Source organism: Peromyscus californicus, unplaced genomic scaffold (genome assembly GCF_007827085.1).
Source record: "Peromyscus californicus insignis strain IS unplaced genomic scaffold, ASM782708v3 Scaffold_23__1_contigs__length_62951481, whole genome shotgun sequence".
NCBI classification, from domain to species: Eukaryota; Metazoa; Chordata; class Mammalia; order Rodentia; family Cricetidae; genus Peromyscus; species Peromyscus californicus.
The window spans coordinates 14,199,589-14,271,677 of record NW_026294534.1 but is presented as its reverse complement, the minus strand read 5'-3'; the positions used below and the strand labels follow the sequence as shown (position 1 = coordinate 14,271,677).

The window sequence follows — 72,089 nt, the reverse complement described above, 5'->3', positions numbered from 1 at the left end:
CTACAGCCTAGGGAAATCCTACTCTATTTTTCCCATTATTCCCTGGATGTGGGATTTCAAATTTCTTAAAGCAAAAAGGCGGTAGAATCGATGATAAGATACATGTGTCTATAAAATCAAACCAACAAGGCTGATGTCTCCCCATGACTGGTAGGCTAGGACAATCACTGGCCTTTCCTTGGGCTGAAGTAGAAAACATGTGTTTGATTAGATTCCTCCAGATGAACATTTTCTTTTGACTCCTTCTCACTGCAGTATTTCACAGAGAAGACACCCTCCCCCAGTCAACTAAGGAGCCAAACTTATTTGTGTTTTTTTTTTTTTTTTTTTTTTTTTTTTTTTTTTTTTTTTTTGGTTTTTCGAGACAGGGTTTCTCTGTGTAGCTTTTGCGCCTTTCCTGGGACTCGCTTGGTAGCCCAGGCTGGCCTCGAACTCACAGAGATCCGCCTGGCTCTGCCTCCCGAGTGCTGGGATTAAAGGCGTGCGCCACCACCGCCTGGCCTGCCAAACTTATTTGTAGTGAACCTCACTATGCAGGACTATGAGCGTGGTCATTTAGGCTGTGACTCAGGCAGCCTCTAGCTTCAGGAGCTCCTGGCCATCTTAGGTGAGGAGATCTCAGGTAGGGGAAGGTATCTTGGAGCCTCACTGAAGGGTTTAAGATGCCACCCCAAAACTTAATGTGGCCTCTGAGTCCTCACTGCAATCCAGGGTGACTAGGGCAGAGGGGCTTTTGTGCCATGTGACTAGTGAGGAATCTGCATCCATGTCTCCAGCCTGCCTCCTGTCGCCAGAGCACTTTCCTTAGTGTGGTTTCTTAGTGTTTGTTAGTTTTCATTCTTGTTTTGCTCCCTAAAGAAAGGCTGAAAATTGGCCTGGTGTTGGTGACACATGCCTTTAATATCAGGCCAGAGGAGGCAGAGGTGCATGGGTCTCTGTGAGTTAGAGGCCATCCTGGTCTACAGAGGTAGCTCAAGGACAGCCAGATCTACTCAAAGAGAAACCCTGTCTTGAAAAACCACTACCACCTCCACCACCAATGATAATAATAATAATAATAATAATAATAATAATAATAATAATAATAATAGTAATAGTAATAATAATAATAAGGCAGAAGCAGTGTTATGGTAATAATGTAAATTTCACAAAAAGTGATTAAAATTAGAATATTTAAACAAAAAATCTAAGATGATTAGTGTTTATCAAGAAGTTTATTTAAATCCTAGGCTAGGGTTCTCGGGGATTTACTTTGTGGTGTAAACTGGCCTAAATTTCTTCAAAAACACTCCTGCCTCCCAGTCCAAAAGGATAAGATGAATGTTTCAGTAGAAAACACTAAGCAGATGCTACTTTTGTGTTTGTTTCTGAGACAAGATATTTTGTGGCTCATACTGACTGTACTGGTCAGTTTTGTGTTATCCATTTGACACAAGTTAGAGTCATCAGAGAAAAAGGAGCCTCAGCTGAGGAAATTCCTCCATGATATCCAGCTGTGAGGCATTCTCTCAATTTGTGAGCTATGGGGGAGGGTCCAGCCCATGGTGGGTGGTACCTTCCCTGGGCTGCTGGCCCTGGGTTCTATAAGAAAGGAGGCCCAGCAAGCCAAGGAAAGCAAGCCAATAAGCAGCTCTTCTCCATGGCCTCTGCATCAGCTCCTGCCTTCAGGATCCTGCCCTGTTTGAGTTCCTGTCCTGACCTCCCTCAGTGGTGAGCAGCTAAATAGAAGACCAAGCTGAATAAACCCATTCCTCCCAACCTTGCTCTTTTAGTCGTGGGGTTTCATCTCAGCAGTTGAAACCCTGACTAAGACAAGTTGGTACCAGTATAGTAGGGAATTGCTATGACAGACCTGACTACGTTTTGGGGAGGATTGTGCAAGGACTTTGGAACTTTGAGCTAGAAGAACCAGAGTGTCATGAGCTCAGTGGGGTGTTCTCTAGGAACTTGGAAGGTAAGAATGCTAAGAACAATGCAGAAGACGAAGGCTTGGCTTGTGAAGATTCAGAGGGAAGTTTAAAGACTCTGTCAGAGACTTTTGCTATTTTGAATTAAGATTTTATGGTTCTGGTTAGCTGGTGTTGGCAAATCAGCTGTGATTAACAAGATACCAGCACTACTAAGTGGAAACTTTGCTTTGCTGGCGTACTTGGTGCTGCTCAGCTGGAGCTAAGAAATCAGTGATGATTAAGAAGAGACCAGAGAAATGGCTCAGAGGTTAAGAGCACTGGCTGTTCTTCCAAAGGTCCTGAGTTCAGTTCCCGGCAACCACATGGTGGCTCACAGCCATCTATAATGAGATCTGGTGCCCTCTTCTGGTGGGCAGGGGTGCATGCAGATAAAATACTGTATACATAATAAACAAATCTTTAAAAAAAAAAAAAAAAAAGAAGAAGAGACCAGAGTCACTGAAGTGAAATGTTCTGGGAAGTGTTTCCTGAGAGCACAGAAAAGTTATGTTCCAGAGGGAACCAAGGTTATTCTCCTGCTGGCAGCTAGACTTGGTAATGGATAAGAGTCGCCCATGTGGTACTGGTTTTGAAGGCATGAAGGGGTCATGGAACGCAACTGAGGTTTGGCACTGAGAGAAGGCAAGAGAAGCCATTGGTGGAGGTGCAACCTCACTGGCAGGTGAAGGCCCAGGACTGAAGGGGTCATGCAAAGAAGTTGAGGCTGGGCACCATGAAGAGAGCCTAAGTGAGGCTGTTGGTGAAAGGGCAGCTCAGTTGCGGGAGAAGCCCCCAGCATTTTGGAGATGTCAGTGGAGCATGGGTTGACCCCCAAGAACAGCAGCAGCCATGGAATGGAGTGAGCCAGAGCCGAGAATACAAGCTTTGTTTGCTGCAGAGGACAGAGCCCGAAAGTGATCCAACTCTTTGGAGGAGTCTAGAAGATCGTGAGTAGATCCCAGCCATTGTATGACTGGAATTTATTTTGCTTTTATTTGATGGTGAATGTGCCCTGAATTTTCTCTTGAAGTAAGATAGTACTTTACTGGAGCCCAACTCAAAGGAGTTGAGAGACTTGGGATTTTAAAAGAGACTGGCTATTCTTTTTTTTTTTTGAGACAGGGTTTCTCTGTGTAGCTTTGTGCCTTTCCTGGAACTCACTCTGTAGCCCAGGCTGGCCTCGATCTCACAGATCTGCATGGCTGTGCCTCGCAAGTGCTGGGAGCTGGCTCAGGCATTAAAGGCTAGGCTCACAACCAAAATATAAGAGATTGGCTATTTTAATGAGTATGAAATTTCAATGTGTTTGGATGTAAAGACTGTGGACCGTTTAAAGTTTATCTTTTTGTGTGAGATCTGGGGTTGAGTAAGAAAGGACGGCTTAGTGTCTCAATAGTGATCTATTCGTGTGTCAAGTTGACAAGGGGTCTGTTGAACTGGCTGGTTTTGTGTGTCAACTTGACCCAAGCCTGAGGCATCAGAGAGTAAGGAGCTTCAGTTAAGGAAATGCCTCCTTGAGATCCAGCTGTCGGCATTTTTCTCAATTAGCGATCGATGTGGGAAGGTCCAGCCCATGGTGGGCTAGTGGCCCTGGGATCTATAAGAAAGCAGGCTGAGCAAGCCAGGGATGCAAGAGAGTAAGCCACAACCCACCATGGCACCTGCATCTGCTCCTACCTCCAGGATCCTGTCCTGTTTGAGTTCCTGCCCCGACTACTTCAGTGGTGAACAGCGATATGGAAGTACAAGCTGAAAAAAAAAAAACGCTTTCCTTCCCGACATGCATTTTGGCCATGACATTTCATTGCAGCAATAGAAATCCTAAGTAAGACACTGACCTTGATCTTGTTTTCTACCTGGGCTGGTGTGCTGGGCAGGATACAGTTAGTGATGGCTGCCAGGGTGCAGGGAGAGGAAATAAAAAGCGGGGGGCGGGGGGGGAGTTGCAGCATAAGGAGGGTAGAGTGGATACAGTGTGGGAGAGGGAGAGAGTGTAGGAAGGGGGAGGGGAGGAGGAACAGAATAGAAAGGAGATAGAGAGCAGAGGCAGGAGAGAGTGGAGAGAGGAATGTCTTTTTTTTTTTTTTTTTTTTTTTTTTGATTGGGGAAACTTCTATCTTTCTACCTACTCAGCTCAAGAAAAATCCGATAAGGACTCCCCTCTGAGAGCTAACTTTCTCTCCCTGGTCTACCCAGCAGATTTCCTGAACTGTGTCATTAGTCCAGGCAGGAGGCTGACCCAAACAGGACTGAGAAGCTGCTTCCCAAGCTGTTCACAAGATCCAGGCAAGGTCAGGAGATACATCATCTCATCTAATCCAGTGTGGGAGCCCGTTCTCGGGTTCCTCGTGGCTTTACCCAGCAGGTCCGCATAGAGGATGATTAGGACCATGGGCCTGAGTGCAGGTGTCTGAGATGGTCTGCACTTGGCAGTCCTGGGGGAGGAGGTCTTTTGCTCCACCCCTTGGCGTCTCTATAAAAACCCTGGGGCAGAGACCATCGGGGCCCGTTGGAATAGGGTCCAGGCCCTCTCGAGGCTATCCTTTATTTTCTGTTCATCTCCGCAAGATTCTCCACAATAAATCCTTCTATCTAATATTTCCTGCTGCTTGCACTCAAGAAAACTCTGGGGAACTGTGGGGGTGGTGGGTAAACGCCCCACAATCCAGTTAACATATTCAGAGGAAAATTGCATCTTGAGGTGTGAAATTTCCTCACATGGCAAGTGGCCTGTGAATGGCCATCACAACTGATCCCCTTTTTTGTTTCCACCTCCCAAGCATATTCAAACTGGGTCTTAGAGACTTGAAGATGGAGCATTCTGGAAATATTCCACTTTAGGAGTGATTAATGATGTCAAACTCTCTTCAGCAAAATATTTAAGTGAAATACTGTTACTATCCCATCATAATATCCCCAGGGAACCCCCAAAACACTACAAAAACACTTCTATGTTTCTATGCATTAACATCATGAACAATCTGATAGGTCTCTCACCTGAGACCTAACTGTGTCCCTCTGGTCTACCCAGCAGGTTCTGTTATCTGTGTAATCTGGACCCACACTGCAGTCAGGAGGCTGCTCCCTGGTGCTGACTCAGAGGTGACTGAAAAGGTGCTTCACAGGTAGATTACAAAGTCCATAATCTCATCTAATCCAATTAGATTGAGAAGAAACCTGATCTTTTTTTTTTTTTTTTTTTTTTTTTTTTTTTAGATAAGTACCTTTAATCCAGAATTGAGGTGAAGGACACCTCTAATGTGGGCCACAAGTCCTGGAAGACTCCATGTCTTCATTATTGGTCAAGTGAAGTGAAGCTATAGGGCCACAATGGACAGATTTTTCAATCAAAAATTCAATTACAAACCCTGCAACAATTGTATACCAGTGCTCAGACTATCTACAGGGAGGTACTTCAACATAGCGAATCTGGAAAGGATGTGAATGGCCAAACATTGTAAATGCCTTTTGGTGGCTCTGTTTTAGAGAGCCATATCTTTATACACCCCATTTTTTTTTTTGTGTGTGTGGAGAGACAGTGGAAATCTGTAGGACTGGTCCACAAACACCAAACAATCATTCTGGCTACCTTGAAGCCTAATCCTGGTTATTTAATTCAATTAGTTTTGCATATTGAGATATTCCTTAATGTCAAATGACCTTCAATCTACAGTCTGTTTCTTCAGTGTTTATCAATAGGGAGGGGAATTAGCATATTAGCATTTGACCAACTCACCCACCAAGCACATTAATGGAGGAGCTATACCCTAAAAATTCTCTAATTACTAATAGTAACATGTTTGTAGTGCCATCTGTCAGGAATACATAGAGAGAATCTATGGGGCAGGAGTATACCTGAGAGGGGAGAGTGGATTTCAAGGAGATACATTCAGAGAATGAGACAGAGAGAGAGGGGGAGAGAGAGACAGAGAGAGAAATGATAGAGAAGTGATAGAAGTGGGGGATGGAGGGAATTTCTTTTTGAAATGGTGACTGATTTGCTTTGGTAAATGTGAGAATATATCAAATTCCTATAGTTATTCAATTGCAAAATACAGAAATATTTAGGAGAAAATGTGATGTACTGAAATCATGATTTGAGAAAAGAATAAGACTTTTAGAAAATTATGAGGTCATGAATTGAACAATGTGTGATAATATCATAGGATTTGGAAGCAATGAAGGAAAGGGGAAAATTATGAAAACTAAATACCTCAGTTTAAAGCAAGAAACTGAATGATGAAGTGATTAGTGTTCATCACAAGTTGTGTATTAAATCCTAGGCCAGTGTTCCCCAGAAATCACTTTGTGGTCCAGACTGGCATGATTCCTCCGTCAATTCTCCTGCTTCCCACTCCAAAGAGATGAGATGGATGTTCAGATAGACAACACTAAGCAAATGCTACTTTTTTTTTTTTATATGTTTCTAGAGTGAATTCTCCTGTGGCCAATACTAACCTTGAGCTTGGACTCTACCTGGGCTGGTTGGAGCTGCTGAGCACAATGCCTTTGCCTCCAAGGTGCTGAAGATAATCCTCTGCACAGACAGCCTGGCCTCAACTCATGGGGTGCATAATCACATTTGGCAGATTTGTTATTTTTTTAATAATTTATTTTTCAGTTATTTTACATACAGACCAGTTTCCTTTCCCTCCTCTCATCTTATTTCCCCCCCCCCCCCCACCTCCCATCTATCCCCCTTATCCACTCCTACCCCATTCAGAAAGTGGCAGGCCTCCAATGGGAGTCAAAAAAGCATGTCCTATTACGTTGATCAGAACCAAACTCAAGCTCCTCCCCCTGCACCAAGTCTGGGCAAGGAATCCATGCATGGGGAATAGGTTCCTAAAAGCCAGCTAATGATCAAGAGACAGGTCCTGATCCCACTGTTAGGGGCCCCACAAACAGACCAAGCTACATGATGGTCACTCACATGTACAAGGCTTTGGTCAGTCCCATGCTGGCTCCCTAGCTGCTGTTCCAGAGTCGATGAGCTCCCGTTAGCTCAGGTCAGCTGCCTCTGTAGGTTTCCCTGTCATGATCTTGACTCCCTTGCTCAATCAACCCCCTTCACCTCTATGCAACTGGACTTCTGGAGCTCTGCCCAGTGCTTGGCTGTGGATCTCTGCATCTGCTTCATCAGTTACTGGATGAAGGCTCTCTGTTGACAATTAAGGAAGTCACCAATCTGATTACAGGAGAAGACTAGTTCAGGTATCCTTTCCACTATTGCTAGGAGTCTTAGCTGGGGTCATCTTTATGGATTCATGATCGATTCTTTGGCACCAGGTTTCTCCCTATCCCCAAATTGGTCCCGTCTATCAAGATAACCTCTTTCATTACTCTCCCTCCATTCTGTCCCAATGCATCCTCTGATCCCTCCCTTTTGCCTCCCCCGTTCCTCTCCTACTCCTAGTTTACCCAGGAGATCTCATCTATTTTCACTTTCCAGGGAAATCCATGTGTCCCTCTTAGGGCCCTCAATGTTACCTCACGTCTCTGGGGCTGTGGATTGAAGCCAGGTTATCCTTTGCTTTACTTTTAATATCCACTTATGAGTGAGTACATACCATGTTTGTCTCTCTAGGTCTGGGTTACCTCAACCAGGATGATATTTTCTAGTTCTATCCATTTTTTTTCTGAAAATTTCATGATGTCATTGTTCTTTTACTCCTGAGTAATTCTCTATTGTGTAAATGTACCACATCATCCATTCTTCAACTGAGGGTCATCTAGGTTGTTTCCAGAGCTATTATGAATAATTCTGCTATGAACATAGTTGAACAAGTGGCCTTGAGGTATGACTGAGCATCCCTTGGGTATATGCTGAAGAATGGTATCACTGGGTCTTGAGGTAGATTTACCTGATTTTCTGAGAAACTACCATATTGATTTCCAAAGTGGCTGAACCTGTTTGTACCCCCACCAGCAGTGGAGAAGTGTTTCCCTTACTCCACATTCTCTCCAACATGGGATGTCCTTATCATTTTAAGTCTTGGCCATTCTGACAGGAGTAAGATGCTATCTCAGAATCATTTTGATTTGTATTTCCCTGATGGCTAAGGACATTGAACAGTTCTCTGCCATTTGAGATTCTTCTGTTGAGAATTCTGTTTAAATCTGTACCCCATTTTAAAATTGGATTATTTGGTATTTTGAGGTCTAGTTTCTTGTGTTCTTAATATATTTTGGAGATGAGTGGTCTGTCAGATGTGGGGTTGGTGAATATCTTTTCCCTATCTGTAGCCTGCCATTTTGTATTCTTGCAGTGTCCTTTGTCTTACAGAAGCTTTTCAGTTTCAGTAGGTCCCATTTATTGTGATCCTAGTGTCTATGGTACTGGTGTTATATTTAGGAAGTGATCTCCTGGGCCCTTGCTCTCAAGGCAACTTCCCACTTTCCCTTCTATCAGGTTCAGTGTAACTGGATTTATGTTGAGGTCTTTGATCCACTTGAATTTTGTGCAGGGAGATATGGTTCTATTTGCGTTCTTCTATGTGCAGACATCCAATTATGCCAGCACCATTTGTTGAAATGCTTTCTTTTTTCCATTGTATAAGTTTGGCTTCTTTGTCAAAAGTCAGGTGTTCATAGATGTGTGGATTTAACAACAGGCACACAGGCCCCTATATGTGGCTCAAGGAAACTAAAATCCTAACAAGGTCAGAAGAGGATCCTTATACTGGCAAGTGAAGAGAGGTACTGGACAAGTTAAAAACAGATGATCTATAGGAAATGAACTCAAGTGAGAGCCCATAAGGGCTACAGATGCTGTGTATCAGCCAAGGGGGAACTGAGGATATGATACCAGAGAGGAAGGCTCCCAGGGAATGCACCAACAGAGTTACCTGACCTGCTCTTGGTTGGGGCAAAAAGCTACAGAATGATAGCCCTCACCCAGCCAAGAAGCTAAGACAGGACAATCACTGAAGCTTGCTAACCATCCAGGAGATCCAAGCTGTTGAGCTGTCAGCTAGTGTGAGACGGTGTCTCAAGCACAAGTTATAAAAAACACAGGCACTACAATGGGTGTTGCTATGAACCAGTCTAAAGCATTAGGGAGGGTGAGAAATTTTGTAATGTCCTAGGCTCAAAGATGAATACCTAGGTAAAATAGAGGTGTAGAGGCAGGGTATTGTCTCATTTTGGAGGCCAGCTTCCACCTTTTCAAGGGCTCTTAGGAGGAGAGAGGGAAAAGAAAACATTAGAGAGACAGCGAAGAGGAGAAAGAAACACGTGATAGCTACAGGAGGACCTGGGTCAATACCCAACAGCCCTTTCTGTTTATTCAAAAGGGCTTTTTTATAACAATGCCAACAGGTGGGGCAAAAAACCTCCCCCTTACTAGATCAAAGCACACCACACAGCCAAAGCGTAGACCTTTCCAAATGCCTGCTAACCACCCTGGGGGGTAAATCATCCTCTTGTACAGTCCTGCTGGGTAAAGCAAGCTCAGATTCTTGGACACTGAGTTCTCACTAGGAAACCTCTGTAGGTCTCCACAGTCTCACATTGGAGGAAAGCTTGTCTAGGAGCCTAGTAGTATGTAGCCAATGAAGCTCTGAAATTGAAGGAAACCTCTGGCCTTTGTCTATCAGGAGGCTAATATGACACAAGGGGCCACAACACCTGCTGTTACTGTTGTACATCCTCTTGTTTCCATGAAAGAAGGGCAAATTTAGGGTAACTCTCACTGAAGTACCCTCAGGATATTCTGAGCTTGAGTCCCCAGAATTTCATACCTTGTGGTAGGTATCCCTAGATTTCTGGATGTCAATCTGGCTAAAACCTTGAGTAACAGCACAGTAATTTGGAAGGGGAGTCCTACAGATTTTCCCCTATTTATGGTTAAGAACAGAAGATGGGTCTGCAAGCCCATGGTACATATATATGGGATACCTGATGCAGTAGGGTGAATGCCACGTGGGCTGATGAATTTTTATTGGACAATAGGAAAGATGAAAAATCCTGTGTCCACAGCCCAAGAACATCCATGCATAGACATAATTTCTAGGACAATTTTATTGCTGAAATTTGAAAACCTCAACAATTTTATTGCTGAAATTTGAAAACCTCATGTATAATATGACAAGTAGAGTTATGAACATTGAGGTTAAAGGATCTACTAGAGGTCACTGATAATGACGGAAGAGGACAGGTGTTGTTTCTTCTGAGTGCTTCTCAGTGACATTCTTCAGAGTCCAGAGTCCACACTGAGGGGAGGCTACTTGCATGGAGATGTAAGTCCAGTCATGAGAGGAGTGTTTGGTGTTGCCGCCATTTGTAAGTGAAACTGACAGGTTACAGTCATCTCCCTAGTTCATTCTAGAGAGAAACATACTGGTCTACTGGGGTTCTTTTCACTCCCGAAGATTCCATCATATGGTAATCAGGAAGCACCTGGGTAGTCTGAGAATGGAGGTGGCATCTCCTTACTAGGTGGTGACTCACAACCCATTACTGTCCTTTGAGGACCTCCAGGTCTCCTTATCTTCATAGAGGACATTTTATGGGACCTCAGAGCCTGCACCCCCTTCTCCAGTCAGGGGACTCAGAAGTATGTGTTTGCTTCTCAGTGGAAAGTCCTGGGGGCACTGTCAGGAACCTGTATCTCCAGCAATCACAAGCATGTCTAGTAAAGATCATCCTCAGGGTTTGGCCTGCGATATGGGCAGGCAATGGCATGGGTCCTGGTACTCAATACAAGGTCTAGCTGAGATCAGGACAACTCTACTTTGTAGCTGTGTTTGGTCAATTTTGCCCAACTCAGCTGCAATATTCTTGTTCCTTTCAGCTGCCTCTTTTAAACCAGTTCTGTTTGCAGTGGATTGGGACTGACTATCTGGGGGAGGAGGCCTTGGAAAGAGTATTTGCATTGCTCTCCTTACTAGTGTTCTCCTGTAAGTGACACTTCATTTCTTTTGGGGATTCAGCCTAGGCTGTGTGGGACCCTGTGATGGTTTCTTGCCTGGTGCCTAGAAATGACATTGGGGATCTGTCTGTCCTTGTGAAGGATAGGATGCTGGCTGGGTTGTGTTTTCCTACTGGGCACCTGGTCTTTTGACTCCATGTGGAGCACTTGACTAATTCCATTCCTTTTAGGGACAGCAATGGGAAATTGATGTGAGGTACCTTGTGTCTTTTGATGCATTAGGTTTTCTGATGCTTATTTCTGCCATCCTGTTTGTTACCCCAGAACGTCCTCTTCTGATGGGTGAGTTTTCTGTGCCTGGAACTTCTTGGGGTACTCTGATTCTGTGTTTGAAAACCTATGCATCCCCAAATCTTCATGTTAGAATCCTGCCTCATGTGGGATGCTTTTCGCTTTAATAATGATTAATTCTCTGAAACTTTGTTGAAGGGTTTATTTCTTCAATGAAATGAAAGAGCCTTCTGGAAAATTATTTGGCCACTATCCTGTTCATTGTTATGTTGCTATGAAGAGACTTCATGGTCATGGCATCTCCTATAAGTGAAAGCTTTTATTTGGGGCTTGCTTACAGTGTCTGAGGTTTTTTTTCTATTGTCATCATAGAGACAGTGGCAGGAAGCAGGCTTACATGATGCTGGAGAAGTAGCTGAGAGTTCTACATCTAAATGTTCAGGCAACACGATGGGAGTGACATTGGGCTTGCCTTAGCAATTGAAACCTCAAAGCTCAACCTCATTGACATACTTCCTTGAACATCTAGACCTACTTCAACAAGACTAACTCTCCTAATCCTTGTTTAGTAATGCCACTCCATTATGACTAATCATTCAACTATCTGATTCTATGGGTACCATTCTTATTCCAACCTCCACAGTGTCCAGCTGGACAATATGGGGAGCAAGATAGGAGCTGGAAGCCATGGAAAAGATGTACATGATGTAAATTTAATACTCATGTTTGAGATTATTAAGATAGCAATGTTTAATCAATAGAGAATGCTGATGTTATTAGCATTAATCTTACAGTACGGTCCTAGACTAGTCTTCCCTGAATTCCTCATTGTAGTGTAAATGGCAGTATTGCTTCAGCAATCCTCATGTTACCTTCAAGTAACACAGCAGTAATTTGGAAGGGAAGTCCTACAGATTTTCCCATTATTTATGGTCTTAAGAACCCAGGAAGGGTCTGCATGAGCATGGTGTATATATGGCACACTTGATGCAGTTATATGAATGACACTTGGGATGATGGGGTTTTATTGGACCAAAGGAAATGTGAAAAATCCTGGGTACTTGGCTGAAGAACAGCAATGCATAGGACAATATTATTGCAGAAATTTGAAAATGTCATGTATAATATAGCAACTAGTAGAGTTATGAACATTGAGGTTATTGAATGGATCTACTATAGGTCACTGATAATGACAGGGAAGAGGACAGGTGATGTTTCTTAGTGCCTCTCAGTGACAGAGTTCAGAGTTCAGAGTGAGTCCACACTGAGGTGAGGCTACTTGCATGGAGATGTAAGTCCAGCCATGAGAGAAGTGTTTGGTGTTGCCACCATTTGGAAGTGAACCTGACAGGTTACAGTCATCTCCCTAGTTTATTCTAGAGAGAAACATACTGGTCCACTGTGATTCTTTCACTTCTGAAGAGTCCATCATGTAGTAATCAGAATGTTTCTGGGCAGTCTGAGCAGGGAGGTATCATCTTCTTACCAGGTGGTGTCTCACTCCCCATCACTGTCCTCTGAAGTGGAAGAGACCTGAAGGTCCTCATAGAGGACAGTTCATGGACCCAGGGAGTATGTACCCCTTTTTCAGGCAGGCAGGAGTCTCAGGAGGAGATGTCTGCTTCTTACTGGCAAGATCCGTGTCCACTGTCATGAATCTGGAAGTCCACCAATCACTATGGAGTCTGGTGAAGACCATCCTCAGGGGTTGGCCTGCAACATGGGCAGCCAATGGCTCCTGGGACTCAGTGTAAGCTCTGGCTGAACGCAGAGCAGCTCTACTTTGAAGCGCTAGTGTTTGTTCAGTGCTTCTGGGCACCTGGGCTGCAAAGTTCTTGATCCTTTCAGATGCCTCTTTTTGACCAAGGCTTTCTGCAAATGGCCTGGGATTGACTCTCTGGGGAGGATACCTTGGAAACAGTCTTTACTTTGCACTCCTCTGGTGTTTTCCAGGAAATGGCCCTTAGTTTCTTCAGGAGATTCTGGCTCAAGTATGGTAGGCCCTGTGATGGTTTCTTGTCTCAGGCCCAGAAGCTGACATTGGGAATTGTCTGTCTGTGGAGGACAGGATGCTGGCTGGGTTGTGTTTTCCTACTGGGCACCCGGTCTGTTGACTCCATGTGGAGCACTTGACCAATTCCATTCCTTTTAGGGACAGCAATGAAAAACTGATGTGAGGTACCTTGTGTCTTTTGATGCATTAGGTTTTCTGATGCTTGTTTCTGAAATCCTACCTGTTAACTCAGGGCTCCCTGTTCTGGTAGGAGAATCTTCTGTGCTTGTGGCTTTCTTGGGGGTACTCTGAGTTCTCTGTTTGAAACCCTCTGCATCCCCAAACCTTCATATTGGAATCCTGCCTCACGTGGGACACTTTTCAATTTAATAATGATTAATTCTCTCAAACTCTGTTGAAGGTTTTATTTCTTCAGTGAAATGAAAGAGCCTTCTGGAAAATTATTTGGTCACTATCTTGTTCATTGTTACGTTGCTATGAAGAGACTTCATGGTCATGGCATCTCCTATAAGTGAAAGCTTTTATTTGAGGCTTGCTTACAGTGTCTGAGGTTTTTTTTTCTATTGTCATCATAGAGACAGTGGTATTAAGCATGCTTACATGATGCTGGAGAAGTAGCTGAGAGTTCCATATCTAAATGTTCAGGCAACACGATGGGAGTGACGTTCGGTTTAGCAATTGAAACCTCAACACCCAATCTCATTGATATACTTCCTTGAAGATGCTAATCCTACTTCAACAAGATTTACTCTCCTAATCTTTGTTTAGTAGTGCCACTCCATTATGACTAATCATTCAACTATCTGATTCTATGGGCACAATTTTATTCCAACCTCCACAGTGTCCAGTTGACCAATATGGGGAGAATGATAGGAGCTGGAAGCCATGGAAAAGTCTGTACATGATGTAAATTCAATACTCATGTTTGAGATTATTAGGATAGCAATGTTTAATCAATAGAGAATGCTGATGTTATTAGAATTAATCTTACGGTATGGTCCTAGACTAGTCTTGCCTGATATCCACATTGTAGTGTAAAATGGCAGTACTGCTTCAGCAATCCTCATGTTACCTTCAAGTAACACAGCAGTAATTTGGAAGGGGGAGTCCTACAGATTTTCCCATTATTCATGGTCTTAAGAACCCAAGATGGGTCTGCATGAGCATGGTGTATATATGGCACACTTGATGCCATTAGATGAATGACACTTGGGATGATGGGTTTTCATTGGACCAATGTAAATGTGAAAATTCCTGGGTACTTGGGCCAAGAACACCCATGCATAGGCAATCTTATTGCAGAAATTTGAAAATGTCATGTATAATATAACAACTAGTAGAGTTATGAACATTGAGGTTATTGAATGGATCTACTAGAGGACACTGATAATGACAGGGAAGAGGACAGGTGATGTTTCTTCTGAGTGCTTCTCAGTGACATACTTCAGAGTTCAGAGTGAGTCCACACTGAGGGGACTTACTTGCATGGAGATGTAAGTCCAGTCATGAGAGGAGTGTTTGGTGTTGCCACCATTTGGAAGTGAACCTGACAGGTTACAGTCATCTCCCTAGTTCATTCTGGAGAGGAAAATACTGGTCCACTGGGATTCTTTTCACTTCTGAAGAGTCCATCATGTAGCAATTCGGATGTTTCTGGGCAGTCTGAGCAGGGAGGTATCATCTTCTTACCAGGTGGTGTCTCACTCCCCATCACTGTCCTCTGAAGTGGAAGAGACCTGAAGGTCCTCATAGAGGACAGTCCTCAGGACCCAGGAGCATGTGCCCCTTCTTCCGTCAGGCAGGGAACTTAGAAGTAGGCGTTTGCTTCTCAATGAGAAGACCCAGGTCCACTGTCACGAATCTGGAAGTTCACCAATCACCATGGAGTCTGGTGAAGACCATCCTCAGGGGTTGGCCTGCAACATGGGCAGCCAATGGCTCCTGGGACTCAATGTAAGCTCTGGCTGAACTCAGAGCAGCTCTACTTTGAAGCGCCAGTGTTTGTTCAGTGCTGCTGGGCACCTGGGCTGCAAAGTTCTTGATCCTTTCAGACGCCCCTTTTTGACCAAGGCTTTCTGCAATGGCCTGGGATTGACTCTGGGGAGGATACCTTGGAAACAGTCTTTACTTTGCACTCCTCTGGTGTTTTCCAGAAAGTGGCCATTTCTTCTGGCTCAAGTATGGTAGGCCCTGTGATGGTTTCTTGTCTCAGGCCCAGAAGCTGACATTGGGAATTGTCTGTCTGTGGAGGACAGGATGCTGGCTTGGTTGTGTTTTCCTACTGGACACCTGATCTTTTGACTCCATGTGGAGCACTTGACCAATTCCATTCCTTTTAGGGACAGCAATGAGAAACTGATGTGAGGTACTTTGTGTCTTTTAATACTTTAGGTTTTCTGATGCTTATTTCTGCAATCCTACCTATTACCTCAGGGATCCTCCTTCCAGTAGGAGAATCTTCTGAGCTTGTGGCTTCTTGGGGGTACTCTGAGTTCTCTGTGTTTGAAACCGTCTACATCCCCAAATCTTCATGTTGCAATCCTGCATTATGTCGGACACTTTTCACTTAAATGATTATTTCTCTCAAACTCTGTTCAAGGGTTTATATCTTCAGTGAAAAGATAGACTTCTGGAAAATTATTTGGCCACTGTCTTGTTCATTGTTATATTGCTCTGAAGAGACTTCATGGCTATGGCAACTCCTATAAGAAAGCTTTTATTTGCAGCTTGCTCACAGGTTCTGAGGTTTTATCTATTCTCTGCATCGTGAGAACAGGAAGCAAGCATACATGATGCTGGAGAAGTAGCTGAGAGTTCCACATCTATTGTTCAGACAGCAGCATGGGAGTGATATTGGGCTTGACTTAGCAATTGAAACCTCAAAGCCCAACATCATTGACATACTTCTTTGAACATCTAGACCTACTTCAAGACTCTCCTAATCTTTGTTTAGTACTGCCACTCCATTATGACTAATCATTCAAATATCTGATTTTATGGGTACTATTGTTATTCATACCTCCAGTTTTCAACTGGACAATATGGGGTGCCAGATAGGAGCTGGAAGCCATGGAAAAGCTGTACATGATATAAATTCAATACTCATGTTAAAAGTTATTAATATAATAATGTTTAGATAAAAGAAAATCTTGTATTATCAGTGATTATCCTACAGTGGGGTCTGATATCCTAGACTAGGCTTGCCTGAAATCCAATTTCTACTGTAAAATGGCATTATTCCTTTAGCAACCCTCATGCCTCAGACTCCAAAGAGATAACATTAATATTTAAATAACATTAACATTTAGATGGACCACACCTGGCTAATACTACATTTGTGATCATTTCTGAGACAAGATATCTGGGGGCAGTTACTGACCTTGAGGGGGTTGTCTAAGTAGGGTGGGTTGAACTCCTGACCACCTGCTGGCTTTGGTTCCTGAATCAGCAGAAAACAAATAGTTTTAACCAATAAAATTGAATTGCTTGACATATGAATAATACCTGGCCTGGTAATGACCATCACACTATGATTGTTCCTGTGTTTCCCCCTCCCAACCATGTTCAAACCAGGACTTGTGACTTGATATTGCATCATTGTATGAGTGTGTCACTGAAAGAATGATTAATACTATCAATTTATGCTCAATATAATATTTTTAAATAAAATGCTATTACTATCACTACAATTTTATCAGTGATCCTCACATTCATTCTGAAATATTCCTATGCTTCTAACCACTCATCAGGAGAAAAATCTGAAGACTTTCTCCTGAGGGCTAGCTGTCTCCCCTGTGGTCTATGCATTGGTTTCTCTGAGTTGTAGAATCTGGACTCACATACGAAGCAGGAGACTGCTTCCAGGAGCCTGGCTGAATGGACACTTAAAATCCATTGCTTCACTGCTCTTTTCCAAATACCAGTCAAGGTCATGAGATCCATGATGTCATCCAATTAGTAGGCTTCTGTTTGCATTTAGATCTTCATCAATGTCAAAATCTGCAACCCACAGTCTGTTCCTTTAGTATATATCAGTAAGGGGGGGGGGTAGTTTGACCAACTGTACCAGCACATTAATGAAGGAGCTACATCCTCATAGAAATATCTAATTAGATTTAATGGCTTTTGTATAATGCCATCACTCATGCCTGAATTACTTACTGGGGTGATATTCAGCAAGCTAGCCCCACCAAGTTGACACAATCGCGCTGGATTTCATCTCCTCCTGCAGTGTTGAAGCCCGGTTCCTCCTCCTCCCTTTCTTTTTTTTTTTTTTTTTTTTTTTTTTTTTTTTGGTTTTTCGAGACAGGGTTTCTCTGTGTAGCTTTGCCCTGGGACTCACTTGGTAGCCCAGGCTGGCCTCGAACTCACAGCGATCCGCCTGCCTCTGCCTCCCGAGTGCTGGGATTAAAGGCGTGCGCCACCACCGCCCAGCCCTCCTCCCTTTCTAAGCACAGTAAAGGCCATTCACACCACAATATTGTTTCCTTCCCCCTCCTTATGTTACTCTTGCTCTTTGCTGGCTCAGTCCACTTCTTTAGCTGTTTACCCACTCTGTTCATACTGATGCTGCTTTTTGTGTGTCTGCCTATGGGCAGCTCCTTCATTTATGTTCTGGGTATAGTTGTTGATCAAGTGACACTAGGTCAGGGCATTCTGGGCAGATGTGCATCCCCAGTCCTTTCTCCCTTACAGACAGGATGTGTGCGTGGCATTCAAGGTGAACATCAGAAACCCATGGAAGTCTTCCTGTTTGTGTTGTGGAAGGCAGTACTCAACTTTTCTGAGGGCTCGATGACATCCCTGGAGTGGAGAAAACTCTGGGTCACATGAGCTTCCATAGCACACATCATGCAACCTCCAAGGTGAGAGTAGCTCAGAATGCTCTGGGGAACAGCACTTAGTTTGCAGTACATGTTGTGTGTGTGCCAGACACTGCAGGGCTGTGTTCAGGTAGCAGCTATTACCCATGTCTGGAGCCTAGCTCCCATGCCGTGGGTCCTCTCCCAAGTCAGACTGTGCATTCCACTGGCAGTCAGCTCTGAGGCCACCTGAGCTTTATCCTGATGCTGGTTTGTCAGGAGATGACAGGATCTGTGGCAGGGCAAGAACACAAATAGACTTCAGGGCCAACAGCCTGGCCTGAGAACATGTAAGCTGTAATTGACTTACTGTGAGACTCACCTACTGAGAACAGTTTAGCAGGCTCCATGTCCCCAGTGGTCCCTTCCAAATATGGTCCTTGACTCCTTTATTGGGACAGAAGGATCCTCTTCTACAAAGGACCATTTCTTCCCTCCACCAGGCCAGGTGTCTCAGCTGGTCTTCATTAGATGCTTGTTTCCCAGAGGATTAGGTTCTAATGGTAGTGAAGAAAGGGACTTGCTAGCAGTTCAGAGTGTGAAACAAGCCTTGTAGAATTGAGTGGAGGAGGAAGAGCTGTGTAGGGAAAATGCCTACCACTGTGGCCATTGTCAGGAGACTATGACAGTGTTCAAGACCCAGACTGTGCAAACTGCCTCAGAGCTTCTCTTGCTGGTGTTGAATCACTTCTCAGAGTTCAGAGGTGACAAAGTGGACAGGGAAGTGAGCTACCCTGAGTCCCTTTAGCCATACATGTCTCAGCACTATAGAGGACCATTGGTGTATGCCCTCTGTGCTGTGCTGGTCCATGATTGTATGACTCGTCACAGTAGACTTTACATCTGTTATGTCAAAGCTGACAATGGCCACTGGTAGAGGAACGATGATTTTAGGGTCACAGGGTGTGATGGGACTCTGTCTTTGGTATGCCTTTCTATGTGCTTTATGTTTGGCTGACTGTTCTCAAACAGGACAGTGTCTGTGCCACAGTAGGGAGAGTGAACAGGGTCCCTGGCACCAAACACCAGGTAGGGAAAACATGCCGGAGTAAGTTCTACTGAGTATCTTTTTAAAAATTTTATAATTTAACTTAATTTTACATATCAGCCACAGATTCCCCTATCCTCCCTCCTCCCCCCCTCCACTGCTAACCCCCCGGCCCACCTCCCATTCCCATCTCCTCCAGTGCAAGGACTTCCCTGGGGATTCAGCTCAGCCTGGTAGATTCAGTCGAGGCAGGTCCAGTCCCCTCCTCCCTTCACCCAGGCTGAGCAAAGTGTCCCTGCATAAGCCCCAGGCTCTAAACAGCCAGCTCATGCACTAAGTAAGGACAGGTCCCAGTCCCACTGCCTGGGAGCCTCCCAAACAGATCAAGCTAATCGACTGTCTCACTTATCCAGAGGGCCTGATCCAGTTGGGGCCTCCTCAAGCTATTGGTTCATAGTGCATGTGTTTGCACTAGTTTGGCTATTTGTCCCTGTGCTTTTTCCAATTATGGTCTCAACAATTCTCACTCATACAATCCCTCCTCTTTCTTGCCGATTGGACTCCTAGAGCTCCACCTGGGGCCTGGCCATGGATCTCTGTATCTGTTTCCATCAGTCCTTAGATGAGAGTTCTACCACGCAAATTGGGGTGTTTGGCCATCCGATCACCAGAGTAGGTCAATTTGGGCTTTCTCTTGACCATTGCCAGTAGTCTATTGTGGAGGTATCTTTGTGGATCTCTGGGGACCTCTCTAGCACTTTGCTTCTTCCTATTCCCATGGGGTCTTCATTTATCATGGTCTCTATTTCCTTGTTCTCCCTCTCTGTTCTTGATCCAACTGGGATTTCCCGCTCCCCTAAGCTCTCTTTCCCTCAACCCTTGCCCTTCATCATGCCACCTCACGTCCAGTTTGCTCATGTAGATCTCATCCATTTCTCTGTCATTGAGCGATCCTTGTGTCTTTCTTAGTGTCTTCTTTTCTAGGTAGCATCCCTGGAGTTGTGAGTAGCAGTCTAGTCATCCTTTGTTTTACATCTAGTATCCACCTATGAGTGAGTACATACCATGTTTGTCTTTCTGAGTCTGGCTTACCTCACTCAGGATGATTTTTTTCTAGATCCATCCGTTTGCCTGCAAACCTCATGATGTCATTGTCTCTCTCTGCTGAGTAGTACTCCATTGTGTATATGTGTCAGGGACAAGGACAGAATCTCTAGTTAGTGGAAAAATACAGGCCCCCATAAGACAGGGAACTAGATCATCTTACAGTCAGGCTGCCTAGCAACAGGACATTGAGTCAGAGCCCTTGACCCTTTCACCCTGTAAACATCCTATACAAACATCCTGTTAGCTTGCCCCACCTTATGCAGATGACAGCTTCTTGCTCCCCCCACCCTGCAGGAACTATATAAACCTTCCTGGAGAAAAATAAAGTTGCACCTTGATCAGAATCTAGACTTGGTGTATTTCCTTTGTATCTCCTGTCCCTATCATTCTGTCCTTAGGGTGGTTGAGAACCCGTTGAAGCCCTGCAGACAGGGCATATATGTACCACATTTTATTTATCCATTCTTCAGTTGAAGGGCATCTATGTTGTTTCCAGGTTCTGGCTATTACAAATAATGCTGCTATGAACATAGCTGAGCATGTGCCCTTGTGGTATGATTGAGCATTCCTTGGGAATATGCCCAAGAGTGGTATAGCTGGGTCTTGTGGGAGATTGATTCCCAATTTTCTAAGAAAGTGCCATATTGATTTCCAAAGTGGCTGTCCAAGTTTGCATTCCCACCAACAGTGGAGGAGAGTTCTCCTTGCTCCACATCCTCTCCAGCATAAGCTGTTTTCAGTGTTTTTGATCTTAGCCATTCTGACAGGTGTAAGGTGGTATCTCAGAGTCATTTTGATTTGCATTTCCCTGATGATTAGGGATGTTGAGCAATTCCTTAAATGTCTTTCAGCCATTTGAGCTTCCTCTGTTGAGAATTCTCTGTTTTGCTCTGTAGCCCATTTCTTAATTGGACTGTTGGGCATTTTGATGTCTAATTTCTTGAGTTCTTTATATATTCTGGATATCAGCCCTCTGTCAGATGTGGAGTTGGTGAAGATCTTTTCCCATTCTGTAGGCTGTCACTTTGTCTTGTTGACCATGTGCTTTGCTCTAGAAAAGCTTCTCAGTTTCAAGAGGTCCCATTGATTGATTGTTTCTCTCAGTGTCTGTGCTACTGGTGTTATATTTCGCAAGTGATCTCCTGTGCCAATACATTCAAGACTACTTCTTTCTTTCTCCTCTATCAGGTTCAGAGTAACTGGATTTATGTTGAGGTCTTTGATCCACTTGGACTTAAGTTTTGTGCACGGTGATAGATATGGACCTATTTTTAGCCTTCTACATGTTGACATCCAGTTATGCCAGCACCATTTGTTGAAGATGCTTTCTTTTTTCCATTGTACAGTTTTGGCTTCTTTGTCAAAAATTATATGGTCATAGGTGTGCAGATTAATGTCAGGGTCTTCAATTCGATTCCATTGGTCCACATATCGGTTTTTATGCCAGTACCAAGCTGGTTTTTATTACTGTAGCTCTATAGTAAAACTTGAGGTCAGGGATCATGATGCCTCTAGAGGTTGTTTTATTGTACGGGATTCTTTTGGCTCTACTGAGTTTTTTGTTGTTCCATATGAAGTTGAGTATTGTTCTTTCCAGGTCTGTGAAGAATTGTGTTGGTATTTTGATGGGGATTGTATTGAATCTGTAGATTGCTTTTGGTAAGACTGCCATTTTTACTATGTTAATCCTGCCTATCCATGAGCATGGGAGATCTTTCCATTTTCTTACATCTTCAATTTCTTTTTTCATGGACTTAAAGTTCTTTTCATACATGTCCTTCACTTACTTAGTTAGAGTTACCCCAAGGGATTTTATATCATTTGTGGCTATTGTAAAGGGTGATGTATCTCTGATTTCCTTTTCAGCCTGTTTGTCAATTGTATATAGGAGGGCTACTGATTTTTTTTAGTTAATCTTGTATCCTGCTATGTTGCTGAAGGTGTTTATAAGCTGTATGAGTTCCTTGGTCGAATTTTTGGGGTCACTCATGTATACTATCATGTCATCTGCAAATAGGGAAAGCTTGACTTCTTCCTTTCCAATTTGCATCCCCTTGATCTCATCATGTTGTCTTTTTGCTCAGGCTAGAACTTCAAGTACTACATTGAATAAGTATGGGGAGAGCAGACAGCCTTGCCTTGTTCCTGATTTTAGTGGAATCACTTTGAGTTTCTCTCCATTTACTTTAATGTTGGCTGTTGGCTTGCTGTAAATGCCTTTATTATGTTTAGGTATGTTCCCATTATTCCTGATCTCTCCAAGACCTTTATCATGAAGGGTTGTTGAATTTTGTCAAATGACTTTTCAGCATCTAGTGAGATGATCATGTTTTTTTTTCTTTCAGTTTGTTTATATGGTGTATTACATTGATGGACTTTCGTATGTTGAACCACCCTTGCATCCCTGAGATGAAGCCTACTTGATCATGGTGGATAATTGTTTTGATGTGTTCTTGGAGTCTGTTTGCCAGTATTTTATTGAATATTTTTGCATCAATGTGAGTTTTAAAGCACAGACACCATATTCTGGCTTGGCATACTTTACTTATCAAGAACAGTAGGCCCCAAGCAGGAAACAAAATCCAAGAGGCAAGGGTAGTATATTTAGAGGCCATCCTACAACTATGGACATGAATAGATTAGGTCTTTCTTTTCCATTTGGTACCTGGTAGTTTCAATGGGGTGAGTTCTGTGGTCTGAATGGTACTACTGTCCTGCAATCAGTTGTGCTGATAAGTGGGGGTCTCTGGGAACTCTGAACCTGTTGTCCTATTGATCCATGATCCTGACTATATCACACACCCATGCAAGGGAGCTACTCCTCCTCTTCATGGACCTGAAGAGAGAGTGGGAAGTAGGTGAGCTCCTTTTAGCAGGATTGACCTTTGGCTGATAGAGGGCTCAGTAATACCACTTGTGAAGCTTTCAATTATGCTTGTTTCTTCCAGGTTCAAAGAAACAACTGTTTAGTGTTGAAAGCCACTCTGTGGTGTGTGTCCTCTCTGGAGAGAGGACATTGAAGGGCATTTGGACCTTGACAGGGCCTGAGGGTGGAGAGGTCCCCGGATCCCTTTTGAGACTCACAGGTATCTCCTTTGTCACTCACAGGTGAAATGCAGAGACTGTGGGGCCTTTGGCCACAGATCGAGGAGTATGAGGTGCCCCATCAAGTGTGGCTCTGGGCTCCTAGTGCCACAGCCTCTGGAAGCCCGGGAGGAGAAAGAGAACCAGGATCCTCACAGGGCCCAGGCTCTCCAGAACCCAGGGACCATAACCCAGGCTCACAGAGACAAGAAACCTAGAGAAGTCACTGCCCAGAGGAGAGTGTTGAGCCAGGGCCAGGGGAGGAAGCTGGTCAGAGGGATGTCTTCAGATGCCCTAAGGCTCATCTGGTTACCATATCTCATCTCTCAGTCCCCAAATACTGACTGCTTCAGAGATCTAGAAGTTTTTCTGCCCATTTGAGGTACAATTTGATGTGTTCTCACACCATTGTGGTTGTCCCATAGGTGTGATGAGGAACAGAGGAAGGCCTCTTTCAGAATTTTCCCATGGATACTCCAAGGAGGGACCAGCACATTGGCTGTGAGCAAATGCCATCACACTGTTCTTAAGATTCTGTTTCTGTGTGCCCTGCACTCTTATCCCTTTTTCTGCCCCTTTGCTCACCTCATATCCCCTGTGCCTGTCAGATTTTATAACTGTCTTGGTTTCTTCAAAGGTTCATTTGGTCAATCAGAGATTTCAGATTGCCTTGGGTTTTGATGGTGATCCTCCACTGTGTGGTTCTGCTTATGGTAGGCCAGCTGTCCTGGAGGATGAGGAGGCTCCTCTTCACTTGTTCTTGACAATTGACCTTGGATCTTTGAATTAAGTTCTCCTTCCTTCTGAGGTAAGAATGTACACATGGCCTGCCCTGTTAGCTTTCTTTTGGCGACCTTTCTCTCTGTGCACAGAGTTTGCTGCTGCCAAAACTGATTTTGTCTGGTGCCTCTAAAATCTTGACTTCATGTGTGGGAACTTGAATGTGGCAGAAATACATCCATTTCTGTTATGCCACTCTGTTGGCTACATAGCTGAACTCTGATACTCTTTTGAGAGTCATATTGAAGACATGACACATAATGTGTTTTCCCCTAATTCTTATACCAGGTGAGATGATTAGATTTTACATACATGGTGAGATACATGGTAATCTGAAGCTAACTGTTTCCAGGTGGCCACAGAAGGATCATATCCTTCTCCTATCTGCTTTTTCTATCCACACATCACTATTTTGTTTTCTATACATCTTGACAGAAAACACATACACAGTGCACACATAGTTGAGTCATCAGAGTGAGGATGTGTAGTGGGGAGCCATTCCATCTTTGATCTGGAAGTTCCAACCCCCACTGAGGCTTCAGTAACTGTCATGCCTACAAGGTGGCACCACGAGAGGGCTATGAAGACCTGAGATATGGATGCACAGGCTCTCTTGGTTCCTGGACCCTGGAATCTGGAGGTAGACTGAGCAGGTTCTCCAGAGAACACTGCTGGACTGCGCCATACTTTTCCCAGACTCTGTAAACTGTCCATTCACTTGCAAGTTACCCCACAAAATAAACCTCCCTTCTAAGTATGTGGAGTGGCCTTAATAATTTCGCCAATAAGGGTGACCAAAACTTTGCAGGGAGGCTATAACCCTTCACTTCTCCATGCCCAGCATACCCATCCTGCAGATTTTCCATAGCTAATGTGGGCCATCATAGCCAGAGAGGTTTCACATCAATGTGACCCAATATATAACATTTCTAGAGTGTTAATCCTATGAGCTCCTTGTGTATTTTGAAAGCCTTCGCTGTCCTTCCATGCTGACAAAATCATCCTGATCTCTCCCTGTGTTTGTCTTTTTTCAGATCACCCAAAGATGTCAGTGTTCATTCCTGGGAACACAAAAAATATGGTGCCAGACCAAATTCCGACTACTGTGCTATCTGCCAAAAAGTCTCTCAGGAGACAGATGTGGCAGGGAACCCTCCCATGGGAAGCATTGCCAGCTCCTGCATCTTACCTTCCAGGCAGGAGGAAGGCTAGAACATGGCTGTCACTTCTGTCTCCAAGCCAGTGTTGGGGCAGGATGGCAGAAAGGCCGATTCAGAAGACCCACCACATCAATACCTACAGGGAACCTCACTACAAAACCCCATTGCTGCCCCAAAGGGATTGGAACTGGTCAAGTGTTCCACATGGAGTCCAAAGATCTGGGGTCCAGTGGGAAAACAGCACAGCCTGCATCATACCTTCCACAAGGAGAGACAGTTCCCAATGTCAGCTTCTGCACACTAGGCAAGAAAACTTCCCATGGCCCCACCCAGGCTTGCCTCAATCCCCCAGAAGAAACCAAGAGTAAGTTTTTCTAAATGCCAGGAAGAAAGAATGAACTCTACTACTACACCAGAGGTAGTAGTAGGACTGGAATACAAGGCCTGTTTCCAAGGCTTCTTTCCTGGATAGTCAGTACCAGGCCATTGGAAAAGAAGATGATGAATAGAGCAAGAACTTTGCAGTCCAGGTGCCCAGGACTGACCAACCAGAGGAGCTCTGGTCTCAGGCACACCTTGTATTGAGTCCCAGGAGGCATCAGTTACCCATGTTGCAGGCTAATCCCTGACGGTGATTTTACTAGACATAATGGTGATTGCTATGGCATGATGTTCAGGACACTGTCTCCAGTACTTCCCACTGAGAATTAAATGCCTTCTTCTGAGAGCCCTGGCTTCCTGAGAAAAGGGGAGGGTGCAAGGTCTCACTTCCCACTGAGTGTTCTGTATGATGACCTTCAGATGTCTTCCTCTTCAGAGAATAGTTATGGGGAATAAGCCACCATCGGGAGAGACAAGGCCACCTGGCTGCTCAGACTGCCCATAAAACTTTCAGATTGCTGCATGATAGACCCTTGGAGAATGAAAAGAATGTGAGTAGATGAACTAGAAAGATGACTGTAACCTGTCAGGTTAACTTCTAAAGGGCAGCAACACTGAAAATTCCTCTCATCTCCATGCACATATCCTCACCTCTGCGTGTGAACTCTAACTCTGGACCCTGAAGTGTGCCACTGAGAAGCACTCCCAAGAAAGGTCACCTGACCTTGAATTGCCATTACCAGTGACCTCTATTAGATCTTTTAAATGACCTCAATGTTCACAACTGTCTTCTAGTTGTCATACTGTATTATTAATGTTCAGCAACCCAACTATCCTAGGTATTATGTCTATGCATGGCTGTTCTTGTGCTGAGGGCATGGGGTATTTCATATGACCTGTTATTCAACACCCAAGTGGGATTGAACCTACTTCATCAGTGTGCCAGAAAGACACTGTGCACACCCACACCCACCTTGTGATCTTAAGAACATTGAGAAATAAGACAGTCTGTAGGCCTCCCCTTCCAAATTATTGCTGTGTTGCTGAAGGCTTTGGCCAGAAATCCAAGTAAACACCTACCACAAGAAAGGAAACTCTGGGAACTCAAGCTCAGGCTTTCCTGGATGTTGTACACTTACACTTACCCTAGATTAGCACTTTCCTCCCTGAAACAAGAGAGAGTGTTAAAAATAGAGTAGCAGCAGGCCTGGTGGTCTCTCTCTCTCTCTCTCTCTCTCTCTCTCTCTCTCTCTCTCTCTCTCTCTCTCTCTCACACACACACACACACACACACACACATCTATGACATGTTATCCCAGTGGTGGACAAAGTCCAGAGGATTGCCTCAGTTTCAGAGCTTTGTTATCTACTTACTGGGCTCCTATAAAAGATTTCCTCCAAGTTCGACAATTTCCTCCCCGACACCTCAACTTAAACTCATTTTTCATACATTCTCACAAATTCTGTATCCTGCCTTCTGCAGTACACCCTTTCAGGTCAACACTCCTTGGAGTTTCCTGCCATTTGTGGTTTTAGCAAAGACATCAACTGCTGGCTGGATGCCCCCAGTCTCTGGTTCCTTGTTAGTCTCTATGTGGCAGTGTGTGTATTTGTGTTGCAATCATGTGAAAATCAAGGAACCTGGAGTTTCACAGCAGTGTCCTGTAGTCCTTGGATGCTGTTGGTTTCATTCTGCATTTTTTTTGTACCTTATGAGCTTGAGACAGTGTCTCACATGGACTGGCACCTCAACATCTTCCCTAGCCTGGTTGCTTAGCCAGCATCATGATTTGCCTTAGTCTACTCCCTAGCCTTGCTAGGTCTTTCAGATCCAGGTCTATCTCTCTCTCTGTGTGTGGTGGAACCCAACCTAACTTGAGCCTAGGTCTCTCTGTACCTCTCCTCTCCTCAGCCCTGACACTCTCTGTTATTCCTGGGGTACTATGTATTCCTCATAGGACCTCACTTGAGCTCATTTCCTCTATATCAGCTCTCCTTATCCAATGGGTTTCCTTTACAACAGGCTCCATTCTTTTCATCATTGACAGTTAAGAATCCTTTCCTGACTTACTTGTTATGTTTTTAGTTTGATTGTCCCACCAGTCAGGTCTGTGTGCCTGTTGTCCCCATTCAGGGGACTCCCATGTTTGCAAAATCTAGATATCTGGAGAGGACTTTGGACAAGCTTAGCCTGCTTCTAAATCTCCTAAAGGCCACTTCTTAAAAATCCTATGGGTTGAGACCAGGCAGAGTGCTCAGGCCACTATCTTCGGCACCTTGGAGGCAAATGAATGTGTAAGACAAATATATGTGTAAGAATCTGCCCAGGGTTCTAGGACTAGTTAAACCAGATTAATTTTTTTTGTATTATGGGGGGAGGGTTTACAGCACCCTCTGCTGGAGCTCATGGAGTTTAAGCAAGTCAGACTCTAAATCACTACCTACCAGCTGTGGATACAGGATTTCCACTGAACCCACTAGGTGCTGGCAAAACCTGCTTTTATACCTATTTCCTCTGAAAACTTTGTTTAGTTTGTAGTATAGAGCATACTGTGGGGATCTTTTATTCATTGTTCTTGAACTACCGTTCCTTGGAACAAATAAATTCTGTTACTTGACACTCTGTCAGTGTTTGTCATGAATGCAAATTGATATTGAATATTATTGAAATGCTTATTGGGAGTTGCATTTGCATCAACATCATTAATGTAGACTGTAGGTCGGCACCCATAAGTTTTTAATCAGGAGTCTCTTTTTTTCAGGGACTTAAAGCCAACCAACACAATTTTGGTAGTGAGGTCCCTGGCTGAACAGAAAGTCTGGTCTCTGGAATCATTTGAACTCTCTGGGTGTGAGGTTGAACCAGAAAGTGTGAAGATCAGTGACTGTGCCTAGAGATCTTGTCTCAGAAACAATCACAAAAGTAACATTGGACAGATGGGGTCCATCTAAATATTAATGTTATTTAAATATTGTTACTCTTTGGAGTATGAGGCATGAGGATTGCTAAAGAAATACTGCCATTTTACAATAGAAAGTGGATTTCAGGCAAGCCTAGTCTAGGATATCAGACTCCACTTTAGGATAATCACTGAAGATATTAGTATTCTTTTCTCTAAACATTACTATATTAATAACTTTACACATGAGTATTGAATTGACATCAGGTATAGCCTTTTTCAAGGCTTCCAACTCCTATCTTACTCCTCTCAATGTCCAATTGAAGACTGTGGAGGTTGGAATAAGAATGGTACCCACAGAATCAGATATTTGAATGACTAGTCATAATAGAGTGGCACTACTAAAGAAGGATTGGGAGAGTCAGTCATGTTAAAGCAGGTCTCGGATGTTCAAGGAAGCATGTCAATGAGGTTGGGCTTTGAAGTTTCAATTGCTAAGTCAAGCCCAATGTCATTCTGATTCTGCTGCCTGAAGGTTTGGATGTAGAACTCTCAGCTACTTCTCCAGCATCATGTATACCTGCTTCCTGCCCTCCTCCCTGATCATAGATAAAACCTCAGACACTTTAAGCAAGCCCCAAATAAAAGCCTTCTCTTGTAGGAGTTGCCATGGCCATGAAGTCACTTCAAAGCAACATAAAAATAAATAGGACAGTGTCCCAATAATTTTTCAGAAGTCTCTATCTTTTCACTGAAGAAATAACGTCTTGAACAGCATTTGAGTGAATTAATATTTTTCTTTTACACAAATCCACTTTTATTTATTTACATTAGTTTAAATCTAGGAAGGGTACAGCATCATACGGATTCTGTGTCCAATGTTATTTGTAGGAAGGATGCTTCGATTTTGGCATGAACAACACATAGACAAACTCAGACACACAGACACACACACAGACACACACACACACACACACACACACACACACACACAGAGAGAGAAATCAGGAACTAGACACATTGTGGGAATAACAACTTAGGACTTGGAAGCCATGAAGGCAGATGGAAAAATATGTCCACTCAATATTCATGTTTACAAAGACTAGAGAATAAATAATGAAATGACTAGTGATTATCGTCTGGTTGGCTCTCAAATCCTCGCCAGTGTTGCCTGGCAATCACTGTGTGGTGCATTTGGGCACAATCCTGTCAGCAGTCCTTATGCCTCTCTCTCCAAAGTGGTAAGATGGATGTTTAGACAGACAACATTACGTAAATGCTTCTTTTGTGTATATCTCTGGAGTGAGTTCTCTTGTGGCCAATACTGACCTGAAGCTTGGACTCTATCTGGGCTAGGTGGAGCTGCTGAGCACAATGCCTTTGTCTCCAAGGTGTTGAAGATAGTTCTGGGCACAGAGAGCCTGTCCTCAACCCACAGGGTGTAATATCTGTCTCATTCAGCAGATTTAGACATAGCAAGTGCCTGTCCATCAAGATATCTCTGGCTCTCTAGTCCTTGCACACTTGGGAGTTTGCCAAATGGGGACAACAGGCAGGCAGACCCCACAGGGTCACCATGACACTAAACCCATAACAAATAATGTCAGGAGAAGATTCTTACTCTAGCAAGTGAAGAGTGGAATGGAGCATGAAGCAAAAGAGAGCTATTGGACAAGAAATAAGGAATTGATCTAGAGGAAATGATCTCAAGTGAAAGCCCAGGAGGAACACAGAGCATGTGTAGCACCCTGGGGGAACTGAAGATATGATACCAGAATGGAGGGTACAGCAGGGGAAGCTCATACAGAGTTACCTGAGCTGCTCTTGGTTGGGGGCTAGCTCTTGAGCTTCCAGTCAGTGTGAGATAGTGTCTCAAGCACATCAATCCCAGAAAAACACAAGCACTGAGACTATACAGTAGGTGTTGCCATGAATAGCTGTAAGACAGAAGCCAGGATGGAGAATCTGTGAGAGGGTTTCTAATTCTTGGTATCCTAGGTGGATACTGAGTTGAAGGTTCAGTGTAGGGGCAGGAAATGGTGTAATCTTGGAGGGAAAAGTGCATGCCACACAGCAATAGTTTGGAAGGGGAAGACTACAGATTGTCCTATCTCTCAACGTTCTTAAGATCACAAGGTGGGGCCGGAGGGGGGAGAACAGGGGAATCCGTGGCTGATATGTAGAACTGAATTGTATTGCAAAATAAAAATAAATAAATAAAAGATCACAAGGTGGATATGGGTGTGCACAGTGTCTGTCTGGCACACTGATGAGGTAGGTCGATTGCTACTTGGGTTTGTGGATTGTTATTTAACCCCAGGTAGTATGAAAAACCCCATGTTCTTGAAACAAAACAAAACTCTGCATAGGCATCTTTTCTAGGACTATTTTATTGCTGACATGGATAATGTCATACTATATTGTGGTGATACTGTGTTCCCCAAAATATTATGCACCCTAATAAACTTATCTGGGTTCAGAGAACAGAACAGCCACTAGATATAGAGGACAAAAAATGGTGGCACACACACCTTTAATCCTATTACTTGGAGGGCAGAGATCCATCTAGATATGTGTGAGTTTAAAGCCACACTGGAAACAGCCAGGCATTGTGACTCATGCGTTTAATCCCAGGAAGTGAGCCTTTAATCCCAGGAAGTGATGGCAGGAAGCAGAAAGGTATATAAGGAGTGAGGACCAGGAACTAGAGCTGGTTAAGCTTTTAGGCTTTTGAGCAGCAGTTCAGCTGAGATCCATTTGGATGAGGACTCAGAGCCTTCCAGTCTGAGGAAACGGGATCAGCTGAGGAACTGTCAAGGTGAGGTGGCTGTGGCTTGTTCTGCTTCTCTGTTCTTCCAGCATTCACTCCAATACCTGGCTCTGGGTTTGTTATTATTAATAAGAACTTTTAAGATTCATGCTACACTATGTGACAACTAAAACATAGTTCTGAACATTGTGGTTATTGAGCAGAGTCCAGAGTCCATGCTGAGGGGAAGCTAGTTGCTTGGAGATGTCAATCCAGCCATGAGAGGTGTGTTTGGTGTTGCTGCCATTTGGAAGCGAACCTGACAGGTTCCAGTCTTCTCCCTAGTTCATTCTTGGGAAGTATGTACTGGTCCACTGGGATTGTTTTGACTCCTGAAGGGTCCATCACGTAGTTATGGGGAAGTATCTAGGCAGTCTGAATAGGTAGGTGGCATCTTCTTACTAGGTGGTTGCTCACTCTCCATCATTGTCCTCTGAAGTGGAGGAGATCTGAAAGTCCTCATAGAGGACACTGCATGGGTGCTGGGAGTGTGCTCCATCCTCTTTCTCCTGAGAGGCAGGAGTCTCAGAAGAATGTGTCTGCTTCTCCATGAGAAGACCCTGGCCTACTGTCACAAACCTGGAAGTCCAGAAATCACCATGGAGCTGGTAAATATCCTTCTCAGAGACTGGCCTGAATATGTGTAGCCAATGGCTCCTGGAACTCAGGACAAGGTCTGCCTGAGAGCACCTCGGCCTTTCAGTTGTAGCTCATCAGCTTGGGCACCTGGGCTCCAACTTTCTCGCTCCTTTCAGGTGCCTCGTTTTGACCAAGCCCTTTTGCAGTGGCCTGGGACAGACTCTCTGGGTGGAATCCTTTGAAATAATCCTCGAATTGCTCTCCTCTGGTGTTTCCCAGTAAGTGACCTTTGGTTTCTTTGGGGGATTCTGCCTAGGCTGTGTGGAGTCTCCGCATGGTTTCTTGCCTGGGACCCATAATCTTACACTGGGGATCTCGCTAACCTTGTGAAAGGCAGAATGCTGGCTGGGCTTTGTTTTCCCATTGGTCCCCTGTTCTTTGGACTCTGTATGGAACACTTGACTCGCTCCATTTCCTTTGTGGACAGCAATGGGTTGTTACTGCGAGGTACCCTTTTGCTTTTGATTGGGTGGGTCTTTTGATTGGGTGGGTCTTTTGATTGGGTGGGTCTTTTGATGATTGGGTGGGTCTTTTGATGATTGGGTGGGTCTTTTGATTGGGTGGGTCTTCTGATGATTGGGTGGGTCTTTTGATTGGGTGGGTCTTTTGATTGGGTGGGTCTTTTGATGATTGGGTGGGTCTTTTGGTTGGGTGGGTCTTTTGATTGGGTGGGTCTTTTGAGGCTGCCTGTCTGCCCTCTTTCCTCAGCACTGGCTTTTTGACACCAGTGACAACCATGTTCTGACCTTTCTCCTGCCTGGAAGTTAAGATGCAGGAGCTAGCATAGTTTTCCATGGTTGGTTTTCCAGGGTACATCTGTCTCGCCAAAGACTTTTGGCAGGTGGCCCAGTAGTCTGAATTCGGTCTGGCACTGGCCTTTTGTAAAGGTTCCTGGCAATGAAGACTTGCATCTTTGGGTATTGTCTAGAAGACGAACATAGGGGATGGTCAGGATGATTTTGTCTGCATGGAAAGGCAGTGAAGGCTTTCAAAACAACACCAGGAGCTCAGAGGATTAGCACTCTAGTAAAGCATTTGTAAGGGGCCACACTCACGGGAAGTCTCTCAGGTTGTAATGGCCCACATTAGTTATCCTAAATCTGCAGGATGGATGGCCTGGGCAGGGAGAGTTGTAGGGTTGCAGCCTCCCTGCAAAGTTTAGGTCAACCTCACTTTGATGACTCAAAAGTTGATGCATGTGTGTATGTGTTTTCTGTCAAAATGTATAGAAAACAAAATAGTGATGTGTGGATAGAAAGATACAGATAGGATGAAGGGTAGGATCCTCCTGTGGCCACCTGGAAACAATTAACTTCAGATTACCATGTATCTAACAGTGTATGGAGAATTCTAATCATCTCAAGCCAGATGTGAAGTAGGGGAAAGGGCATTTCTAGATGCCCTGCCTTGTCTGACTCTCACAATGGTCTTTGGGGTCAACTCTGTAGCCAACAGATTGGTATGGAAGTAATTGATATATATATATATATATGTGTGTGTGTGTGTGTGTGTGTGTGTGTGTGTGTGTGTGTGTGTATGTATGTGTGTGTGTGCCACTTAGGATCCTCTCATCAAAATCTTCATTCTAGTAGCAGCAGAGAAAAGCTGTCCCAAATGGCAAGAACTAAATCTGTAGACAGACTGGAAGGTCGCTAACAGAAAGCTAACAGGGCTGGCCATGTTTGTCATGGGACCTCAGAAAGAAGGCTGAGCTTAAGTCTAAGATCCAAGGTCATTCTCAAGGTCAAGCAAGGAAGAGCCTATTCATCCTACCATGGGGAGAACCTCACAGCAGAGGCTCACTCATCAAAACCCAAGGCAATCTGATATCTGAAAGTGACCAAATGAACCTTTGCTGCAACTGAGTCATGAAATCTGACAGGCACAGAGGACATGAGGTAAGCAAAGAGGCCACATGCCAGAAAAAGAGAAAAGGGTACAGGACACAGGGAAAACGACTTTCAGGGACAGGATCACTACTTTTTTTTGTTTTTTTTGTTTTTTAAGACAGGGTTTCTCTGTGTAGCTTTGCGCCTTTCCTGGAACTCACTTGGTAGCCCAGGCTGGCCTCAAACTCACAGAGATCTGCCTGACTCTGCCTCCCGAGTGCTGGGATTAAAGGCGTGCGCCACCACCGCCCGGCAGGATCACTACTTTTACTCACAGCCAGGTTGATGTCTTGGTCCCTCCTTGGAGTATCCATGGGAAACTTCTGAAAGGGATCCTTCCTCTGCAGCTCATCACAGCTATGGGACAGACGTACAGGAACACATCAGCTTTTGCCTCCAATGGGCAGACTCCTTTGTAGGTATCTGGCCCTTCTGTATGTGTTTAAGGATGGGGATTTGAGATATAGTATCCGGATAAGCTTTGCTGCACCTGGAACCTTCCCTCTTGCCAGCCCCTTACCCTTGCCCTTGCCCATCACTCATCTCTGTTTTGTCACTTGGCTGAGTTTCTTGTCTCTCTCAGTCTGGCTTCTGGTCCCTGGGTTCTGGAGAGCCTGGGCCCTGTGAGGATCCTGGTTCTCTTTCTCCTCCCGGGCTTCCAGAGGCTGTGGCATTAGGAGCCCAGAGCCACACCTGATGGGGCACCTCCTGCTCCTTGATCTGTGGCCAAAGGCCCCACAGTCTCTGCATTTCACCTGTGAGTGACAAAGGAGATATCAGTGAGTCCCAAAAGGGATCCGGGGACCTCTCCACCCTCAGGCCCTGTCAAGGTCCAAATGCCCTTCCATGTCCTCTCTCCAGAGAGGACACACACCACAGAGTGGCTTTCAACACCAAACACTGGTTTCTTTGAACCTGCAGTGGTCAAGCATCCTTGAGAGCTGCAGGGGGGATGATAGTGAGCCCTCTATCAGCCAGAGGACCACTCCTGTGCAAGAGGAGCTCAGCTATTTTAGTCTCTCTTTAGTTAGGTCCCTGAGCCTGCCTGTGACTGCAGTTGGAAATACCATTCAGGCCATACCAATCAGACTATTGATGCTACTGGGTGCCAAAATATAGACAAATAAAATATAAATAAAGAAAAACTAACCAATCAATCAATCAATGAAACAGAGGAAATATAAACTAATATAAGATAAACCAACAAAGTAGAAACCAAGTCTTAATTCATCTAAGTGTGTAGCTCTGGGACAGCCTCTAAATTGTCTACCCTTGCCCTTGGCTTTTGTTTCCTGTTTGGGACCTATGTTTTTTGTTAAATGATGTATGTCAAGCCAGAATTTGGTGTCTGTGCTTCAAAGCTCACCCTCAGATAGGCTCAGTGACTTTCCTGGATGGGATAGGGACCACCCGGCACATACTCTGCCAGGCTGCTAATAATACCTTTCTCTGGCCTTAAAGCCACATCTGAGAAGTCTTCTCTGGTGAATTCCCCAGAGTACAAAGATTCTGTCCCGAAGCCCAAGGTCATGTCTCACCTAGCCCCAGTGGTTGCTGACACATATTGGCCTCCACTTACCCTAGGGTTCTCCTCCTCCGGTGGGGGAACCTTCAGAGCCATGGGCCCTCTTGGCTTCCTCTGGGCTCTCTGAGCTGGAATGGCTCTTGGGCTCCGAATCAGCATGTGTGTCTCCTGACTCATGGCTGAGTGTGAGTCAGTCATCCGGAGCTGTTGGCTTGGGCTCTCACCCACGGAGCTGCTTCCCTGCTCCCCTCCTGTGTTATTTCTCTTCCAATCTTCATGTTTCTTGCACTCTTGTCCCACACGTGGCCTAGAAGTGTCAGCTGCTTTGTGTTCTGGCCTACATCTCTCCCATCTCTTTCCCTTGGCTTTCATCTCTATATTCTCTGGTTTCCGCAACTCCTCTCCAATGGTTGCTCCAATGGGTATTCTGGGCCCAGTTGTTCCTTGGACAGAAAGGTTTGTCACTGTTTCCAATGTGTCCCTCACACTGCACTTCACCAATCCCTTGCCCCAACCTTTATTTTAACCTTGTTTCCAAATTCCTCTTCCAGAACCCAACAAGCCCTCATCCCAGCCTCTCGTTCTTTCTTTCCATACAGTTTCTTATGCTCCTGAGATAAACTAAGTTTACATCTGCTGGCTCCTCCCCCAGGGTCTACTCTGACTGTCTCATTTTCCTTCTGGTCATCCACTCCAAGGCCACATGACTATCATCTCCTTTCCCTCAGTGGTAGACTTTGATTTCCGTCGCTGTACACACTGCCTACACTGAATGCTCCACAGGTTACCTATTCTGATGTCTGATTCTTTGCAGCCTTGGTACCTCTATAGATTCCCAGACTCTCCTCTTCCAAATATGACATTGCTGTTGTAAACAAGAGCACACAGCAGTTGTGGATACATGCTCAGATCAGATCTTCTTAATGGAGTTTTTGACACCAGGGAAAAGACTATATGGTCACTGTGTCAGGGTTACTGGGAACCCATCTTCCAGGAATAAATGGCTGTTGGGTACCAAGATGGATCTGACATAAAATGAAGCTTCTTTAGCCTTAACATTCTCCACTGGCTCTAGGTCATAAGAGTCAAATGATTGAATCACAATTTTGTAGAGATTAAAGTTGATAGTTTAATTAAGCCTTTCAATCAGATTACAGCCCTCTCTTGAATAACTCTTTGCATCTCTCTAAAGTTGACAGGTTTTTGTATTACTGAAGGAGCCTAGAGGCCAGCATGAGCTCTGGGTATGCTAATAGGCATCATGGACAACCACTTGCTTCCTTTGACAGTGATAGAGAAATGGCTCCTTTGGTAAAGGAGAACTGTTCTTTTTCTTTGGACCTAAAATTCCAGCCTCTTGTTAAAGATAAGGGATGATGTAGTCTCTTTTGTAACTGCTTCTCAGCTGACATAGGATGTTATTGTCAGGTCCAGGAAGGCTTGAATGCTAGTCAAAGGCCGGGAGGGGCGGGGTGCATTTGGTGTATTGTACAGGTTCTGTTGGACCATCTGAGGCTAGTGAATTACAGGTAACTTTGGAGCAGTCTGGAATGCTGGTCCAAAACTGGGCTCAAGCTGGTAGGAAACTTTGCCAGAAGCATTGGGTTTACCTTGGCTTCAGGTCCAGGACTAGTTAGTTTTGAAGGACCTTGAGGTTGGTGTTTTTGGAGCAGTTTACAGTCTTTAGTTGATTGGAAATCTGCGGGGACTAGGAGTCAAAGTTAAAGTTTAGGAATTTAAGGGGAAATTTCACATTTTGAACTTTTAGGTCAATTATCCTGATAATTTTGTGTGGGGAGGAGTCCCAGGACCAGGAGAGAGAGAGAGAGAGAGAGAGAGAGAGAGAGAGAGAGAGAGAGAGAGAGAGAGAGAGAGAGAGAGAGAGAGAGAGATACCATCCACAGGAATAGGCAGTGGAAACTTGGGCTGTACTTTTCTGGAGTCCATTTGACCCGTGAAAGGTTGATCCAAGTCTTATGATTCCCTCACTTCCATGTACTTATGTGAGTTTTTTGGTTTACAGAAGGAGATAAAAGTTTTATATATATTAGCAATACTACTGTTTGTGATCTGTACTAAAATCCACATGTAGAAAAAGCAGCTAACAGGTATCTGTAAGACATCAGGAATAGACTCATGCCTTTGAGTCCTAGAAAAAGCTATGGATTTGGGTTAAAAATAATAAATATTTTTTCCTCTGTCCAGAGAGATGGGTATATACAGTTTGGACAGAGATGTTTTAGCCTAATGAGAAGCACCTTTACGTCTCTCTTTAGCAGACAACCAAAGGAAATTTAAAATCTTGAGCTTGTGACTGAATAGTAAGCAGTCAGCTCTACCAGCTTATCAGACTCATTTATCAATGTTAAAAGTCTCAGCTTTTGAAATCTTAGTATGGCAATAGCACAGAAGAGGGAAAGAAATTTGAAATATTTTCCATTTTTATATACCCTTAATCATTTTCTTATATCTTTACAATTTGTATTAATATATATTAAATCATTTCTAGACCCTCAAAACTTAAGCTTTCATATACTCAGAATTTTATACACTTTAGAACACATTCTTAGACCCTCATAACTTGCCAAGACTTTAAGTGGTTTTCTTTTTATCTAATCATTTGTCAGAGACATGAGTAGTTATTACTGAGACAGTCCTTGGAAAGAACGTTCTTTTAAATAAGGTAAGAAGAAAAAGTTACATTTGAAACCTGTTTATTCTTTAATATGAAGCCTGATAGCAAGACAAACCTGTCAGCCTTTCACAGCAGGAGACCTAGTAGCTCTAGAAAAACAAGGCCTGATTTTTACGTATGAAATGAACTAACAAGGTGGCAGCAGCCTTGGAAGGAGGAGCTGGGTGCCAGCTGCTGCCAAGTTGACAAAGTTAGCCAGTCTAGTTATCAGTGCCATCAGAGATATAAGAAGGATAAATTATAGCTGAAAGTATAATCCAAATGGCCTTTGTATCAGTTAAAATGGCAGAGACTTGCCCATTACCTAGATGGTCACCCCACATCATTCCTGTGATGTTGATGGCTTCCTTGGGGGCAGAGGTCCCAGGGCAGCCTCAGTGTTCAGCCACCAGGTCCAGAAGACCTGAGAGGCTTTTCTGTGCAGAAGGAACTTGGACTACTGACTTTACTTTGTTTAGGCGTAGTGGGGCACTCAACTCTCCAGTGTCCTGCTTGTCTACAGTTTGGGCAGGGTCCTGGTGGCAGGCGAGACATTTGGGGCAGTTTTGCCCAATGGATAGTGTTACCATACTCCAGGTAGAGTCGATATGTCACAACATCTTCTTTGGAGACCTTGGGGTCACCACTAAGAAATGGTGTCTTGGTCTGTCTGTCATAGTAACCTTTCTTCATTAAGCATTTTAAATAGTATATTCAGCAGTTCTCTGACAAGTTTGAGGACCATCATCTATTAAGTATATCTGAGCTAAACAAACTTTACTTGTTTTTAGTTACTTGCTTTAAGCTTAACCTTGAAAACATATACAGGAGGCTAAAGAAAAACTTGTCCCTGAAAATAAATTACACTTATACTTAGCATGATTATAAGCATCGTTCTGAGCACATTAAAGAATTTGATCATTTGTAAGATGATTGAACATTAATTGCATAATTGTCCTTAATAGTTTATAAGAAGCTAGCAGCTTTAATAAGATTAGTATTTTACAGTTTTATCCCTGTAAGTTTTAACCTTAAATATTATAATTTTTGAATTGAAGCTCTCAGTATCAAAATAAAATTTTAGATCATAAATGTAGCCCATAGAAAGACTGGGAGTTTTATAAAACCATAAATATAGCCCCCAAAAAGATTATAAATTTTATTTATTTTTATTTTATAGTATGCCATTACAGAATATTGTAATTTCTTATATTACTCAGTTTATCCAGATAGCTAAAGCTTGACCAAGTTAGCAAAGACAAATGGGCTAGATGTATGTCTTTAAATCAGTTGTTGTAGATCTGAGTAGACTTTAGGAATTTACAAACCTTATTCATCAAATATGTTTTATTTATTAAACACATGTTATTTTTATTTAAAAATTTCAGAACAAAAATCATCATCTGAAAGTCTATCTTAATTCACAATATCATGAGGACCTGTGATTGTCTCCTTAGTCTACCTAGGAGATAAACAGATGTGATTTCAAGTTACATATAAGCACGCAACAGCAAATTAAGTTTACCCATGTGCAGATTTTTAGTTATTAACCTTTTTGTTACAAGTTTCAAGCTAATGTTTTTGAATTTTATAGTTTCGTCTGCCACCACACCTCCAATGGTCTTAGAGACCCCAAGAGAAAGTTTACATTTTAGCAAGAGTTTTGAACATTAACGATCTTGAATGGGAGAACAACTTTTATAAACAAGAACCAAGCAAGGGGGGGAGTACCTTTTTTAAAAAAATTGAAATAACATGAGACATAACAGTGACAAATTAATTTGTCTTTGTTATAAGAGATTTGTTCCTAAGGGTGTTAGACAATGTCTGGAGTTCTTACCCAGTATATAGAACAGCGTTTCCATCGTTGCCTAGGTGGACCCCATCTTATTCTTGTTTTTATCCTATAAACCTAGTTTCTCCGGAAAACCTTTAGACTTCATGCAATTAAGACCTAATTGCATACAACCAGATAGAAGCTGTGTCTGGATTCTTCGGTGAAGGTCAATTAACCTTGCTTATTTCCTTCTTTTGCAGAACATTAACTTTTAACAAGTCCAGCTCTGATTATTTTAAGCAAGCATATCTAGAGTTATTATTGAGAGATTTTAGACAGAAGATTTTATTTTATAATCAGTTTGTGTGTGTCTGCAGATGGAGGCAGACAACTTGAAAAGCTTGATAAGTATTCCTTATCTTATGAAGTCCTTAAGTTGTAGAATAATGTAAGTATCTATAACCTGGAGGACATTAAACAGAAAACGATAATAAAACAAACAAACAAAAAACAGACATCCACAGGAACTCAGAAAATGCTGGCATTAGGTTTTGTTTTCTTTACTGATTTTTGTTTTTGTAGGGTTTTAGCCATATCCAATTAGTTTACAAATCTTAAGGTACATAAAGTTTATATTTTAGATTTTTTTTTTTAAAAGCACAAGTGTTCTTTCTTGGGCTGTTTTGTTTTTTCTCTTTGTCCTAGAGTCGGATGGCCTTCTGACCCAGGACAGAAATTTTGGAGGAAATTTCTAAACAATCATGCTTGGGTCGGAAGAGGGAGGCCGTACCACCCCAACTCCAGAGCCAACTTTTTAATCAAGTGGAACACCATAAAACGATATTTCGATATTAACCATACCCAAAAGACACCTAATCCCTGCAAAACTGAATCCAGTTATCAGAGCGAGAGACAGAGCAAGCAGAGTACAAAGAAGGCTTAGAGATAAAAAGTTCTGGCCGGGCGGTGGTGGCGCACGCCTTTAATCCCAGCACTCGGGAGGCAGAGCCAGGCGGATCTCTGTGAGTTCGAGGCCAGCCTGGGCTACCAAGTGAGTTCCAGGAAAGGCGCAAAGCTACACAGAGAAACCCTGTCTCGAAAAACCAAAAAAAAAAAAAAAAAAGTTCTGGGTGCAGGCCAGCTGCAGCAGCACAGAGAACCGCCCGGCGGTGGAACGAGGCGGGGATCGCGTGGTGGGGGGGACTTATGGTGCCCACCAGGGACGCCACATCTCCCCCGCCCAGCGGTGAGGGAGTGGCCACAGTCAGAGCTCCATGCTCAGAGACAGGAGCTGGCTGGCAGACAGGACAACCTAGAAAAACGACATCCTTCAGAAGCAGAGTGAAGGAAAAGGTTCTCAAACAGAAGGGCGTAGAGAAGTACTTGATGGACCAATGGTACTTAAACAGCAGGTTCCTGCAAGCCAATGAGAGGGACAGAGAGAGAGCAGGCTTCAGTGTGGAGCTAGCTTAGAGGCAACCGGGAGCACGGAAATCCTGAAAATGTTGCATGCAGCTTAGGGGAAGTTTGGCTGTGCTCAGTTCGATTCCCGTCTCTGCAACAAAACTTAAAAACAGAAATCCAACAGACAACGGAGAACAACAGAAAAAGACAGTGCATGATCAGAAAAAGACAAAAAATAAACCAGACAAACTCAGACATACGGGGGGCCACTTTCACTCCTGCACCAAAACAAGGACAGTAGAGCATCCCCTCCTTTCTCAATAAACTCTTTCTTTGAAGGCATTGCTAACTATCCTGCGTTTTTGTCCCTCACTGTCTGGACAGACATATCTTAACGGGCGAGTAACACACACGGGGGAAATGACAGAACACTGGGATCCATGATAGTGAAAGTCCTTTTGAGCCATTTGAGTGAAAAGAGGGTGGGAGTGGCATACCCAAAAAAGCAGCTTGCCTTTAAGTCGTGTTACTGAATGACCGTTCCACTAGAGGGCGCCATTGCCTGACTTTTGAGCTTGGCTTTTTTCTCATCACTAAGAATCTTGTAAAGTTGTGTTTTTCAGAATCTACATTTCATATGTTTTCTTTTCCTGCAGTAACTTTCTCTTCATTGACCTCTATTTTTCTTCTTGTCTTTTCCCACTTTCCAGTGCAGTGTTTGGACTTGACCGCAAAATCTCATCTCTCCAGAGAGAGACTCGGGTTCACTGGCCCCCATATCTATCTATTGCTGATGATCCAGGAAAAGGTCCTCTTTAATGCATTTTAACAAGTGTCAGAGAAAAGTTTTTTGACAAAAATGAAAGCTTATAAAAAGATCTCAACACTCAAAAAAAAAAAAAAAACAAAAAACAAAAAACCCTGGGTTACAGCCTGAAAGAGGTCAAGAGAATTGTGTATCATAAAATGGAAATATTAATAGAAAGATAGAATATAAACTATAAAATGGAATGAAATAAAATTTGGGAGCTAAGAATTTGAACATTTGAAATGTAAACTACCCTAGAGGATTCTGATATCAAAATGGAGCTGCCAAAATGTGAAGAAAAAATTCAAATGGTATTATCAGGTTGAGTTTTGTAAACGACTCTTGCTCCGTGAAATTGGGCCTATCGTCACAGACTCAATGAGTGACACCACCAAATTTAAAGTTTTACAAAGCTATTGTTTTAAATATAGGCCAAACAAGCTTGATTTTTGGCCTTGTAGAGCCTGTCTGCTATGATAGTATGGAAAACGGCATCCCACTTACTAGCCATCCACAAACACACAGATAGACAGACAGACAGACAGACAGACAGACACACACACACACACACACACACACACACACACACACACCCCACAGACGCAGAGTTTCTTTGCTTCATAGTTTCTTGGTCCCAAGAGTACTCAGTTGGCTGCTTACAAACACCCCCCAGAAGCTCCCTCTTCAATTCTCCTCCAGGTGGTAGTCCACGGCCCTGATCCTGGGAGGCAACATTCTGGGAGCAACTTTCACTCACAATGTAAGAAGTTCTTCCCTGTGGCCACAGCATCTTCCCTGATGAGCTTCCAAAACCCTTCAGCTAACATTTCATCCTCAGCAGGTGTGAGGGCAGTACATGGGAGAAGATCTACTGTTTGTCATCTATGTGAAATGAGTCTTCAGTGATTCCTTTACAGCATCATCGCACACATGCCTGGGTACATATCCCTGTGGGATGGGATGTGAGCTAAGAAAGGAGCATGGTAATGACTGTGTAATTCCCCATGATGGACAATCTCTAAGCCCGGGAGACACCAGGATCGAGCACTTCCCTCCTGGGGACCAATCAGAATAGAGGTTGTGACAGGTAGTTAACCACAGATAAGTTTCTTATTGTTATGGGCCAGGATTGCACTTAAATCAAATACAGGTTAGCAATAAAATTCATGTTGCTGAAAGCAGATTAAAGTATTAAAATGCTATGACCTGATGATGTTTAAAAGTAATTAAGAAACATTTCAATTTAAACAGACAACAAGGACGAATGATTTACACAGGTCTCAAGCGAACTCATAAATATTAGAGATCTTTATTTGCAAGTGCTGCTACCTGTAATAACAGCTCATGAGCAGTCATCAGAGACAACCAGGACAGATTAACCTGTGTGGGATGCAGGGAGAAGAACAAGGAACTAAAATTAAGGTAGTAAGATGTCTTTTTGGCACTGACACTTAATTAACTCTGTGACATTGAACTTCACCAGGGCACTAGGAAGTCATGGACTTCTCTGCAAAGTGAAAACACTGAGAAGAATCATCTATGAGATTTCTTCTCATACTGATAGTGAATAATTTCAGTGTCTGCAGACAGCATGTCCCCTCCCATTTCCTAAAATCCTATAAACTATTTTGCTTATATAATCAGTTTCTGAAAAACCATATTCATTCCCGTAAAAGAAAAGCACTTCCAAATTAATTTACAAAATATTTATGACTATATCATATAAAGGTTCGTCATAGATGTAGTTAACTTCCAGTGTTACAGTTATAAATTCATGCCAACCTATAACTTATCTCAAATACATACATGTATACTGTGAAGACACAGCTTAGACATGTGTGCATGTTTGTGTATGCTTGCACGCACTTGTGTGTGTGCATGCATGCGCTGGTCATATCCATTTGACAGATGCATGATTATTCAGCCATTTCCATAATTAAGATACACAGTAGTTCTGTCACCTCCAAGGGTTCTGTAAGCCTCTTGGAACCAAGTCAGCCACTCCCCACCCTGGGGAGGAGGAAGACGTGGGGCTCAGAAAAGCTGGAGAATAAGTGCTATTGCATCACACGAGAATGGAAGCCGCAGTGCTGAGTGGGAACTTAAAGGAGCACATGCAGTAAGATGGGAAAATGCAGGAGAAAGAGTCCCAGCAAGACAAGAACTAGGAAAAGCCATCAGAGACTGAATGAGTGGGGAAAGGGAAGAAAAGCTCCAGAAGTCAAGTCCTCAAAGGCACGTCGAAAGAGTGGTTAAGTCCGGGACTGAACCACACTGCAAGACATCTTAGAAAAGGCCAAGAAGATGTATGCAGGTCCTAGACTGCCAGAGACGATGGAAACCTTCGTGACGAGAATGGTGGCTTCTCCATAGAGATAAATTCTATTGTCACAACGAAGGTAGACTTTTCTACAGACTGCAAGAGAAGACAGTTTGAAAACAGTGGTGACGGGAAAGTGCGTGTTACGTCCCTAACCATTTGACATTGAAAGAAAGAAAAGAGAGAGGGAGAAATGAGATGGGATAAACACACTTACAGACGCCCAGTTTCAGCTGAAACAGAATTTCCTTTGATAAAGGCAGAGACTACATGGTCCTTTCTGGCACAGTTTTAAGAAGAAATGTAATACCACCAAGACAAGCACTAACACCAGGCTAATGGGTGAAAACACGCATTGTTTAAGATTTGCTTATTTATTGGTATGTCTCTGTACATTGTGTGTCGTTGTGAGATGTTGTGTGCCATGTACACATAGGTGCCTAAGGAAGCCTGAAGAAGTCATTGGATCCCTTGAAACTGGAGTACCAGGCCATTGTGAGCTGCCCAGTGTGGGTACTGGGAACTGAAGCTGAGTCCTCTGCAGGAGCACTGCGCATGCTCAGTTGCTGAGTCATCTCTCCATCTCCAGCTCTTATTCTAAAACATCAAAAAATGCTGTCTGGTTTTAGAAAATAGTTTTATTTGGCTCTCTTTTATTTTCATCTTCGCAGGAAGCAAGCTGAATGGGGGCAGGCTAGAGAGTCCTGCAGCCTGAGCTGAGGAAGCATCTCTACTTTCAGGAGGAGAGCTCCACGCTAAAAGTGGTCTGTGAAACACACTGGCCTTCCAGTTTTGTCGAGTTAGGGCATAGGGCAAACCAGAGCATGCCGGTTTTTTGTGGGAGATGGCGCACAGGCTCGCAGGTGGAGTTTGGACAAGTGTCGGCCTGCTTTCTTTTTCAGCAGATTGCGTTTACCGCTCCTTCCACTCAGCTGACCACTTTTTCTCCTAAGAGATGTCCCACCTTTATGAATGGCCTTCAATGTTCCATCCTCACCCAGAACACTCTTTAATGGGCGTGCTAAGGACATGAGACACAAAAGCCAGAAGTCTATATTATGAATGTAGTAAGCCAGAAACTGAATGTGGGCTCATCTGTAGCGAGGCACTGAGTTCACCACTTCTGAGGACTGGGCTGTCCGCCTGGGCTGTGATGTAAGTTCTCTGTAAGTGGCCAGTGTGAGACGTATTCACTCTATAGCCAACCTGAATTTTGATGTGAGCTCCATTCTGTCTGGAACTCCATGCTCTAGGACATGCAGTGAATGGAAGGCAGCCTAAACAATTTCTCGACACTCATGGCTGGGCTACTGCTGAAGCCATCGGTGTCTAGCAGGTAGTCCATTTACTGCAAGGGTCAAGTTCCTTCTAATTACAGGTGTCAGAGACTGGGGAAGAAGACCAATTGTCAAAGATCTGCTTAAAGCTAGGGAGAGAAGTAGAGAAGTCAGCTGGTCTTCCATCTTACCTGCTTTTATGTGTTTTCTTACTTTTATCAGCCAGTAAAACAGCCAGAAAGAGAGTGTGCAGGGTTTATGGGACACAGTGTCTGAGACTGGGGAGGAGGCCAATGAGAGAACGTCCAGAGGGCTTTGTTCAGAGACTCTGCCTCGTAGGTGGTGCCGAGAATTCAGTGTTTCTTTCCTTTTTCTGCAGCACAGTGGTGTTAAGTCAGCCCGGCAGCCCTCCGATCTTTGCTTTGAAGGTAAGGCAGTCAATTTCACACTGGCCATCCAGCTTTGTGCACAGGGACCTTCTGTAAAACGCAAATGCAGCCCCGGCTAGGGGATGAGAGCCGCTGTTAGTTATCCACTAATCTTTTACTAGGCCAAAAGGCAAATCCTGAATTACTAAATCTGAGGGGGTGCAGAGCTCAGACTCCTGGTAAATCATATGTGATGCCCTTAGTCACAGGTCATTCCTCTGTTCAAATCAGCTAGCTAGTACAGAAAGAGAACATCTCTTCCTAGGAAGATGGCAATCTGCTTTCTAACTCCAATAAACAAACCTTTCCAACAAGATGCTTTTTCTTTGTGTTTCTAATAGTGTCTGATGTAGTTCAAAACTTAAATAGCAGTAAAATTTAGTTTAAAATTTAAACAGTACAAAATAATTGTAGGCAAATCAACCATAAACTGTGCCTATTATTATATGATCTTAAGGTTTCAGATATAAAGTTAACCAAAATGCTCTCATTATTGCCACTTGCAGAAAAGTAAACACAGAGTTCAAATAGTTTGTGAGGGTCGGAATTAAGATTCAGCCTCAGCTATGTGGATCTCATGTGTGCTGCCTTCTACGGATCGTTGAACTCACTTCCACCTCATTACCTTGGCGATAGTGGTCACAGTTTTCACACACACACACACACACACACACACACACACACACACACACACACACACACTGCTTACTGGAATTCCAATATGAATAGGCTGAGTTCTGGAGCAGGTGAGCTATTAAGCTCCTAAGTCTGTGTATGTGTGTATGTGTTGATGATCGAAGACAGTGTAATTGTATTCTTTTGTTTCTCTGCTCAGTGCCTGGTTGAGCCCGAGACGGTTCGAGATCACAGAGATGAATGGTGAGGTTTCCTGGAAGTTAGCTTGCTTTTCTAAAGACAGATCCCAATTAAACTGCCAACACTACCTCTCCAGGGATTTTTCTCTTACCTGGGTAAAGTTGAACAAGAAGAATGGGCCCAGCAACAATTAAGGAAAAGATTCTCATGTCTCTAGGCATCAGTGGAGAGGAGATGAAGGAGGTACAGTCATGGAGCCTGGCTCCTTTATTGAGAGAATAGAGTAAGACTGATTCTACTGCTCAGAAACAGCCTTAAGAACTGTTTTCCATGCCCCACTGAGTAACATGTGAGCCAGTGGATCAGGTTTTTGTCTAAGTCTTTATTAGGCGGCAAGGCCGAGAAAGAACCCTGCCTTGTTGCCTGGAATATTCTATTCTCTTTCCACTTAGGCTTCCCCCAGTTCCTTTCATGTTCCATCTCAAGTGTCCACATTTCCACAAAATCTACAACCATTTCCTCTTTTCCTCCTGCCTTAAAGTTTGTGCATAATGTACTCTTCTGTAAGTTTTATACACTGGTTGTTGATTAATTGATTGATACCTGGTATAGTGGCTTTTAAAATGTGAAGTCTAGAATAAATTAGATATCCCAATAGATATTAAACTTCATAGAAGAAAGCTCAAATTTGATTGATTTTTCTCCATTAGGTTCTTACATTAGTGTTGTTTAGTTTTCTCATGGGAAGCTACTGCTTAGGGGGATTCATGAATAAACAAACCATTAAATGCAAATTGTTGTTAAATCTTTCAGGCTTATGCATATGTAAGGCTGTGAAGATAGCATAATTCTTAATATTTCTTCCATAATTATTCGTGGTGGAAAAGCCATATGTCTTTGTACTACACAGATGGCTTTGATTTTATCCTAAAAGCAAAGGAGCCACTGTGGAGTTGTGTGCAGGATAGTTATCTGGAAGAATAAAAATTAACATCCCCAACAGAGTGATTAACATCAATTCTCACACTACTAATAGTAAATTAATTTCTGGGAAATGCAGAGTTGCCGAAAGGATTCGACAGATGTAATGAAGTCGGGTATACTTTGGAGAAAAGGAAATGTCTAGTGAAGGAATGAAGTATGGTGAGTTAACTGTGATTTTTTAATGTGGTAGTCTTGGCCCTCACTGTGTGATAATGATGGAACCTTTAAAATTAGGGTTTAAAATCCCGCTGTGGTGGCACAGGAAATGGACACAGAGAGTTTCAGGCCAGCTTGGGCTACAGAGTACCAGCCAAACTGGACCTTATCCTGAGACTCTGTCTCAACAAAACAAAAGTAAAACCAAGAAATATGTGCAGCTTAGTGTAAGTTAATTAGGTCACTGGGGACACTGTCCTTAGGAGGAGTTAACATGGTTCTTATGGGGACTCTGACTGTTCCCAGAGAGTTTATTATGAAATAATAAAAATGCCCCCTCCTTCCCTCCCTGCTCTCTGGCTCCTTGAGGCACAGCATGTCTTTTGCTCTCATCCACGCTCCTCTTCCAGGATGCCATCACCATGATTTGACACAGCCTGGGAGACCTTCTATAGAGTTGTGTACATGAGGTTACCTGATCTTGGACTTCAGCCTGTGAGTAAAATAAACTCTTGTTTATAAAGTACCTAGCTCAGTTGTTGTGTGATAAAGAAGAGACTAATCCAAGGACTCTCTTCTCACCATTCCCCCACACCTACTCTCAGGTGGTGACCCTGTTCCATGCTTTATGAGAGACAAATCCAGACAAGGAGGTGCTTACAGCTCACATCACCCCCTTCAGGCTCAGAAACCTCAGGCTCAGAGGCTCTGCCCTCCTTTTGTGTACCTTCTCCAGGATCCAGGGTCTCCTCTTGACCCCAGGTGTCACTTCCTTTCCATTTCCTGGGTAAGACTGGTGTCAGTGAAGTGACAATAAGTGCTTCGCATCCCATCCGCAAAGCAGGGGAGGTGTCTTGAGAGTGAGATTCCTTTCCACTGAAGGGCCCAGGGTGGAAAAGCATGTGTGAAAGCCCTTCTGTGAAGGGGTCACTTAGGAAAACTTTCTCCAGGTTCAGCTGGGCAAGCTCTCAGAGCTTTTGCGGCCATCGTCCAAGAGGGCCTAGTGACTTCTCAAGGTGACAGCAGACCTGTGTCATCTCTGCCAGCCTGGTTTTGTTGGTTTGCCAAAAGCAAGACTAATGGGGATGTGGAGACTTCTGCCAAGGTTCCAGAGAAAAGCCTGGGAGGCACAGACTGAATTCCCTGCAAAGAGTCCTAGAGCAGGCTTTGTACAAAGCTCTGGGAGTGAAGCTGAGACCCAGGGTATTAGAAATACCAAGAATGTTGGAACGCTGCCCCAGAGAAGCTGCACTCGTCTAAAAGAAGCTGTACGTGCTGCAGGAGACAGACAAGGGCTTCCCAGACCCTCTGGAGTTCACATCATGTCACTCCGTGCCCCAGATGCCAGGCTGGATTTTGGTCTGTGTTTGGGCCAGTTCTTCCTTGCTGTCTGCACGATCCTTTTGGGATAGAAATGTTTTCTCTGTGACATTGTCTATTGGAAGCATGTCACTTGATTTTTTTTTTTCCTTCATGTTTACAGATGTTCACAGCTGAGAGTTTTCATTGGATCTCAGAAAAGAGAGGACATTAGAGTTTTAAGTAGCATCACTTTTCCCTTCATGTATTTTAGGGTTCTGCTGTTAGGTGTGTATTATGTTTTTTATATGGTATCTCATCTGTTGGATTTACACTTCGGTCATAAAACATCGTTGTCTCTAGTAACAGGTTTGTTTGTTGTTGTGGTTTTTCTCTTTTATTTTCTGTCAAAGTCTGTTTTACATGCCATTGGTCTAGCATTTGTTTCCAAAATGTTTCTTTGAATGTCAAGTTTATATCATTTTTACCATTTGTCTACTGAAGGTTGAGGTGGTATCTTTTTTTCCTCCTGCATTTTATTGCAATTTAAATTTTTTAATTTTTTTGCTATACATTTTAGTTGTTATAAGTGATTGCCTTTTGGATTATTATTAATGTTGTAGTTCATACACAATTCATTTGGTGTTAATACCAATTTATTTTCAATAGTAAACTGGAACTACAGCCTCATTTCCTCAGCCTCATTTTTTTTAATGTAAAAATAAGTTGGGAGTTCTGAAGTGAGAGATTCCCTTGCTCATCTTGAAGGATGAGACTGCCACAGACGGGGATAGCTGTGAGCAGGGAATACTAATGGGTCTCCAGTTACTAGAACTGATGCAGTTGGCCCTTGACCATGCCTTTGGACCTTTTGACTCTGATGGCATTGAGTCAATGCTTTAGTTGTCAGATTTTTGGAACTCTGAGCAGAGGAACCATCTACACCAGACCCAGATGTCTAACCTGAGGTAGTTTGAGACAGTATGCACCGTTTTAAGCTGCTAACATCACAGTGTGCTGTTATACCGCTAAATAAAAGGCAATAGTATTTTAAGGCACGTGCATTTTGTAGAGGAACGCTTGCATGTTCTCACAAGGCAGTGAGCAGTTTTCCGAATGGTTGAAAGTCTTCCTAATTGTCCTTTTTCTGAATTCATTTCACCCCTACCCCATTCCCAGAGCTTTTATGCTAAAACCTCTTTATGATGAGTTCTTTCCCCAACAGGCCACATCCTTAGCTATTTTCCACTTACGATAGCTTCAAGTCGATGAACCGTGTGATATTCATATGAGCCATAGGAAAAACACGTCTTGCTGTGTGTCTTAGGCACTGGCTGGCAGGAGCTGTATCTGCTGTGGGAATGCCAGGTGGGAGTTGACAGAAAAAACAGTAGCTTTAATATGGGAAATGAAGCCTCTGGCAGGGAAATATCCCTGTTTCTATTCCCATCTGCCATTTCCCCCGAAGATGGTATTGACCAAAGTCAGCCCAGTGTCAGAGACCCTGGTGGATGGAGTTTGTATAACATAGTGTTGATGTTTCAGAGTCAAGAGGGAATGAAAAAGAGAAGAGCCTAATTACAGGGTACACTGAGCATAATATTACCCAGGTCCATATATCCCCCATAAAACTGATCAAGTATAAGCCCCATGGCTGAGAGTTCTCAACTTTAGTTTTTGAAGCTACAAATTGTATTTCACAAGGCAAAAGTTATAGTTTATCATCTGCATATATCCTATGCAAATGAATATTTTAATTAATCTCTAACCATTTCCTTTTGCAGGAAAAAAGAACAATGCGAGTTCAGTACCGGAGGCATTAACAGAGTAGATGGGAGTTGTTTTAAAAATACATCATAATAGTTATAATCAGTGGACAATACATTTCCTCATCAAGAATATTCTATACAACTATAATAGCATCAGCATAGAGGAATATGGCGCTTTCATTTGCCTAACAATCCCATGATAATTAGTATGTTGGAGAGATGAACAGAATGAGGTGGTGATGTACACACTACCCCTTGTCTCCCAGCTCCAACTTCCCTTAGGAAACAGTCTTCCTGCATCTCAATTTCTTCAAATACAAATAAGAATGATAATGTTGATCTTTCAGGTGACCCTGAGCCATATGAGAAAATTCTGGAGAGCAGATTTAACTTACAAGTATTCTGGAAATGTAAAGTAGAAGTAGTTTGCGTGAGCAGAATGCATTCATTGCTGTTTTGATTTTTATCATCTTAAAATTAAAATGAAGCACAGAAACAAAAGGGAGGTGAGAAGGGAACTGAATCTTGCCCACTGTGGCCCAGGTAAGCCGCAGAATTTCTTGCCTTAGACATCCATTCAGTACGGGTCTAAGGCCCAAAGAGCGTTTGTTGGTCGGTGTGTTCAGATCCTCTCCCGACAGCAGAAGAAGTTCAGCTTGCACTTTCCTGCAATCTTCTCAGTATCCAGACATGCCTTCCTGCATTTCCCCCGACCGAGCCTGCATGTCTCACACACAGCAAATTCACCTGCGCCAGGGAAGAGCTGCTGAGATGTTCGCTGCAACTTTCTGGGAATGGGAAGAATATCTAAGGCCACCTAAACAGGCGTATGGTTTGCATGTGTGCTTATGGAGAGCATTTTCTAGAATTAGCCCAGAGGCTTTGGAGATGTCTCAGTTGGTCAAGTGCTTATTGTGTAGGCATGAAGACCTGAGTCTGATCCTGGGCTGGATCTGAGCTAGGGAGGCAGAAAAAATTGGATCTTGGAAACTCAGTGGTCAACCTGAGTTTCAAAACACAAGGTGGATGGATCCTGGGGAATGACATCTAAGTTCCACCTCTGGCCTCCACACATATATGAACACACACACACACACACACACACACACACACACACACACACACACAAAAAGCACAACCCCATAGCTTCTGTACTACACAGTGTGGAGTTGAAAAAAGTTAAAAGCAGAGGCAATCATCATCCATGTCCCTCAGGTGTTTATTGTCTTTCATGGTTCTAGTATAAGTGACAGAATAGTATCCGTTTTTCAGAACTGTTAAATGCACATATGATACTACTGAAAATTTACTAGATGAAAACAAGAGGAATAGCTTGTGGTTTCAAATCCTTGAAGCTGGAATGAAAAATTTTAGTTTCAATTCTTGTTTGAGCCTAGTAATGGCTGTGTAGTTTCAATTTTCAATATTTCAAAAAATCAAATTTTTTGATTTACCTCACCCTATTCAACTGAGGAACATACTAGAAATACCTGTTCACATTTTTAATTTGCCTAGTGGCCAAACAAATTAACTGTGTGATAATGTTTGTGCTGTTGAGTATTTATTTGTAAGGGTACTTTAATGATTAAATGGCATAATCCATGTGTGTTTGTTAAGGTCTAGAGAAGTTAGTACTCCATGACTTCTGTATTTCTCACTCTGGAATATTGTCTGAATCTATCCAATTTAGTGTGTAACAAAGGTGACTTATCACTAAACTATCTTCATCATTCTACTTGATCCTCCTTAATCCAGCAGCATGCATCTGTGCAGACCTCATTCAGTTTAGGTTGTAAGACGAGGGAAGCCATGGTCTTTGGATAGTGCTACTTGGTGGGGGATGAGTTTGAACATAAGCACCATAAGTTAATAGGAAAGTCAATGGAAAAATCTAAATATGATCATGAACATAAAAGTAAGAGAAGTTGGAGCCAATGGACCAGAACTCAGTCCTTTCACAACTCCCTCCCCTTCTTGGCTTCATCAGTCAAAGATTGCTAACTAGGACTGTATCCCTAAGAAAAAGAGAGAAAGTACAGGTAAGTACAGGTAAGGGATATCAGTTACCTGCTGGAAATGACTGGGAATACTCAAGTCCTGCCCAGGACCCTAAATTTAAAGCAAAATACATGTTAGGAAAGAATATTAAAGCAAGAAATGACATTATATAAAACTTCTCCTACATGTGACATGATTCATGAGAGATTACCGATGTTATGGCTGCCATCTTTATTTGAGTCTTAAGATGAGCATTCCTGAACTAGGAAGACCAATATACAAAGCAAAAATAAAATAAAAATGAAAGCTCTATTCAGATGACTCTTAGGATACATTAGTACAGTTCCAAGAAATATCTGGGGAGAAATTTACTTCCAATTTCAGGGTGATACATGGAAGAGCCATTGGGTTTCATGATCTGCCCTATCACCCATCAAAACCTCATCAGCTTTTATTTATTTACCTGATGGCAGTTGGACTATAATGAAGAACAAAGCAAAAGCAAAATAAAACATTTCTCTGCTCAGTGCCATGTTTGAGGGAAGATTCTCCAGAACACAGGACCAGGACTTCTTTGAGGGGACAAGAAAGCATTTATATTTGAAAGTGGTGGGTTATGTTCTTGGTCAGTGAAGTGAATCAATAAAGAAGGCACAATTACATGCCCCATTTGCCAGGATCAAGAGCTGGAGCAGTGGGTTATAACCCTGGAGCCTGCAAAGTCTTTTTCCCCAACACCTGACCAGCCTGTAAATGGAGTGGATGTTTGTTCAAGAATGGTAAAACCCAGGGCTATGCACGCTTCTATTGCAGGAATCTAGGGGAGAGGATGATGATAGTTCTCCATATCTTCCTGAGGACCAAAGCACATCTATTGCCTTTGCAGCCTGGCCTGGGGATCTGGTATGATCCCAACACAGAAGTACTTTGAATGCTCATGCTGCTTACACAGAGCACTGGTGGGACTGGAAGGCAAATCCACAGATGTGCACAATTACCCTTCTCATTCTCATTGATGTATTTGTAAATGTTTTAGAAGAGTGTGAGGAGTAACAGCCCTTTTGCTAAGTTATCTTTGAATCCTGTGCCTGTCAGACATCACATCACAGACCAGTTATAACCACAGCTACCTTTAATAATTAAAAACATGGATACCAAAAGGAATATTCGTGTCACTCCCCAAAACTCTGTCCTGTTTATTGCCACCTTGATGCTTATAGTTACATGATGTTCTGGTCATCAGTCTTGGAGGCAGAGGTAAGCCTGGAGTCACAGGTTTGCAAACTAGCAACTCCAGAGACTGAGGCAGAAGCATCACAAGCTAACATCTTGTCTGGACTATTCATTGAATTCAGTGAGTTCAAGGCCTATATAACTTTCATGAGATTTTTATCTAAAATATGTAGAAAGAGGACTGTGGTAAAGTGTTTGCTTAGCATACACAGAGCCTTATATTAAATTCTCAGGGTTTCTCTCTCTCCCTCTCCCTCCCCCTCTCCACACACACACACACACACACACACACACACACACACACATGAAAAATGTAGACTATATAGTTAGAAAGATACCTACCAAGTAGACCACCTTAGATAAATTGATAATTTTTCAAACCTCAGCCTCCTTATCCTTAAAATTGGGTTAGAATTATGATATAAGCCTCATGGGACATTTGAGAACATTGCATATGGCATAGAAGTGCTTAGCAGAATGTCTAGTTATTATTATTACTATTACATTCATATTTCTATATAACCTTGAATAACTACTCTGTTAAAGTGAGCATAGTAATATGCCACCTAATGACATCTTCTATATTCATAGATCATCAGCCCTCATCAGAGAAGCTTCTTCTTGCATTATATGGTAGTTAATTAACACAGACCTCCAACACTGTACAATGTGCAAAGAGTGAAAGACTTTGGAGCTGTCAGCCCTTAACGGGAAATATTTTTTATCATACTCCTCCACTCAAGGATCAGGGCTCTATGTGGGAGAGGGGGTGGGAAGATTGTAAGCACTAGGAGTAGTAGTCAGCTTCAAGGGAATTGCTTCATACTCTCCAAGGCTGATGATACACATATGAACTCACAGAGACTGAAAGTGTGCCCAAATAAAGCACAGTTTAAGCCAGATAAAGCTCTAGCATATTGAACTGGAAGTGGGCACAAAGCTCAGTCCCAGATGAGAAGCTGTTTATTTGTAATTGATAGCTGCTGGAAGAGGGAAAATCAGTTTTTTTTTTCCACTGGGGTGACACTGGGTATATCAAGCACATTCCAGGACATGCCTTGTGCCCAGGGTAGTTGGTCAACGCAAATCAGACAGCATGAAGTTGACTGGGTAGTGGGGAGGATCTGGGAGGAGTTATGGGAGAGGAAAGAATATGGTCAAAAGATATTGTGTGAAATTTGAAAAAAAAAAAGAATGAAAACAAACAAAACAAAAAACCTCAGATAATGAAAGATAATGTAAGTAACACTTGAAATGGGCTGCATACAGCAAAGTCCAGAATTTAAAAACAAATAACAGAGTTCATGCTTAGGTTACTTCTTTGCCCAGTGTGGACAGCTCACAAAAATTGAATCTGGAGTTCAGAATCCACCTGATCACAGTGCATCAGTTCTTAACTGAAATACTGTCATATACTTACACTCCCACTATACCCAAGAGCTGGAGTCATTAAGGAACACAGTCAGGATTATCAATACAAATGAATGGACTCCAGATTTTTCTCCCATGACTTCTACACCCACTCATCCATCTCTGCCCACCTCTGTTCTCCTCTCATGCCAATTATCCCTCTTGGGAACTTTCCAGAACCATAAGAACAACAACCAACTGTAGGTTGAGTGACACCCACTGAGGCAGGTAGGCTCCATGCAGCAGGGCATGGGTTCACTCATTCTGATAAGCTTCACTGATCAAGACTCTGTTCAGTCTGGAGAAATGTATAAAGGTGGGTATTGCTGCATTTTCCCACGGACATTGTGCTGACCCCTCACAGACCTCCAGGTCATGAAGACAGTCTTCTTTCTCTTTGCTGTTCTCTTCTTTCTGGGTCCAGGTAAAGAAAATAAGCTTGTTTATAGGGAGGGTGATCTGAGGTGCTGGCCCAGACACAAAGTCTATCCTTCAAATGCCCAGGCGTGATCAATCCTAGTATGTAAGGATACCTTTAGTCTGTTGGCCTTGAAAGAGAACAGTTGTTGCAGAAGGTAACTTTCCTACAATGAATCACCTATTCATCAGTAATCATTTATTCATACATCGCATTTTTCCATTAGCACCTGTGAAAAGTTGTTTGAATAAGTTCAAGGACATCAAGAAAGGTGCTTTTTGATGCCTGGGTTTATGATTATTAACAAAAATATTGAACAAAAAAATTAAAAGGGGAATTAAAAATAAAAACCCAGATTTTTAAAAACGTGTTTTAAATATTGATTAAAATAGGGCATAAAGATATAGAAAAAGAAAGATGTGGAAAAAGAAAGTAATAGAGCTATGTATCCATGTCCATCACAGCGTCAGACAAAAGAGCACACTGGAGACTTCCATTTGTTAACTGCATATCTAAAAATCAAAGCTGTGTTGTAGACTCCTGATAATAAAATGTATTTAATTCTCCATAGCCAGTGCCTTTAAGAAAAAAAATTCTGTTCTACTTTTAATTTAGTGATATTCAGAGATATTTTTCTTTTTGGTTTGAAATATATCTGTATTTGGAGACAGAGACTCAGACAGGTGAGGGTTCTTTTCAGGGACATACAGACAAGGCAGTATTGGTACTCTGTGTTGCACAGTGAGAGCTGTGTGGGATATCCTTCTCACTTTAGAGTTCTCTATGTTTTCTCACACTTCTGGCAAGTTTGAAAAGATGTAACTATATCCTCCCCAAAATTAAGGCACAGGGACTCTTCCTAATTCCAGGGAGCTGAATAAAAGGACTTTGGGGAGTCAAAGAGAATCTAACATTACTCTGGGTATTAGGGATGTATCAGCCCATGTGTGTTGCTACTGTATGTGTCCCTGGTCTGTGTTGTGACAAATCCTTGTGAGTGGATTCTGCATCAGAATATGGAGATCTAGACCTTCAGTGGATGAGTGGTGTGTTATGCATCCTCCTGGCACTGATGTAAACATTGGAGGCTGATGAGAGGTATTAAGATCACTCATATGTATGATATAATTATCATAATGCAAAATAATCCAGTATAAAATTATTGTACCAAATGCACCACATGTGCAGAAACTCCATTTGAACCCATTAGAAAGCTATAGGCAAAGATGTTTTGTTCCAAAAACTGCTGGTTCATCACTGTGAATTGGATATGCCACAAGGACTCTTGGAGTCCTGAGTCTCTAGTCTGACATAGCCTTACTATGTTAGGAGAGCAGAGAAAGTATGGAATACTGCAGTGAAAGCCAGAGTTAAGGGGCTTTGAAATGTGGGTCACTTATACTTGTGAACTGGTATCCTCACAGTAGTTAACGGCTAGTATGTCTGAGAGCAGTCACCCTCTGGGTTGTAGGTTTTGCAAAAATTTGTATTAGCAGCTTCATGCATTCACATCACATGGAATCTCCATACATTGGATACCTCCACTGCACATACTTCAAGTCAGCAACACTTGAGATTTTGATCCTGGTAAGGTGGATTGGCTGTTTTAACAGGCAGTGGTCTGCTCTTGTGAATGCTATGGACAAGGTGCTAATGCAAGGACTAGAATCTCAAGAAAAATATTAAGTAACAGTTGCAGGGAGCTTGTTTCAACTACTCCCTCCAAGTGTCTGACTTTTACAGTGGCATCTTGGTGGAATGTGATAGAGAAATCAGATTCTTTCTCCACTTGGGTATTGTGATGGCCCATTAGAAATCCATAGACAAAGATGTTCTTTGGCTTCAATATGCCTGGGCCATCATTGTGAATTGGATATGCCACAGGCCTCTTTATTTTCTGACTACTCCACTAAACCTTTGTCCTATGTGTATAACTACCACTTTTAAGACCAATTGTGAGGCATCTCCCCATTCTCAGGTCTTGTTCTCAACTCTGACAGAGTAGCAATTTTTGAAAGTATGTTAGAGAAGTTCCTGGCTGTGAAAGTATTTATGAGTTGAGTTGGTATTTTTTTCCAGTAGATTTATATAAAATAATGTCAGCTTCTGTCTTCCAAAGTCCCAATCAAAACCACCTGGGTGTTATCTAGTTCTTTCTGCTCTTTCACCTTGTGGGTCGAAAGACAGAATATCACATAGAAAATAGTTCTGCTTGCTAGTAACTCATCTGCTGGAGGACTAAGGAACTTAGCCAGAGCATGAAAAGAGACTCTTGCTGATGTCATGTATCAATAATTAGCCACATTGGAAAAGAATTAATCCGGGTGGGGGGATTTCTTCTTTTGTGTAGCCAAGAATGCATTTTTCAGTGAGAAATGCAGCAAGCTTAATGGGAGATGCACGACTTATTGTCAAAAAAACGAAGAACTTATTGCTCTCTGTCATATGACTCTGAAGTGCTGCGCGATAGTTCGGCCATGCGGAAGCATCAAGGGCAATGACTCAGCTGAAGACACGGCCTCATAGAGAATCAAAGGTGCCCCAGCTTTGTCTTTTGGCTGTGGCCCCTGCAGGAAGCAGATACTTCAATAAAAATAAATGGCTGCTTTTCCTCAGCTTGTCAGCTCCTTCTTTCAGAAGTCCAAGAATGGCTATCTAAACTTTGTGGTCCCTCTGTCATTGCTTCGATAGTTTTGTTGTGAAGACATTGTCCCAAAGAGGTGATACAGCAGCCAGGAACCATGTAGAAACAGAGAGGGTACACACAGAAAAGTAAGAAACAGCCCACTTCTATGATGCCAGTTATTTCCTATGGTTATCAGTAATATAGTAGTTGGCTTTAGTTGGCGCTAATTGTATTTTTATATCTAGTTTGTTTTGATGTTATTGCTGTTATGGTGGTTTGTTTTCACCTGAGTGATGCTAGGGATTAAGCCCTCAAGAAAAGACCATTCACAAATGTGATCCCATAAAAGCTAGAGTTGATCCCCATTCCAACAATACACAAATTACAAGTTAGAAACATGAGAAATATAAAAAAGCAAGGAAGCATGATTCCTCTAAAAGTTCACAACTCTGAAGTGGTTAAATTCAAACATTAAGATGGTTAAAATGGCAAAGAATTCAAATCTACATTTAAAAATGATGGATAAATTCACTTCAGATTCAAATTAACAGAAAATTGAAGAAAAAGGGCAATTCATAACCTGGAGTTGGATATCAACAAGTTGGGTGAGAAAGATATCAGACATCTAGAGATTTTGAAAAAGCAACAAAAGAGCAACACAGTAGAAATCATAGAAAGGAAAGCTCAGCGAATCTAATAAGAAAAGTTCAGTACAAAACATTACCAATAGATTAGTTTAGGAGAAAGGAAGGATACCAGGGAAAGTTGAAGAATTATTGCATTTAGGTAACAATAAAAATTCACGATTGCAACATTCAAAACCCATGAGAAATTATTAAGAGATTGTACCCGTGAATCTGTGGTAGAGAAGACAGAATCAAACTATTGGCTAAAAGTACAGAAACTTAGTCAATAAAATTATAGAAGACAATCTCCTAAATCTGGGGAAAGAAATGACATTCAAGCATATGAGTCTTTTAGAACTCAAATAGTCATGGCCAGAAATGAACCTATCCACATCATATCATACTTCAAATACCAGGACTAGAACAAAGAAAAGACTTTTATTGTTGTGAGGGATTTTCACAAAGGCAGATAACAGAACAAATAATAGTAGGAGCAGCAAGGGCTGGGAGAGCAGGAAATGACTTAGTTTAAGCCCTGAAACAACAGAACTGTCCACAAAGACTGATATCTTGCAAGGTTAAACTTGAACATCAAAGGAAATATGAAGACCTTTCACAGTAAACATATATCAAAGCAATTCATAGTCACCAAGCGAGCACTACAAGAGATACTGGAAGGGATACTGTACACAGAAAGGAAAGAGCCACACAAACACAAGAGCTCAGGAAAGAACAACTCTCGCTAAAAGAACAGATCAAGAATTGACACACAGAGAAGAATCAGACAGGGTTACAATAACTCAGAAGCCAGCAGATGTCTAATATGGATAAAATTAGTAAATACCTATCAAATGGAACCCTATACATTAACAGTGTTAACTCCTCAGTTAAAAGACAGAGAATGATTGGATTACAAAGAAATATACAAAAGACAAGTATGACAGCAAAGATTTTAGACAAAATTAGAAGGGATAAGGAAAGTCACTATGTATTAATAATGGGAACAATCTAGATATACAATCCAGAAGATATAATGGTTATAAATATATATGCATGAAACTTTAATTCACCCAAGGTCATAAGATGAACACTATAAGATTTTAAGGGCAGATAGATCCAACCCAATAGTAGTAGGTGATTTCAACACTGTACTTTTACCAACAGATGGATCATCAGGACAAGAAAATTAAAATAGAAACCACAAGATTAAATTGCACCATGAATCAAGTCATGTAAAGACTGTCCATACAACAGCTTCAGGACGTAGTCTTCTCAGCAGCCCACAGAACCTTCTTCCAAAATAGATTTTACTTAGGACATAAAATAAATCTTCACAAATACAAAATTCAAAATAATTTCCTGTGTAATCAGTTGAAATACAGCTAAAAAGAACTAGCAAGAAAACTACAGAAACTATAGAAACACATGGGTATTGAGCAGTTTACTCTAAACTTGTATACATTTGACTTCTTTTTCCTTTTTTGTTGCACTAGCTATAACATTCACTTGTGGCTATTTTACACATGCACTTGCACACACACAAAAGATATTGGTGTGTTGGTGAGCATATTAATTAAAAACATCATTTCTCCAACCCAACAGTCTCTCCCACAAAGGCCGTAGATAAAGACAATGCCATTGCCCACTGAACTATGAGCCAGAATATTGTGTTTCTGGGGCTCATTCCCTTACACAGCCAAGCAGATACAACCCATTCCCTATATGTTTTCAAGACTGTTCATTGTGATGCTTCTTAAGAACTCCCACTTGTCTGTTGTGAATAGCACACCAGGCAGCCTCTGCCTGATACACATTTGCTGACTGAATAGCACTGACACCTCCTCAGCTGCTTCCGGGTTGGTACATAAGAACACCATAAAAGCAGGCTTGGGGCATGTCTGCTGACATGTGCTCATCTCTGCTCTGGGGTCTTCCTTCAGCAATCCTGAGGCCTTCTGGACCTCATCCCATCTTTCCAAGCTATTCACAAGTATGAATAAATCAATTCTATTTGTCTAGTTCTTGCTCCTTGCAGTCCTCAGCCAGGTGATTTGGTGATCTCCAGTTGTTTGCCCTCTGACTGCATGGAGGGGGGCAGTTATAAACAGTTGCTCTGTAGGACACACAGATGCTCCCTTCAGCTAAGGTATATGAGCAATGTGCTGCCTGTCTGATTTGTGATCCAGAATGAGAAGATTTAACTGTTCAAGGTTGTCAACTTGCAAGGTCAGGCATTTGTATTTTCTCTAAAATACTCCATTAATTTTCCTTAAGGTAAAATCATTTGGAATGTTGCCCAAGGGCAAATGACAGGCACCTAAGTGTCATGTGCTTTGCCTGTGGGTAGGAATGGGAACCTCTGTTCTCTGCAAAGACAGAGACTGTGTCAACGAATCCTCCCTTTCGATCACTCTTGATTACCACACTTGACTGCTTGGAAAACCCCCAAACATGGGCTTATTGTCACTATTTCCTATCCTTATCTCACATGCTTTCTGTCCCTAAATTGCACTGACAACTCCCGCTGGCATTTATAACCTTCATGTGCCAGATCACTTTTCTTTGGTACAGTACATTTTTTTTTTTACTTCTTTATTTTTGATTCATAGGTTTCTAGGGAATGATGGATGCCAACCCCCTTTACCCACACTACTATCTTCTACAAGACACTCCTCAGTAAAATTTATGTGGAGTCACTAAACGTCAGTTCAAATGAAGCTGAATCATGAAGTATTGGAATTTAAAAGTGTCTTAGAGATCATCTAGCCTGGTTCTTGTTTTAGGTGAAGACACAAGTGATTGGGGGTTTCCGTACAGCAACACTCCCCCCCCTAAACATTCTGATGATAACTCTGAAGCCATCCTAAAGTTTTTCCCTTACTCTGTGTCTTGGTGTGTGGTTATCAAGGAATGCTGGCCTGGGATGTCTTAAGTATCCTGAAGACACACTATCCATAAATCCAGCTCCTCCCCATGCTGAGGAATATCCTCTACCACCTTCTGTTTCTCCCTAGCAGCTCTGGCATTATTGTTCTGTACTGTTCTTAGTTATGACTCTTTTACTTCCTCCAGATAAAAAGGGACTCTCAGCCATAAACATGTGTGGCTGAAAAAGATGGAAGTTGGGGCAACAACTCAAGAAAATAAATTCTGAGAGATTAAGCAAGCTACTTCAGCCATAGCATTGACCTCTTTGTCTTCAATGAATGAGCGCATCTGTCCTTCCCCCTTTTCTCAGCTACCATGCTTTGGTAAGAGGTAGGACAACCGGCTTCCAGACTGAAGACTGAGTTGCATTATCAATAAAGCCTCAGATGTTCAGTTGTAGGAAGTCAGTGTTCCTTGAGTGAAGAGAACAAAAATTTACCCAAGGAGGAGTTTTGTTTGTTTGTGAGATAAAAGTTAAAATAGTAAGATTAACCATGAGGGTGGAATGGTGGAATGCATGTCTATGTGAGAAGTATTCAAAGAAGGAATAAAATTGAGATGGAATCAGGGAAGATTTTAAACTCTTTCCTGTGGGGAAAAAAGCAGATATAAGTATTTCATTATTAGTCTTAAATCTAGTATTATTTCTGTTCTTCACTCCCTCAACAAATATCTAGTAAGCGTCATCTTTACTTCAATTGTTATTTTAGTTTTAAACACTCAATCATTAGCAAAACTCACTATGCTCATATATTTTATATTCTAACTGGCATGACAAACCATAGTAAATATATGCAAGTAAGATATATGGCATGCTAGAAAATAGTAAATATAATAAGAGAAGAAAATCATGGAAGGAAATACAAATTGTGAGGCAGAATGTTGACTTTGAGAGAAATACAAATTGTAATGCAGAATGCTGACTTTGAGAGAGAGAGGGGTGACATAAAGTCTCACTGAGAAGGTAGGCACTTGATAAAATCCTAACAGATATCAGGCATGGTGGACATGGGCACCTAGGGGAGGGATGTAGCTAGAGTTTTCCTGCCTGGCCCACAGCCAGGACAAATCTCTGTCATCTGCCAGTCCCACAGCCGCTCAGACCCAACCAAGCAAACACAGAGACTTATATTGCTTACAAACTGTATGGTCGTGCCAGGCTTCTTGCTAACTGTTCTTACATCTTAAATTAATCCATTTCTATAAATCTATACCTTGCCACATGGCTCGTGGCTTACCGGCATCTTCACATGCTGCTTGTCATGGCGGCGGCTGGCAGTGTCTCCCTCCTCCTTCCTGTTCTCTCAATTCTCCTCTCTGTTAGTCCCACCTATACTTCCTGCCTGGCCACTGGCCAATCAGTGTTTTATTTATTGATCAATCAGAGCAACACATTTGACATACAGACCATCCCACAGCAGAGGGAACAGCAAAAGGCAATGCATTGAGGACAAGGTTGGTTTGGTGTATTTCAAGAGTTTTGGGAGGAGGCCAGTGTGATCAGAGCAAAGGAAATAAGAAGTCACGGTGAGCTGGGGGCTTGCTAAACGAACCTGGAGATTGGGTGAAGATAACTGAGCATAGCCATGTGCACTGGGAAGAGGGCCACTGTCTTCCTGGCCAGTTGGAGATTTTGGTAGATTGGATAGCAAAAGGAGCCTTATATGGTAGTGTCCCTTTGTCCAGCTCTTCTTTCCAAATAAGAAAACTTCAATGTATTGTCTTCTAATTGGCTCCCTCTCACTCCCGAGCCATAATGAATAAAACATGGGACGTACTTCAGTGGATTTGTATATCACCTATTGCAGATGTAATATGCTTCTTTGTATGTTTAGTTCTAGAAGTTCATTATCTAATCTTATACATCATTTCATTACATAGTCCAATTTCCACAGGACACATTTAAGGAAATTCTATGAAGATTCAACTTGAAGATCACTTTTATACAATTTTTTAAAATAGTATCCTGGAGATCTTTACACATAATATGTAGTGCCATCCCTTTTTATGAATGGCTGTATAAATTCTGTTTCTTTGAAGGACCTAATATCATTTATTCATTAGCATATAGGATGCTACTATGTTTTGATATTAAAGACAATGACATTATAGGCATTTTAATTATCTCTAATAAATGTTCCAAATAATGAAATCAACATAGGTCACAGAGTGTGTGCTTGTTGTTACAATATGGACCCAAATTTCCTTTTAGAGAGAGAATTGCTATTCATTCTATCAGCAGTGTATTAACATAGGAAATTTTCCATATTCTTTCTAACTTGTAATATGATTAAAAATTAATTCTCTCTGTTTGGATGGAAGATAGTAGCTGACCTCTTTAACAGCATACCACTTTTTTCTTCTTCTTAGTGTACATATTTAAAAGATACTACATAGTGTGTTTTAATATATGTATCGATACTGAATGTATACAAGTCAAATAGACTAACATATTCCTATCTTATATAGTTGACTTTTATGAATGTAAGAATGTTTGGGATCTTCCAAGTTAGCAGATATCGGGTACATAATATAATAGTTCTTACTGGAGTCTTCATACCCCACAGTCTAGACTCTTGTATGATTGTGCCTTTGCAGCAGTTGAATTTCCTCTTCCTTTTCTCCTCCCAAACCACTTTTCTCCCTCTTCTTTCTGTTTATTTGATTTTTTCAAACCTATACTTTCAATTTTTTTTTTTTTTACAAAATTTAATGTTTTTATTTTTTAATTTATCATATATGTTAGATTCCATTTTGGATTATGGCATTTTCAGACAAGGTGTGTTTTTGTGGATGTCCTTCTCCTTCTCTTCCATACCCTTTGATCCTCTTCTCCATTTGTACCCCTTGCCCTAGATTTCCTTTTTTTGTCTAGAGAATGAGGAAGATGGTAAGGGACAAGAACCAGAGAGAAGCACAGATGTCACCTGACCTGTAGGAAATTTCTGAGCTCAATAATGACTGACAGTGTTGGGTTGACTTCTTTCCAACCCCCCCCCCCCAAGCCTCTATAAAGCTGGCTGGCTGGGAGGGTGTGTAAGGCATTCTGTTTCTACGCTGTCAACCCTTGGTCTTCTCAGATCACAAACTCTCAATAAAGCGCAACTGGAAGGTTTCCCTCCTGTCTCTGCTCACTGACATTTACAGCGACACACAGCATGAATGGAAGAACACACAAGCCCTTCTAATCTAGTGACAATCAAGTGCATAGCACAATGCTGTTCTCTGGAGTGCACACACACACACACACACACACACACACACACACACACACACACACACACTGGCATAAGTCTACATGCTAAAAGAAAATAAGAAAAAAGTAAAACCAGCTCTTAATTCTCTCTATCCCCAGAAGACTTCAAAATACAAAGCCTCCTTCATTCTGAGGGCCCATCACTCAGATGGGAGCTGTAAACTTTGGGCTCCTTTTTGTTTGTAAAATTTTTTTACTTTTAGATAGAGTTGCACGTTGAGTCCCTGACTCTCCTACTCTTACCCTGCAAGTGCTGAGATTAAGGGTGTGCAACGCCATACCTTGCCTGCAAGTTGAGTTCTTGACATAGGGACACACTTCTTGCAAGGGTACAGTGTGTACACAGACCTCTCCCTCCATGAACTTGATATGCTGGGCCTTGTGACTATTGTCCTTGTGTTGTGCCCAAGGGGAGAGCTGCTGTAAGAAGCTGTAGCCCAATTAAAACTACCACTCTGGTCTCTGTGCTCTTGGGACACCTGGGAGTGATCATCTACTCTCAGAGCTAGCTGAATGAGGAGCTAGCCAAACTCCACACAGCGAGGAGCATGGACAATCTACAAAAGTCTTTGTGAAGCAATCTATCTGTATGAACACTAAACTCAAAATACATGTTTTCATCATCTCAGCTACTCTGCTTCTCAAGAATTATCCACAGGTGATCGCAAAAAACATTCTGAAGTTTTGAAAAAAAAATATCGTAGTGTTCAAAACAGAGCAATATCTTAGCAAGCTATGGTATATCTACTTACAGGGATATTACAAATCCCTTGGAAGCAACAAAGACAAAAGCAGTGAGAAACCAAAGAAAAACTTAAGACTAAAAAGAAACTTCAGAGATAGCTTTCTGTCCTCATAGAAGCAAATGTTCATATAATTTTGTGCAAAATTCATTGTTAGAACTATTTTAAGTCAATGCAAAGTCCAATGTAAATATCATTGGTGGTTTTAATTTATCTTTATAGGTACCCCATTAAATTATTGCATTATTCTTAAATTCTAAATGTACATGCTAAGGAACAAAAGACCTATACCTCAGGAAGTGCATGAATGTATGTATAAAGCCATATCCTGAGCACAGACAGTTATTTTGTAGTATATTTAAATGGTACTGAACTATAAATTTAACATAAAATAGAACTTTCTAAACATTAAAATGATAAGACTTTAAAGACAGATATTCTTTAGTATATTTGAATGGTACTGAATTAATCATAAAACTTTCTAAACATTAAAATGATAAAGGTTTTAAAGATTTGTAAATAATAAAGACTTTAAAATGATAAAACTACAACCCAGGAAGATTATAGAGCCTCACTGGATGCATAAGGAAAAAATAATTTACCTCTGAGGTAAATTTTGCATTACTGATTCTGGACAAGGAAGTGGACATAATGGTCTCTTGTGGTCAGTTCTGAGCCATTGACTCTATTAGTCATCTTGTTTATGTTCTTTTTGCAGAAGCTATTTATTACAGAACCCCAAACAATGACGGGGCTTCGTGGACACCCACTGTACACTAGTGGGAAGATACTCTAGCCAGAAATACCTCAGGCCACCGAAGGGCCAATCGAGGCACAGCTGATTGCCTGGCCTTCTCATTTCCACATCACCTGGCACACACAATGTCCTCCCTCCCACTGAACCATAGAAGCCTTCCACGGCTTTGATCTCTCTGCTTGTTCATTGCTTGGAGCTTTCCCATCATTGGGAAATCTGTTTCTTCCTCCGCACCCAAACTCAGCTTGGCAGCTGAGGTTTGGCAAGTTCAGTCAATCCTGTCCCCAACTTGGCTTGCTATGACCTCTGGCAACCACACCTAAACTTTTCTCCCTGTCTGTATGTGCGGTGGGCACTACAACCCTGTTGTCTGGGCTTCTCTGGCTTGTCTCATTTTCACTACTTAGGTCACAGGAAATGATACCATGGCTCCCAAGAAATCTTTTGAGTAAAGATGGAAACTGTTGTGAGACTGAGTTCATGAACACGGGCTCTGCTCCTTTCCTGAAGAAACAGAATAGGTTCCTGGATCAATCCAAATAATATCAGCTTTCCTAGACAGATGAGGGAGGCATGGAAACAAGGTACAGACTCCTGATGTCTAGAGATCTCCTTAGAGGGGTCTCAAACATGGCTCTGTTGGGTTTAAGTGCTTGTTGGGTGACAGGATAATACACCAGGACACTGTATTTAAGCTTTGAAGGAAGTAGGAAAACATTCCATAAACATTCTTTTCTTTTTTCTTTTACTTTCCGGGGAGAACTCTCTGCTTGGACCCCAACCCTATCATCCTCTAACTTTTAATAACTCTAGGGACAGAGAATTCCCTGTTACGGTCTTATCTGAGGCATCTGCTGTGGGCCAGCTAGTACTTCTGTTTCATTGTAAGACAACACAGTAAGAGATTGAATCATTAGTGCTTCTTCTAGTGATCCAATGACCTGAGAAGGCAGAGGGTCAACATATTGAAATCAAGCTGGCTTCTCTTTCAACCATAGCCAGCAGATTTCACAGGTAAGTGAAGGGGACAAAAGCAGTCAGTCCCTCATCTAGGAGTTCAGATTTGCCCCTGGGACCAGGTCATCAGCCACGTTTATGGGACTTGTGACATGTGTGCCTCTCTTATCACCCTCTACACTCTTCCTCATTCTCTGGAAATATGGGTTCAGCCACTTCTTGGAAGACTGAGTCACATCAGTGTCTGCCTTACCTGCCTACAGTGTTAACTCAGAGGAAGCGTCACAGTGTGTGCTCATGAAGAACTAACGCCATGTGCCTCCAGATTCCTTTCGCCACAACATGAAGACAGAAGGGGCCCGGTGTATTCTTCTGTTTCTTATCACTTGGTCTGATTAATTATAAGTTTGAAGCACACTTTGAATAAGGATAGGTTATTTCACTGTAGATATAGCACTAACACTGAAGGACACAGTCGTAATTATATTATTTGTTAGTGTTCTGTCTGCATGAATGTAAGTATACCATGTATATGATTGGTGCTCATGAAGTCTAGAAGATGGTGCCAGATTCCCTAAAACCATAGTTACAGAGGGTTTTAATCCACCATGTGGGTGCTGGGAACAGAACATGGGTCTTCTGCAAGAGCAGCACATGCTCTTCAACACTGAGCCATCTTTCCAGTCCCCACAGACATAATTTTTGTCCTTGGGATGATGTGAAAATCTAATAATAAGGATATAAGAAAATATGTTTTAATATGGATGTATTTAGAGGATGAATTTAGCACCCAATATTTTGTTTTTCAGAGGACAATGAAATATTTTTAAAAGTGAAAATTATTTGGTAACCTATGGCTTCTGGGAGGAGCATGATCCCCTCTGTAGGGTAACTCCAACTCTCTCTCTCTCTCTCTCTCTCTCTCTCTCTCTCTCTCTCTCTCTCTCTCTCTCTCTATCTATCTCTATCTATCACATATGATAATTATTATAATATAATCTATTATATATTGACATATTATGTAATATATGGAGACACTATTTCTTCTTTGAAAATTTTCTGGCTTACAGGAAGGAATACCACATCCTTTAGGTGGACACACCTTCTTTGATCTTTGTGTTTTACCTGCTCTAATGACTCCTTCAGGTGTGTCTGTTTTCATCCCTTGGCATGCCAGCTCAGACTTGGCTCTCACCTCATCAATTCACATTCCAAAGTGGCACCTTCCCCTCCAGGCTTTGCTCTGCTCTCCTAACCCTCCCTCCTCAGCCTGTGGCTGTTGCCTCTCGCCATGCTTTGTCCTTTTAAACACTTGTCTTTAATTAGCAGAGATTGATTCTTATTAATATGGGGGGATAAATTGGTTTTCCAATTCCTCCAGTGGCTTAAAAATAGGTATGATTTCCCCTAATAATACCCCCTTACACTTATTTTATAGAGTTTGTTTATGAATTTAAGTTCGGTGTCTGTTGGCAAATAGGTCATCTCGTTCGGCAGATGTTTACTGGTTCCCAGGATATGCCAAGCAACATTCTAGATGTGAAATGCACAACGAAGAATGAATGGACCAAACCTCTCAATGTAAAAAAATGGGAAAAAGCAAATGTGTAGATGAAATTCTAAATGGTCTTATTAAATAAGAAACACAGAGACAAATACAGAGTTAAAAGTCCAAGAGATCAGAGCACTAGTGAATAGCCTTTAGCTTACCACTCACTGCTGTCCTTCCCCTGAGAGAGAGACCTTCCCTTCTGTGTCCTGTCTTTTTATTGTCTTTCTGTTCTACCTTCTCATTGGCGCTAAACCCAACCACATGACTTCCTCATCACTGCCTGTCTATACAGACTTCCAGGTCTCTATGGTTGGTACTGGGTTTAAATGTTCAGGTCACCGCTTGGCTGTGTCCTTGACCACAAAGAGACTCTGCCTGCCATGTGATCAGATTAAGTGCATGTGCCACCACCGCTGGACTTCTGTTAAGTGGCATGCTTTTAGCTCTGATCCTCAGGCAACTTTATTTATTAACATACAAATAAAATCACATTTCAGCACAAATAAAATAATACATACAAATGGCTTTACTCACATTTGCTAGAGGGTGGTATAGTTCGGTTTCAGCACCACCTCCATCTCAGGTGAATGCCATTCCCAGACCACTTCTAATTCTGTCAAGTTGTTCATATAGTGAAGGCATTTAAAGTAATTGAAAGGAAAATCTCTATTGTGCATTTGGGAGGCGGCAACAGCAGAATCACAGGGTTCTTCCAGCAAAACATAATCAAAATTTGGCAGAGATACCCAGTGACCTATGCCACAGATTCCTGCAGACTTTTCACACTGTGACAGCTCCAGCACCCCCCATTTTTTATAGAGCAACTGTATATTATTTCACAGGGTGGGTATGGGGCTCACAGTTCACAAAGCCATTCCCAAAAGATGTCAATCACTTACTAAGCACATAGCACTGTAAACACGGTGGTAGGAATATGATAATGCCTTCAGGTAATTCTTACTCTTCTCACCACACAGATACAGAATCCCCTAAAATAAAATGCATGCCCAGGTCATTGTTTGGTTGTTTAATGTGTGGGAACTTCCTCCTAAGTGCTGAGGTGATAGATGATTGAATTCAGATTGTTAAACATTAGGTGGTGGGGGCGGGGGATGGTCTCACCATGCAGTCTGTCCACTGCCTAATTATTTTGTAGCTATACTCTGAATGGTTTGCGCACTTCCATTTCTTTTTTTTTTTTCGAGACAGGGTTTCTCTGTGTAGCTTTGCGCCTCTCCTGGAACTCACTTGGTAGCCCAGGCTGGCCTCGAAGTCACAGAGATCCGCCTGGCTCTGCCTCCCGAGTGCTGGGTTATCTTTATCCTAAGTAGTTACTATTTTCAAATCCTCACTTTCTAGAAAAAGGTATTATGAAAAAAGACTTGACAGTAGAGGAGGACTAGATGAAAAGAAAGGGTTCAGAGGGTGAGGAATAAGAAGGGGTAATGTAATCACAATCCAAATAAAAAATAAAACACAGTATATATGTAGACATTTGTAAAAAATAAAAAATAAATGCATTAAAAAGATTGTAAAGTGATTATGGCCTCCTGGTGGATATAAAATAATACCCCACTGTGGTTTTTTTGTTTGTTTGTTTGGTTGGTTGGTTTTTCAAGATAGGGTTTCTCTGTGTAACTTTGGTGCCTGTCCTGGATCTCCCTCTGTAGACCAGGCTGGCCTCAAACTCACAGAGATTCGCCTGGCTCTGTCTCCCAAGTGCTGGGATTAAAAGCGTGCGCCACCACCGCCCAGCTCCTCACCGTGATCTTAATTCAAGTTTTGCTAATGAGCAATGACCCTGAAATTTTTACATTTGCTTGTTGGCCATTTCTATTTATTCTTTGGGGAAATATCTGTTCAAGAGATTTTGCCACTTTAAAAATTGGCTTACTTGGTTTTTATTGCTGAATTATGTTAAAACTTTCTTTGATGTCTAGACAAATGTTACTTCCAATGTTTATAGGCCTGAATGGATTATTTCTTTTCTCCTTCCTTGGTCCTTTTCTATGATGATGACAGTGCACATCAGACTGATAGGTGTGGGTTGGAACAAACTGAATTTGGCTCCATTCAACCTTGTTATTATATATATGAACCTGCATCTCTGGTGGGATACTATGAGACCAGCCAGTGAGGTAGGCTTTCTCATTTCTCCCCTTTAGAATGGCATGCCTCACTCTCCAGAACTACTTAGTAATTCCTACTTTCGAGTCGCTTTCTCAATCTCCTATCTGGAAACAGATTCAACACTGGAGGAGAAGGAAGTAGGATAAGTATTGATGCTATTCATTTATTTCTTCACCCAACAAACAGATTTTCAACCCAACTAATGAAGTTTTCAAACTGTACTGAAGATTTCCAAGCTATAATTTCATAATCATCTTATTAGTGGTTGTGCTATTAGAAAAGAGGCTCCACCCTAGGCCTTTTGCAAATAAGGTCTGATATAAAGACGAGAGGTAAGGTGTAAAACATGAATTTATTGTTTCATCTACCAAGTGACTCCTGAAAAATGATCTCTCTCTCTCTCTCTCTCTCTCTCTCTCTCTCTCTCTCTCTCTCTCTCTCTCTCTCTCTGTGTGTGTGTGTATTCCTAGTCTTTTTATTTGTTAGTTTACTT

At 42.4% G+C, this 72,089-nt stretch overlaps 2 protein-coding genes across 2 annotated transcripts; one reads left to right on the top strand and one right to left on the bottom strand.

Annotated features, from left to right (window-relative positions):
- Positions 1 to 51,077: 51,077 nt before the first annotated feature.
- Positions 51,078 to 53,493, bottom strand: LOC128119365 (beta-defensin 12). The gene is made up of 3 exons (XM_052752768.1): positions 53,424 to 53,493; positions 53,030 to 53,071; positions 51,078 to 51,709 (listed from the first exon to the last, which is right to left on the bottom strand). Exons 1-3 carry the CDS (start codon positions 53,491 to 53,493, stop codon positions 51,585 to 51,587), a joined length of 237 nt encoding a protein of 78 aa, XP_052608728.1. The 3' UTR covers positions 51,078 to 51,584.
- Positions 53,494 to 55,978: 2,485 nt separating this feature from the next.
- On the top strand, positions 55,979 to 58,551 carry LOC128119364 (beta-defensin 106A-like). Its single transcript, XM_052752767.1, has 2 exons — positions 55,979 to 56,027; positions 58,372 to 58,551. Exons 1-2 carry the CDS (start codon positions 55,979 to 55,981, stop codon positions 58,545 to 58,547), a joined length of 225 nt encoding a protein of 74 aa, XP_052608727.1. The 3' UTR covers positions 58,548 to 58,551.
- Positions 58,552 to 72,089: the final 13,538 nt, after the last annotated feature.

Bases quoted from the DNA above. Each gene is read 5' to 3' on its own strand.
- LOC128119365 (XM_052752768.1), bottom strand. From the start codon at position 53,493: ATGGCACTGAGCAGAGAAATGTTTTATTTTGCTTTTGCTTTGTTCTTC. The intron at 53,072-53,423 runs GTAAATAAATAA...CTTTAAATTTAG, and splicing joins TATAGTCCAACTGCCATCAG to GGTCCTGGGCAGGACTTGAG. The intron at 51,710-53,029 runs GTAACTGATATC...TCCCTGGCGCAG, and splicing joins TTCCCAGTCATTTCCAGCAG to GTGAATTTGCTGTGTGTGAG.
- LOC128119364 (XM_052752767.1), top strand. From the start codon at position 55,979: ATGAAGACAGTCTTCTTTCTCTTTGCTGTTCTCTTCTTTCTGGGTCCA. The intron at 56,028-58,371 runs GTAAAGAAAATA...TCTTTTGTGTAG, and splicing joins TCTCTTCTTTCTGGGTCCAG to CCAAGAATGCATTTTTCAGT.